This window comes from Lepus europaeus, chromosome 23 (assembly GCF_033115175.1).
Source record: "Lepus europaeus isolate LE1 chromosome 23, mLepTim1.pri, whole genome shotgun sequence".
Taxonomy (NCBI): Eukaryota; Metazoa; Chordata; class Mammalia; order Lagomorpha; family Leporidae; genus Lepus; species Lepus europaeus.
This window is the reverse complement of record NC_084849.1, coordinates 3,249,815-3,321,903: the sequence shown is the minus strand read 5'-3', so window position 1 is coordinate 3,321,903 and position 72,089 is coordinate 3,249,815.

Here is a 72,089-nt window from a genome sequence, read left to right as displayed (position 1 = left end):
TTTCTCCATAGAAAATAGGAATGTGTAGAGCTGTTGTCTCCATGTGGAACCAATTAGTTTTTCCAAGCAGAAAATTAAATGTTCCCAGATAAAAAACATTCAAAACAATAAAGTCTCTGGATAATATCTGGAATAAACAAACACAGAGGCAGTAACAATATCTGGGATTGAGTTAGCCAAAACAAAACCAGATATTTCCGGTTTCATCCAGGCATATCCGGACAAACTGGTGTGGAATTCGTATGCAATGGACCGAGAAAATCACAGTACAAATGGTTTTGGAGAAAAGCAAAGTCTTTTCGTTAGGCAAGTGCATCAATGTCATCTATACAAACAGAAATATCATGTTTGTTTGCCGCAGTTCCTCTAGATTTCTTCCTAGAAAATATGAATGTGTAGAGCTGGTGTCTCCATGTGGAAAGAATTAGTTTTTCCAAGCAGAAAATTAAATGTTTCCTGAAAAAAAAATTTAAAAAAATAAAGTCCGTGGATAATATCAGGAATACAAAAACACAAAGGCGGCAACAATATCTGGGATTGAGTTAGGTAAAAATCAACCGGATATTTCCAGTTTCATCCAGTCATATCCGGAGAAACTGGTGTGGAATTCGTATGCAATGGACCGAGAAAATAACAGTACAAATGGTTTTGGAGAAAAGCAAAGTCTTTTCGTTAGGCAATTGCATCAAATGTCATCTATACAAACAGAAATATCATGTTTGTTTGCCACAGTTCCTCTAGCTTTCTCCCTAGAAAATATGAATATGTAGAGATGGTGTCTTCATGTGGAAGCAATTACTATATCCAAGCTAAAAGTAAAATGTTCCCCGATAAAAAACATTCTAAACAATAAAGTCTGTGGATAATATCCAGAAAAAACAAACAGAGGCGGTAGCAATATCTGGGATTGAGGTAGCCAAAAAAAAACCAGATATTTCCGTTTTCATCCAGGCATATACGGACAAAGTGGTGTGGAATTATTATGCAATGGACCGAGAAAATCACAGTAGAAATTGTTTTGGAGAAATGCAGAGTGTTTTCCTCAGGCAAATGCATCAAATGTCATCTACACAAACAAAAATATCATGTTTGTTTGCCACAGTTCCTCTAGATTTCTCCCTAGAAAATACAAATGTGTGGAGCTGGTGTCTCCATGTGGAAAGAATTAGTGTTACCAAGCAGAAATTAAATGTTCCCTGATAAAAAACATTCAAAACAATAAAGTCTCTGGATAATATCTGGAATAAACAAACACAGAGGCGGTAACAATATCTGGGATTGAGTCAGCCAAAACAAAACCTGATATTTCCGGTTTCATCCCGTCATATCCGGACAAACTGGTGTGGAATTCGTATGCAACGGACCGAGAAAATCCCAGTAGAAATGGTTTTGGAGAAAAGCAAAGTCTTTTCGTTAGGCAAGTGCACCAAATGTCATCTATACAAACAGAAATATCAAGTTTGTTTGCCGCAGTTCCTCTAGCTTTCTCCCTAGAAAATATGAATATGTAGAGATGGTGTCTTCATGTGGAACCAATTACTATATCCAAGCTAAAAGTAAAATGTTCCCTGAAAAAAACATTCTAAACAATAAAGCCTGTGGATAATATCCAGAAAAAACAAACAGAGGCTGTAGCAATATCTGGGATTGAGTTAGCCAAAACAAAACCAGATATTTCCGTTTTCATCCAGGCATATCCGGACAAACTGGTGTGGAATTCGTATGCAATGGACCGAGAAAATCACAGTTTAAATGGTTTTGGAGAAAAGCAGAGTGTTTTCGTCAGGAAAATGCATCAAATGTCATCTACACCAACATAAATATCATGTTTGTTTGCCACAGTTCTTCTAGCTTTCACCCTAGAAAATACAAATGTGTGGAGCTGGTGTCTCCATGTGGAAAGAATTAGTGTTTCCAAGCAGAAAATTAAATGTTCCCTGATAAAAAACATTCAAAACAATAAAGTCTTTGGATAATATCTGGAATAAACAAACACAGAGGCGGTAACAATATCTGGGATTGAGTTAGCCAAAACAAAACCAGAAATTTCCGGTTTCATCCAGGCATATCCGCAAAACTGGTGTGGAATTTGTATGCAGTGTACCGAGAAAATCACAGTAGTAATGGTTTTGGAGAAAAGCAAAGTCTTTTCGTTAGGCAAGTGCACCAAATGTCATCTATACAAACAGAAATATCAAGTTTGTTAGCCGCAGTTCCTCTAGCTTTTTCCCTAGAAAATATGAATATGTAGAGATTGTGTCTTCATGTGGAACCAATTACTATATCCAAGGTAAAAGTAAAATGTTCCCTGATAAAAAACATTCTAAACAATAAAGCCTGTGGATAATATCCAGAAAAAAACAAACAGAGGCTGTAGCAATATCTGGGATTGAGTTAGCCAAAACAAAACCAGAGATTTCCGGTTTCATCCAGGCATATACGGAAAAAGTGGTGTGGAATTCGTATGCAATGGACCAAGAAAATCACAGTAGAAATGGTTTTGGAGAAAAGCAAAGTCTTTTCGTTAGGCAAGTGCATCAAATGTCATCTATACAAACAGAAATATCATGTTTGTTTGCTGCAGTTCCTCTAGCTTTCTCCATAGAAAATAGGAATGTGTAGAGCTGTTGTCTCCATGTGGAACCAATTAGTTTTTCCAAGCAGAAAATTAAATGTTCCCAGATAAAAAACATTCAAAACAATAAAGTCTCTGGATAATATCTGGAATAAACAAACACAGAGGCAGTAACAATATCTGGGATTGAGTTAGCCAAAACAAAACCAGATATTTCCGGTTTCATCCAGGCATATCCGGACAAACTGGTGTGGAATTCGTATGCAATGGACCGAGAAAATCACAGTACAAATGGTTTTGGAGAAAAGCAAAGTCTTTTCGTTAGGCAAGTGCATCAATGTCATCTATACAAACAGAAATATCATGTTTGTTTGCCGCAGTTCCTCTAGATTTCTTCCTAGAAAATATGAATGTGTAGAGCTGGTGTCTCCATGTGGAAAGAATTAGTTTTTCCAAGCAGAAAATTAAATGTTTCCTGAAAAAAAAATTTAAAAAAATAAAGTCCGTGGATAATATCAGGAATACAAAAACACAAAGGCGGCAACAATATCTGGGATTGAGTTAGGTAAAAATCAACCGGATATTTCCAGTTTCATCCAGTCATATCCGGAGAAACTGGTGTGGAATTCGTATGCAATGGACCGAGAAAATAACAGTACAAATGGTTTTGGAGAAAAGCAAAGTCTTTTCGTTAGGCAATTGCATCAAATGTCATCTATACAAACAGAAATATCATGTTTGTTTGCCACAGTTCCTCTAGCTTTCTCCCTAGAAAATATGAATATGTAGAGATGGTGTCTTCATGTGGAAGCAATTACTATATCCAAGCTAAAAGTAAAATGTTCCCCGATAAAAAACATTCTAAACAATAAAGTCTGTGGATAATATCCAGAAAAAACAAACAGAGGCGGTAGCAATATCTGGGATTGAGGTAGCCAAAAAAAAACCAGATATTTCCGTTTTCATCCAGGCATATACGGACAAAGTGGTGTGGAATTATTATGCAATGGACCGAGAAAATCACAGTAGAAATTGTTTTGGAGAAATGCAGAGTGTTTTCCTCAGGCAAATGCATCAAATGTCATCTACACAAACAAAAATATCATGTTTGTTTGCCACAGTTCCTCTAGATTTCTCCCTAGAAAATACAAATGTGTGGAGCTGGTGTCTCCATGTGGAAAGAATTAGTGTTACCAAGCAGAAATTAAATGTTCCCTGATAAAAAACATTCAAAACAATAAAGTCTCTGGATAATATCTGGAATAAACAAACACAGAGGCGGTAACAATATCTGGGATTGAGTCAGCCAAAACAAAACCTGATATTTCCGGTTTCATCCCGTCATATCCGGACAAACTGGTGTGGAATTCGTATGCAACGGACCGAGAAAATCCCAGTAGAAATGGTTTTGGAGAAAAGCAAAGTCTTTTCGTTAGGCAAGTGCACCAAATGTCATCTATACAAACAGAAATATCAAGTTTGTTTGCCGCAGTTCCTCTAGCTTTCTCCCTAGAAAATATGAATATGTAGAGATGGTGTCTTCATGTGGAACCAATTACTATATCCAAGCTAAAAGTAAAATGTTCCCTGAAAAAAACATTCTAAACAATAAAGCCTGTGGATAATATCCAGAAAAAACAAACAGAGGCTGTAGCAATATCTGGGATTGAGTTAGCCAAAACAAAACCAGATATTTCCGTTTTCATCCAGGCATATCCGGACAAACTGGTGTGGAATTCGTAAGCAATGGACCGAGAAAATCACAGTTTAAATGGTTTTGGAGAAAAGCAGAGTGTTTTCGTCAGGAAAATGCATCAAATGTCATCTACACCAACATAAATATCATGTTTGTTTGCCACAGTTCTTCTAGCTTTCACCCTAGAAAATACAAATGTGTGGAGCTGGTGTCTCCATGTGGAAAGAATTAGTGTTTCCAAGCAGAAAATTAAATGTTCCCTGATAAAAAACATTCAAAACAATAAAGTCTTTGGATAATATCTGGAATAAACAAACACAGAGGCGGTAACAATATCTGGGATTGAGTTAGCCAAAACAAAACCAGAAATTTCCGGTTTCATCCAGGCATATCCGCAAAACTGGTGTGGAATTTGTATGCAGTGTACCGAGAAAATCACAGTAGTAATGGTTTTGGAGAAAAGCAAAGTCTTTTCGTTAGGCAAGTGCACCAAATGTCATCTATACAAACAGAAATATCAAGTTTGTTTGCCGCAGTTCCTCTAGCTTTCTCCCTAGAAAATATGAATATGTAGAGATTGTGTCTTCATGTGGAACCAATTACTATATCCAAGGTAAAAGTAAAATGTTCCCTGATAAAAAACATTCTAAACAATAAAGCCTGTGGATAATATCCAGAAAAAAACAAACAGAGGCTGTAGCAATATCTGGGATTGAGTTAGCCAAAACAAAACCAGAGATTTCCGGTTTCATCCAGGCATATACGGAAAAAGTGGTGTGGAATTCGTATGCAATGGACCGAGAAAATCACATTAGAAATGGTTTTGGAGAAAAGCAGAGTGTTTTCGTCAGGAAAATGCATCAAATGTCATCTACACAAACATAAATATCATGTTTGTTTGCCACAGTTCCTCTAGCTTTCTCCCTAGAAAATACAAATGTGTGGAGCTGGTGTCTCCATGTGGAAAGAATTAGTTTTTCCAAGCAGAAAATTAAATGTTCCCTGATAAAAAACATTCAAAACAATAAAGTCCTTGGATAATATCTGGAATACACAAACACAGACGCGGTAACAATATCTGGGATTGAGTTAGCCAAAACAAAACCAGAAATTTCCGGTTTCATCCAGGCATATCCGGACAAAGTGGTGTGGAATTCGTATGCAATGGACCGAGAAAATCACAGTAGAAATGGTTTTGGAAAAAAGCAAAGTCTTTTCTTTAGGCAACTGCATCAAATGTCATCTATACAAACAGAAATATCATGTTTGTTTGCCGCAGTTCCTCTAGCTTTCTTCCTAGAAAAAACGAATGTGTAGAGCTGCTGTCTCCATGTGGAAAGAAGTAGTGTTTTCAAGCAGAAAATTAAATGTTTCCTGAAAAAAAAACATTCAAAACAATAACGACCGTGGATAATATCAGGAATACACAAACACATAGCAGGTAACAATATCTGGTATTGAGTTAGGCAAAACAAAACCAGATATTTCCGGTTTCATCCAGCCATATCCGGAGAAACTGGTTTGGAATTCCTATGCAATGGACCGAGAAAATAAGAGTAAAAATGGTTTTGGAGAAAAGCAATATCTTTTCGTTAGGCAAGTGCATCAAATGTCATCTATACAAACAGAAAGATCATGTTTGTTTGCCACAGTTCCTCTAGCTTTCTCCCTAGAAAATACAAAAGTGTAGAGCTGGTGTCTCCATGTGGAACCAATTAGTGTTTCCAAGCAGAAAATTAAATGTTCCCTGATAAAAAACATACAAAACAATAAAGTCTCTGGATAATATCTGGAATAAACAAACACAGAAGCTGTAACAATATCTGGGATTGAGTTAGCCAATACAAATCCAGATATTTCCAGTTTCATCCAGTCATATCTGGACAAACTGGTGTGGAATTCATATGCAATGGACTGAGAAAATCACAGTAGAAATGGTTTTGGAGGAAAGCAAAGTCTTTTCGTTAGGCAAGTGCATCAAATGTCATCTATACAAACAGAAATATCATGTTTGTTTGCCGCAGTTCCTCTAGCTTTCTTCCTAGAAAATATGAATGTGTAGAGCTGGTGTCTCCATGTGGAAACAATTAGTTATTCAAAGCAGAAAATTAAATGTTTTCTGAAAAAAAACATTCAAAACAATAAAGACCGTGGATAATATCAGGTATACACAAACACAGAGGCGGTAACAATATCTGGGATTGAGTTAGGCAAAAATCAACCGGATATTTTCGGTTTCATCCAGTCATATCCGGACAAACTGGTGTGGAATTCGTATGCAATGGACCGAGAAAATAACAGTAAAAATGGTTTTGGAGAAAAGCAAAGTCTTTTCGTTAGGCAAGTGCATCAAATGTCATCTATACAAACAGAAAGATCATGTTTGAATGCCGCAGTTCCTCTAGCTTTCTCCCTAGAAAATACGAAAGTGTAGAGCTGGTGTCTCCATGTGGAACCAATTAGTGTTTCCAAGCAGAAAATTAAATGTTCCCTGATAAAAAACATACAAAACAATAAAGTCTCTGGATAATATCTGGAATACACAAACACAGAAGCGGTAACAATATCTGGGATTGAGTTAGCCAAAGCAAATCCAGATATTTCGGGTTTCATCCAGTCATATCTGGACAAACTGGTGTGGAATTCATATGCAATGGACTGAGAAAATCACAGTAGAAATTGTTTTGGAGGAAAGCAAAGTATTTTCGTTAGGCAAGTGCATCAAATGTCATCTATACAAACAGAAATATCATGTTTGTTTGCCGCAGTTCCTCTAGCTTTCTTCCTAGAAAATATGAATGTGTAGAGCTGGTGTCTCCATGTGGAAACAATTAGTTATTCAAAGCAGAAAATTAAATGTTTCCTGAAAAAAAACATTCAAAACAATAAAGACCGTGGATAATATCCAGAAAAAAAAACAGAGGCTGTAGTAATATCTGGGATTGAGTTAGCCAAAACAAAACCGGATATTTCCGGTTTCATCCAGTCATATCCTGATAAACTGGTGTGGAATTCATATGCAATGTACCGAGAAAATCACAGTAGAAATGGTTTTGGAGAAAAGCAGAGTGTTTTCGTCAGGCAAATGCATCAAATGTCATCTATACAAACAGAAATATCATGTTTGTTTGCCGCAGTTCCTCTAGCTTTCTCCCTAGAAAATATGAATATGTAGAGATGGTGTCTTCATGTGGAAGCAATTACTATATCCAAGCTAAAAGTAAAATGTTCCCCGATTAAAAACATTCTAAACAATAAAATCTGTGGATAATATCCAGAAAAAAACAAACAGAGGCTGTAGTAATATCTGGGATTGAGTTAGCCAAAACAAAACCAGATATTTCCGTTTTCATCCAGGCATATACGGACAAACTGGTGTGGAATTCGTATGCAATGGACCGAGAAAATCACAGTAGAAATGGTTTTAGAGAAAAGCAGAGTGTTTTCGTCAGGCAAATGCATCAAATGTCATCTACACAAACAGAAATATCATGTTTGTTTGCCACAGTTCCGCTAGCTTTCTCCCTAGAAAATACAAATGTGTGGAGCTGGTGTCTCCAAGTGGAAAGAATTAGTGTTTCCAAGCAGAAAATTAAATGTTCCCTGATAAAAAACATTCAAAACAAAAAAGTCTCTGGATAATATCTGGAATAAACAAACACAGAGGCGGTAACAATATCTGGGATTGAGTTAGGCAAAAATCAACCGGATATTTCGGTTTCATCCAGTCATATCCGGAGAAACTGGTGTGGAATTCGTATGCAATGGATCGAGAAAATAACAGTACAAATGGTTTTGGAGAAAAGCAAAGTCTTTTAGTTAGGCAAGTGCATAAAATGTCATCTATACAAACAGAAATATCATGTTTGTTTGCCGCAGTTCCTCTAGCTTTCTTCCTAGAAAATATGAATGTGTTGAGCTGGTGTCTCCATGTGGAAAGAATTAGTGTTTCCAAGCAGAAAATTAAATGTTTCCTGAAAAAAAAAAACATTCAAAACTATAAAGTCCGTGGATAATATCAGGAATACACAAGCACAAAGCAGGTAACAATATCTGGGATTGAGTTAGCCAAAACAAAACCAGATATTTCCGGTTTCATCCCGCCATATCCAGAGAAACTGGTTTTGCATTCCTATGCAATGGACCGAGAAAATATGAGTAAAAATGGTTTAGGAGAAAAGCAAAGTCTTTTCGTTAGGCAAGTGCATCAAATGTCATCTATACAAACAGAAATATCATGTTTGTTTGCCGCAGTTCCTCTAGCTTTCTCCCGAGAAAATACGAATGTGTAGATCTGGTGTCTCCATGTGGAACCAATTAGTGTTTCCAAGTAGAAAATTAAATGTTCCCTGAAAAAAACATTCAAAACAATTAAGTCTGTGGATAATATCTGGAATACACAAAACCAGAGGCGGTAACAATATATGGGATTGAGTTAACCAAAACAAAACCAGGTATTTCCGCTTTCATCCAGGCATATCCGGACAAAATGGTGTGGAATTCGTATGCAATGGACCGAGAAAATCCCAGTAGAAATGGTTTTGGAGAAAAGCAAAGTCTTTTCGTTAGGCAAGTGCATCAAATGTCATCTATACAAACAGAAATATCATGTTTGTTTGCCACAGTTCCTCTAGCTTTCTCCCGAGATATACGAATGTGTAGAGCTGGTGTCTCCATGTGGAAAGAATTAGTGTTTCCAAGCAGAAAATTAAATGTTTCCTGAAAAGAAAAATATTCAAAACAATAAAGTCCGTGGATAATATCAGGAATACACAAACACAGAGGCGGTAACAATATCTGGGATTGAGTTAGGTAAAAATCAACCGGATATTTCCGGTTTCATCCAGTCATATTGGGAGAAACTGGTGTGGAATTCGTATGCAATGGACCGAGAAAATAACAGTACAAATGGTTTTGGAGAAAAGCAAAGTCTTTTCGTTAGGCAAGTGCATCAAATGTCATCTACACAAACAGAAATATCATGTTTGTTTGCCGCAGTTCCTCTAGCTTTCTCCCTAGAAAATACGATTGTGTAGAGCTGGTGTCTCCATGTGGAACCAATTAGTGTTTCCAAGCACAAAATTAAATGTTCCCTGATAAAAAACATTCAAAACAATAAAGTCTGCGGATAATATCTGGAATACACAAACACAGAGGCGGTAACAATATCTGGGATTGAGTTAGGTAAAAATCAACCGGATATTTCGTGTTTCATCCAGTCATATCCAGAGAAACTGGTGTGGAATTCATATGCAATGGACCGAGAAAATAACAGTAAAAATGGTTTTGGAGAAAAGCAAAGTCTTTTCGTTAGGCAAGTGCATAAAATGTCATCTATACAAACAGAAATATCATGTTTGTTTGTCACAGTTCCTCTAGCTTTCTTCCTAGAAAATACGAATGTGTAGAGCTGGTGTGTCCATGCGGAAACAATTAGTGTTTCCAAGCAGAAAATTAAATATTCACTCATAAAAACATTCAAAACAATAAGTCCATGGATAATATCCAGAAAACACAAACACAGAGTCTGTAGCAATATTTCGGATTGAGTTACCCAAAACACAACCGATATTTCTGGTTTCCTACAGTCATATCCGGACAAACTGGTGTTGGATTCGTATGCAATGGACCGAGAAAATCACAGTGAAAATGGTTTTGGAGAAAAGCAAAGTCTTTACTTTAGGCAAGTGCATCAAATGTCATCTATACAAACAGAAAGATCATGTTTGTTTGCCGCAGTTCCTCTAGCTTTCTCCGTAGAAAATACGAATGTGTAGAGCTGGTGTCTCAATGTGGTACCAATTAGTGTTTCCAAGCAGATAATTAAATGTTCCCTGATAAAAAACATTCAAAACAATAAAGTCTGTGGATAATATCAGGAATACACAAACACAGAGGCGGTAACAATATATGGGATTGAGTTAACCAAAAAAAACCTAGATATTTCCGGTTTCATCCAGTCATATCTGGACATACTGGTTTGGAATTCGTATGCAATGGACCGAGAAAATCACAGTACAAATGGTTTTGGAGAAAAGCAAAGTCTTTTCATTAGGCAATTGCATAAAATGTCATCTAGACAAACAGAAATATCATGTTTCTTTGTCGCAGTTCCTCTAGCTTTCTCCCTAGAAAATATGAATATGTAGAGATGGTGTGTTCATGTGGAATCAATTACTATATCCAAGCTAACAATAAAATGTTCCCCGTTAAAAGATATTCTAAACAATAAAGTCTGTGGATAATATCCAGAAAAAATAAACAGAGGCTGTAGCAATATCTGGGATTGAGTTAGCCAAAACAAAACCAGATATTTCCGGTTTCATCCAGGCATATACGGACAAAGTGGTTTGGAATTCGTATGCAATGGACCGAGAAAATCACAGTAGAAATGGTTTTGGAGAAAAGCAGAGTGTTTTCGTCAGGCAAATGCATCAAATGTCATCTACACAAACAGAAATATCATGTTTGTTTGCCGCAGTTCCGCTAGCTTACCATGGAAATACGAATGTGTGGAGCTGGTGTCTACATGTGGAAAGAATTAGTGTTTCCAAGCAGAAAATTAAATGTTCCCTGATAAAAAACATTCAAAACAATAAAGTCCGTGGATAATATCAGGCATACACAAACACAGAGGCGGTAACAATATTTGGGATTCTGTTAGCCAAAAATCAAACGGATATTTTCGGTTTCATCCAGTCATATCTGGACAAACTGTTCTTGAATTAGTAGGCAAAGGACCGAGGAAATAACAGTAAAAATGGTTTTGGAGAAAAGCAAAGTCTTTTCGTTAGGCAAGTGCATAAAATATCATTGATATAAACAGAAATATCATGTTTGTTTGCCGCAGTTCCTCAAGCTTTCTCCCTAGAAAATACGAATGTGTAGAGCTGGTGTTTCCATGTGAAACCAATTCGTGTTTCCAAGCAGAAAATTAAATGTTCCCTGATAAAAAACATTCAAAACAATAAAGTTTTTGGATAATATCTGGAATACACAAACATAGAGGCGGTAACAATATCTGGGTTGAGTTAGCCAAAACAAAACCAGATATTTCCGGTTTCATCCAGTCATATCCGGAGAAACTGGTGTGGAATTCGTATGCAATGGACCGAGAAAATCAGAGTACAAATGGTTTTGGAGAAAAGCAAAGTCTTTTCATTGGGCAAGTGCATCAAATGTCATCTATACAAACAGAAATATCATGTTTGTTTGACGCAGTTCCTCTAGCTTTCTCCCTAGAAAATAAGAATGTGTATAGCTGGTGTGTCCATGTGGAAACAATTAGTGTTTCCAAGCAGAAAATTAAATGTTCCCCGATAAAAAAACATTCAAAACAATAAAGTCCTTGGATAATATCAGGAATGCAGAAACACAGAGGATGTAGCAATTTCTGGGATTGAGTCAGCCAAAAAAAAAACCAGATATTTCCGGTTTCATCCAGTCATATCCAGACAAACTGGTGTGGAATTCGTATGCAATGGACCGAGAAAATCACAGTACAAATGGTTTTGGAGAAAAGCAAAGTCTTTTCCTTAGGCAAGTGCATAAAATGTCATCGACACTAACAGAAATATCATGTTTGTTTATCGCAGTTTCTCTAGCTTTCTCCAAAGGAAATAAGAATTTGTAGAGCTGATGTCTCCATGTAGAACCAATTAGTGATTCCAAGCATAAAATTAAATGTTCCCTGAACAAACAATCAAAACAATAATGTCCATCGATACTATCAAGAAAACACAAACACAGAGGCTTTCACAATATTTCGGATTGAGTTAGCCAAAACACAACCGGATATTTCTGTTTTCATCCGGTCAAATCCGGGCAAACTGGTGTGGAATTCGTATGAATAGACTGAGAAAATCACAGAACAAATGGTTTTGGAGAAAAGCAAAGTCTTTCGTTAGGCAAGTGCATAAAATGTCATCTATACAAACAGAAATATCATGTTTGTTTGCCACAGTTCCTCCAGCTTTCTCCCTAGAAAATACGAATGTGTAGAGCTGGTGTCTCCATGTGGAACCAATTATGTGCTCTTGATGTCTGTTAAATTCTAATTGTTCAAAAACAGCTGAATATTTATTAAGAGCTATGGGTTATTTAAATATGTGCTTCTTTTCAAAGATTTGAATAGTCACCTTGTAACAATGATCAAATTTGGTCTATGTTATGTCATGATTTTAAGGAATCTTATTTCAACCAGATATTTTGGATTTTGAGCCTTCTTGGCATTCTTGACAGGCATTCAAAAAATCAAAGTTTCAAACAATCTGGTCTCTAAACTTTCCAGTAAATCCTGGACTTTGGTTTCTCCAGTTTGGGCCCAACTGAAAAAATCGAAGGACCTATGTCTCTCATCTTATAGAGACACCAACTAAGCAGGCTATTTGGATTATATTAGAAGGACTGTCAGGATGTGATGTGCTACCAGACTTTAAGTTTCTATAATGGAAAATGCTATTAATACAAATGTTTGAGAATTAAAAAGTCTAATGATCTTGTGTTACTAGACATGATAGTTATCTTAATGAGAAAGCCCCAGAGGCCTAAAGGGTTAAATACTTGTAAAATCCTACAGGTGCTTTCAAAAATACTGTGAAGTAAGCAAGTGCCTCTTGTTGGTTGATGAGTTTATAATTTTAAACATGGCGACTTAAAGTCTTTTGTCATCCATAGTTATATATGATGTGCTGCTCATAAAACTAAAGCGTTGTTGGTTCTGTGTTTAACTGTCTTGCTATAGGTTCCTATGGACTTTTTCCAGCCACTTTTATTGTATTCAGTACTTTGGTATGGCTCTGTAAACAGATGAAGCCAATAATGTATTAACAGTACCAACTGAGAGAAAGTATGGTTAACTGAGGTTACTTAAAACAAAAAGCAATTCAAATCCACTGGCAATCTAGAAAAAGAGTTAAAGATTTTAAAAGCTATTATTAAAATTGCTATATTGGTCTATTATGCTATGTTATATGTGTGTACATATTGTATGTCCACATGGGGAAATTTTATTAAGAGTTTTATTTTAAATGGCTTATAGATAAGATGGTCCATAAATTTAAGCTGCTAAAATCAAAGATACATTTTAATAGGTGTGACCTGGATCTCTGTATCATATCTTTTATACTTGTTGGTAGAAAGAAACTAAAAACATTTTAGATGGTTGTGCTTAAGTTTACTGGCTAAACAAACTACACCATGTTAGATATTTAAGAGGTGTTTTCAAATACATGATTCTTAAAATTTATAGAAGGCATTGGACCTTCTGGTAAATGTTTTCTTAAGTTGTTATCTAATGGTTGAAATGGTTTGCTAAGTATTCATGTGATATTGCTATTGTCAGTAAGCGATCTAGGACTTGCTCCCTCATTTCTCTATTCTAAGCCCAACTTGTTCTTTCATTTCTCTATTCTCTTCAAGGTAGGAAACTAATTCTATTATAAAGGAATCTGTAGGATGCACAATTAAATCTTTAGACCTTATAAAAGAGATGGCTAACATTTTTCTGTAATAGCATAGCCAAAATAAGAACTTAACTAATAATCTCATAGTAGATTCACTTTGCCATCAGCGAAGTATACAGTAACTAGAAAAAACCTCCCTTTCAGACCAAAGGGAAAGAAAGTTTTCAAGTGAGAATATAATTTTCCTCATGGGCATTGTCTACCTTAGAAAAACTACTGCAGAACATGCCTGTGACTATAGACTTGTAGTTCAGGCCGCAGAAGATTAGAGATGGGACTTGGGCACTCCCTTGACTTGCATGCTCTGGTCTGCTTTAACACAAACCAGGAGGAAAAGAAAGCTCGGCATCAGAAGCAATGGGTGGCAGGCCTGTTAATGGCTGATCTGTACAGTGATCTGCCCTCAAGGAGACCCAACAGGCCAGTCCACTGCAGTGGCTTTCAATATGGTAAGCCTGGGCTTCAGCAGAAGTCAGCTTGTGAAGAGCCCTGGTAGCTCTGCCAAGAGTTGGATCACTGGAAATGGACCTGCCCTGGAGTCGAAGGATGCCCAGGTCAGAGCCACAGATCTTATTGGCTCAAAGCTGAAAAGCCCTTCACTCAGCCCAACTTCCAAAGTGACCACTGCAGCTGAGGGTTTGGTCAAGTAGGTTCAGCAACATTGCAGGCAGAACTGTAAATTTCTTGTTAGAGATGCCCCCTGCATTTACCTGCCCAGCGCTCCTCCCAGGCCAGCCAAGTAATGAAAGTCAACAGAGTGCCTTCCCCTAGGAGGTTCACACCTCCCTTAGGATATACCCCATGTGAAGTGATAGATAGTTCTGAGCCTCTTAACTTACAAGGCCTAAAGCCCACCAGATTATAATCAAGCCACTTCTATCAGGTTCTATTTGCCTCTCAATCAGAAAAATTACTTGTAGCTTTGACAGCACCTTTCTTAGCTCCTCTAATAATGACTCTGTCCTTTGTTCTAGGCCCTGTCTAGTGCACTTGGGCCTCATTCCTTTGTAATCATAACCTCTACTCTACCACCAATGGCTCTACTCCCAACCTGTGTGTACTGATGATCCTCTTCCCCACTTAATGCTGTACAATTGTTCAAAGCTGGTAAATGCCACTCTTAGGATCATTGGTTACTATCCTCACTCTGTCTTTTATGACCTTGTCTAAATATGATCAGAGTCGGTAAACTTGGAAGGCTTCCATAGCCTTGGCAACTCATGATGACAGCATAGGATGGTTACTGGTGCCATAAACTAGAGTGTCAATTTGTTGGGTCAACAACAGGAGCCACTGTGCACTTGCTCCTCATGTGGGATCTCTGTCCTTAATGTGCTGTACATTGTGATTTAATGCTATAACTAGTACTCAAACAGTATGTTTCCCTTTGTGTTTCTATGTGGGTGCAAACTGTTGAAATCTTTACTTCGTATATACTAAATTGATCTTCTGTATATAAAGAGAATTGAAAATGAATCTTGATGCAAATGAAAGGGAGAGGGAACGGGAGAGGGGAGGCTTGCAGAGGGAGGGAAGTTATGGGAGAAGGAAGCCATTGTAATCCATAAGCTGCACAATGGAAATTTATATTCATTAAATAAAAGTTAAAAAAAATGAAAAAAAAAATAAAGTCCGTTGATAATATCCAGAAAACAAAAACACAGAGGCTTTCACAATATTTCGGATTGAGTTAGCCAAAACAATACCAGATATTTCTGCTTTCATCCAGCCATATCTGGACAAAGTGGTGTGGAATTCGTATGCAATGAACCAAAATAATCACAGTAAAAATGGTTTTAGAGAGTAGCAAATTCTTTTCGTCAATCAAGTGTATAAAATGTCATCTATACAAACAGAAATATCATGTTTATTTGCCGCAGATCCTCTAGCAGTCTCCCTAGAAAATACGAATGTGTAGAGCTGGTGTCTCCATGTGGAAACAATTAGTGTTTCTACGGTACAAAATTAAATGTTCCCTGATAAAAAGCATTCAAAACAATAAAGTCCGTGGATAATATCAAGAATACACAAAGAGGCTGTAGCAATATCTGGGATTGAATTAGCCAAAACAAAACGGGAAAAATCTGGTTTTATCCAGTCATATCCGGACAAACTGGTGTGGAATTCGTATGCAATGGACCAAGAAAATCACAGTAAAATGGTTTTTAGAGAATAGCAAAGTCTTTTCTTAGGCAAGTGCCTAAAATCTCATAGATACAAACAGAAATATCATTTTTGATTGCTGCAGTTCCTCTAGCTTTCTCCCTAGATAATATGAATGTGTAGAGCTGGTGTCCCCATGTTCAACCAAGTAGTGTTTCAACGGTACAAAATTAAATGTTCCCTGATAAAAAGCATTCAAAACAATAAAGTCCATTGATAATATCCAGAAAACACAAACACAGAGGCTTTCACAATATTTCGGATTGAGTTAGCTAAAACAATACCGGATATTTCCGGTTTCATCCAGTCATATCCGGACAAGCGCGTGTGGAATTCGTACGCAATGGACTGAGATATTCACAGTAAAATGTTTTTGGAAAAAAGGAAAGTTTTTTGTTAGGCAAGTGCATCAAATGTCATCTATACAAACAGTAATATCATGTTTCTTTGCCACAGTACCGCTAGCTTTCTCCCTAGAAAATACGAATGTGTAGAGCTGGTTTCCCCATGATGAATCAATTAGTGTTTCAACTGTACAAATTAAATGTTCCCTGATAAAAACATTCAAAACAATAAAGGCCATCGATAATATCCAGAAAACACAAAAACAGAGGCTTTCACAATATTTCGGATTGAGTTAGCAAAACACAACCGGATATTTCTGTTTTCATCCAGTCATATCCGGACAAACTGGTGTGGAATTCGTATGCAATGGACCAAGAAAATCACAGTAAAAATGGTTTTGGAGAAAAGCAAAGTCTTTTCGTTAGGCAAGTGCATAAAATGTCATCGATACAAACAGAAATATCATGTTTCTTTGCAGCAGTTCCTCTAGCTTTCTCCCTAGAAAATAGGAATATGTTCAGCTGGTGTCTCCAAGTGGAACGAATTACTATATCCAAGCTCAAAATAAAATGTTCCCCAATAAAAACATTCAAAAACCTAAAGTCCGTTGATAATATCCAGAAAACACAAACACGGAGGCTTTCACAATATTTCGGATTGAGTTAGCCAAAAAAAAACCAGATATTTCCGGTGTCATCCAGTCATATCCGGACAAACTGGTGTGGAATTCGTATGCAATGGACCGAGAAAATCACAGTAAAATGGTTTTTAGAGAATAGCAAAGTCTTTTCTTAGGAAAGTGCCTAAAATCTCATAGATACAAACAGAAATATCATTTTTGATTGCTGCAGTTCCTCTAGCTTTCTCCCTAGAAAATACGAATGTGTAGAGCTGGTGTTCCCAGGATGAACCAATTAGTGTTTCAACGGTACAAAATTAAATGTTCCCTGATAAAAACATTCAAAACAATAAAGTCCATTGATAATATCCAGAAAACACAAACACAGAGGCTTTCACAATATTTCGGATTGAGTTAGCTAAAACAATACCGAATATTTCCGGTTTCATCCAGTCATATCCGGACAAGCGCGTGTGGAATTCGTACGCAATGTACTGAGATATTCACAGTAAAATGTTTTTGGAAAAAAGGAAAGTTTTTTGTTAGGCAAGTGCATCAAATGTCATCTATACAAACAGTAATATCATGTTTGTTTGCCACAGGCCACTAGCTTTCTCCCTAGAAAATACGAATGTGTAGAGCTGGTTTCCCCATGATGAACCAATTAGTGTTTCAACTGTACAAACTAAATGTTCCCTGATAAAAACATTCAAAACAATAAAGGCCATCGATAATATCCAGAAAACACAAAAACAGAGGCTTTCACAATATTTCGGATTGAGTTAGCAAAACACAACCGGATATTTCTGGTTTCATCCAGTCATATCCGGACAAACTGGTGTGGAATTCGTATGCAATGGACCGAGAAAATCACAGTAAAAATGGTTTTGGAGAAAAGCAAAGTCTTTTCGTTAGGCAAGTGCATAAAATGTCATCGATACAAACAGAAATATCATGTTTCTTTGCAGCAGTTCCTCTAGCTTTCTCCCTAGAAAATAGGAATATGTTCAGCTGGTGTCTCCAAATGGAACGAATTACTGTATCCAAGCTCAAAATAAAATGTTCCCCAATAAAAAACATTCAAAAACCTAAAGTCCGTTGATAATATCCAGAAAACACAAACACGGAGGCTTTCACAATATTTCGGATTGAGTTAGCCAAAACAAAACCAGATATTTCCAGTTTCATCCAGTCATATTCGGACAAACTGGTGTGGAATTCGTATGCAATGGACCGAGAAAATCACAGTAAAATGGTTTTTAGAGAATAGCAAAGTCTTTTCTTAGGCAAGTGCCTAAAATCTCATAGATACAAACAGAAATATCATTTTTGATTGCTGCAGTTCCTCTAGCTTTCTCCCTAGATAATATGAATGTGTAGAGCTGGTGTCCCCATGTTCAACCAAGTAGTGTTTCAACGGTACAAAATTAAATGTTCCCTGATAAAAAGCATTCAAAACAATAAAGTCCGTGGATAATATCAGGAATACACAAACACAGAGGCTGTAGCAATATCTGCGATTGAGTTAGCCAAACAAAACGGGATGTTTCCGGTTTTATCCAGTCATATCCAGACAAACTTGTGTGCAATTCATATGAAGAGTACCGAGAAAATCACAGTAAAATGGTTTTGGAGAAAAGCAAAGTCTTTTCATTGGGCAAGTGCATAAAATGTCATCTATACAAACAGAAATATCATGTTTCTTTGCGTAGTTCCTCTAGCAGTCTCCCTAGAAAATATGAATGTGTAGAGGTGGTGTCACCACGATGAACCAATTAGTGTTTCTACGGTACAAAATTTAATGTTTCCTGATAAAAATATTCAAAACAATAAAGTCCATCAATAATACCGAAAAAACACAAACACAGAGGCTTTCACAATATTGGGATTGAGTTAGTAAAACACTACCGGATATTTCTGTTTTCATCCAGTCATATCTGGACAAACTGGTGTTAAATTCGTATGCAATGGACCGAGAAAATCCGAGTAAAAATGGTTTTGGAGAATACCAAAGTCTTTTCGTTAGGCAAGTGCATAAAATGTCATCGATACAAACAGAAATATCATGTTTCTTTGCAGCAGTTCCTCTAGCATTCTCCCTATAAAATACGAATGTGTAGAGCTGATGTCTCCATGTGCAACTATTTACGGTATCCAAGCTCAAAATAAAATGTTCCCCAATAAAAAAAACATTCCAAACAATAAAGTCAGTTGATAATATCCAGAAAAAACAAACACAGTGGCTAGAGCAATATTTGGGATTGAGTTAGCCTAAACAATACCGGATATTTCCGGGTTCATCCAGTCATATCCGGACAAACTGGTGTGGAATTCGTATGCAATGGACCGAGAAAATCACAGTAAAAATGGTTTTGGAGAATAGGAAAGTCTTTTCGTTAGGCCAGTGCATAAAATGTCAATCATACAAACAGAAATATCATGCTTGTTTGCGTAGTTCCTCTTGTAGTCTCCCTAGAAAATATGAATGTGTAGAGCTTGTGTCCCCATGATGAACCAATTAGTGTTTCAACGGTACAAAATTAAATGTTCCCTGATAAAAACATTCAAAACAATAAAGTCCATCGATAATATCCAGAAAACACAAACACAGAGGCTTTCACAATATTTCGGATTGAGTTAGCCAAAACACAACCGGATATTTCTGTTTTCATCCAGTCATATCCGGACAAACTGGTGTGGAATTCGTATGCAATGGACCGAAAAATTCACAGTAAAAATAGTTTTGGAGAAAAGTAAAGACTTTTCGTTAGGCAAGTGCATAAAATGTCATCGATACAAACAGAAATATCATGTTTCTTTGCAGCAGTTCCTCTAGCTTTCTCCCTAGAAAATACGAATATTTTCAGCTGCTGTCTCCATGTGCAACTAATTACTGTATCCAAGCTCAAAATAAAATATTCCCCGATTAAAAAAACATTCAAAACTATAAAGTCCGTTGATATTATCCAGAAAAAACAAACACAGTGGCTGGAGCAATATTTGGGATTCAGTTAGCCAAAACAAAACCGGATATTTCCGGTTTCATCCAGTCATATCCAGACAAACTGGTGTGGAATTCGTATGCAATGGACCGAGAAAATCACAGAAAAATGGTTTTGGAGAAAAGCAAAGTCTTTTCATTAGACTTGTGCATAAAATGTCAATCATACAAAGAGAAATATCAGGCTTGTTTGCCACAGTTCCTCTAGCTTTCTCCCTAGAAAATACGAATATGTTCAGCTGGTGTCTCCATGTGGAACCAATGAGTGTTTCAACGGTACAAAATTATATATTCCCTCATAAAAAGCATTCAAAACAATAGAGTCCGTGGATAATATCAGGAATACACAAACACAGAAGCTGTAGCAATATCTGGGATTGAGTTAGCCAAAACAAAATGGGATGTTTCCGGTTTTATCCAGTCATATCCAGACAAACTTGTGTACAATTCATATGAAGTGTATAGAGAAAATCACAGAAAAATGGTTTTGGAGAAAAGCAAAGTCTTTTCATTAGGCAAGTGCATAAAATGTCATCTAGACAAACAGAAATATCATGTTTGTTTGCCGCAGTTCCTCTAGCAATCTCCCTAGAAAATATGAATGTGTAGTGCTGGTGTCCACATGTTGAACCAATTAGTGCTTCTACGGTACAAAATTAAATATTCCCTGATAAAAATATTCAAAACAATAAAGTCCATCGATAATACCCAGAAAACACAAACACAGAGACTTCCACAATATTTCAGATTGAGTTAACCAAAACACAACTGGATATTTTCTGTTTTCCTCCTGTCATATCCGGAGAAAGTGGTGTGGAATTCGTATTCAATGAATCAAAAAAATCACAGTAAAAATTGTTTTGGAGAAAAGCAAAGTCTTTTCGTTAGGTAGTGCATATAATGTCATCTATAAATAGAAATATCATGTTTGTTTGCCACAGTTCCTCTAGCTGTCTCACTAGTAAATACGAATGTGTAGAGCTGGTGTCTCCATGTGGAACCAATTAGTGATTCCAAGCACAAAATTAAATGTTCCCTGTTAAAAAGCATTCAAAACAATAAAGTTCGTGGATAATATCAGGAATACACAAACACACAGGCTGTAGCAATATCTGGGATTGAGTAAGCAAAAACAAAATCGGATATTTCCAGTTTCTTCCAGTCATATCCGATAAACTGGTGTGGAATTCGTATGCAATGGACTGAGATATTCACAGTAAATTGGATTTGGAGAAAACCAAAATATTTTTGTTAGGCAAGTGCATAAAATGTCATCTATACAAACAGGAATATCATGTTTGTTTGCCGCAGTTCCTTTAGCTTTCTCCCTAGAAAATACGAATATGTTCAGCAGGTGTCTCCTTTTGGAATGAAACACTGTATCCAAGCTCTAAATAAAATGTTCCCCGATAAAAAACATTCAAAAACCTAAGGTCCGTTGATAATATCCAGAAAAAACAAACACAGTGGCTGGAGCATTATTTGGGATTGAGTTAGCCAAAACAAAACCAGATATATCCGGTTTCATCCAGTCATATCCGGACAAACTGGTGTGGAATTCGTATGCAATGGACCGAGAAAATCACAGTAAAAATAGTTTTGGAGCATAGCAAAGTCTTTTCGTTAGGCAAGTGCATAAAATCTCATAGATACAAACAGAAATATGTTTGTTTGCCGCAGTTCCTCTCGCTTTCTCCCTAGAAAATACGAATGTGTAGAGCTGGTGTCCCCATGATGAACCAATTAGTATTTCAACATTACAAAATTAAATGTTCCCGGATAAAAATATTCAAAACAATAAAGTCCATCGATAATATCCAGAAAACACCAGCACAGAGGCTTTCACAATATTTCTCATTGATTTAGCCAAAACTCTACCGGATATTTCTGTTTTCATCCAGTCATATTCGGACAAACTGTTGTGGAATTCATATGCAATGGACTGAGAAAATCACAGTAAAAATGGTTTTGGAGAAAAGCAAAGTCTTTTCTTTAGGCAGGTGCATAAAATGTCATCTATAGAAACAGAAATATCATGTTTGTTTGCCACAGTTCGTCTAGCTTTCTCCCTAGAAAATATGAATTTGTAGTGCTGGTGTCCCCATGATGAACCAATTAGTGTTTCAACGTTAAAAAATTAAATGTTCCCTGATAAAAATATTCAAAACAATAAAGTCCATCGATAATATCCAGAAAATACAAACACAGAGGCTTTCACAATATTTCGAATGTAGTTTGCCAAAACATAACCGGATATTTCTGTTTCCATCCAGTCATATCCGGAGAAACTGGTGTGGAATTCGTATGCAATGGACCGAGAAAATCACAGTAAAAATGGTTTTGGAGAAAAGCAAAGTCTTTTCGTTAGACAAGTGCATAAAATGTCATCGATACAGACAGAAATATCATGTTTCTTTGCCGCAGTTCCTCTAGATTTCTCCATAGAAAATACGAATATGTTCAGCTGGGGTCTCCATGTGCAACTAATTACTGTATCCAAGCACAAAATAAAATGTTCCCCGATAAAAAAACATTCAAAACAATAAAGTCCATTGATAATATCCAGAAAAAACAAACACAGTGCCTGGAGCAATATTTGGAATTGAGTTACCCAAACAAAACCAGATATTACCGGTTTCATCCAGTCATATCCGGACAAACTGGTGTGGAATTCGTATGCAATGGACCGAGAAAATCACAGTAAAAATTGTTTTGGAGAATAGCAAAGTCTTTTTTAGGCAAGTGCATGAAATGTCATCTATACAAACAGAAATATCATGTTTGTTTGCAGCAGTTCCTCTAGCTTTCTCCGTAGAAAATACCAATGTTTAGCGCTGGTGTCCACATGTTGAACCAATTAGTGCTTCTACGGTACAAAATTAAATGTTCCCTGATAAAAAACATTCAAAACAATAAAGTCCGTGGATAATATCAGGAATACACAAACACAGAAGCTGTAGCAATATCTGGGATTGAGTTAGCCAAAACAAACCGGATATTTCTGGTTTCTTCCAGTCTTATCCGGACAAACTTGTGTGGAATTCGTATGCAATGGACCAAGAAAATCACAGTAAAAATAGTTTTGGAGAATAGCAAAGTCTTTTTTAGGCAAGTGCGTGAAATGTCATCTAGACAAACAGAAATATCATGTTTGTTTGCCACAGTTCCTCTAGCTTTCTCCCTAGAAAATACGAATGTTTAAGGCTGGTGTCCCCATGATGAACCAATTAGTGTTTCAATGGTACAAAATTAAATGTTCCCTGATAAAAACATTCAAAACAATATAGTCCATCAATAATATCCAGAAAACAAAACACAGAGGCTTTCACAATATTTCGGATTGATTTAGCAAAACACCTCCGGATATTTCTGTTTTCATCCAGTCATATCCGGACAAACCGGTGTGGAATTCGTATGCAATGAACGAAAAATTCACAGTAAAAATGGTTTTGGAGAAAAGCAAAATATTTTCATTAGGCAAGTGCATAAAATGTCATCTATACAAACAGAAATATCATGTTTGTTTGCCGCAGTTCTTCTAGCAGTCTCCTTAGAAAATACGAATGTGTAGAGCTGGTGTCCCCATGATGAACCAATTAGTGTTTCAACGGTACAAAATTAAATGTTCCCTGATAAAAATATTCAAAACAATAAAGTACATCGATAATATCCAGAAAACAAAAACACAGAATCTTTCACAATATTTCGGATTGAGTTAGCCAAACCACCACCGGATATTTCTGTTTTCATCCAGTCATATCCGGACAAACTGGTGTGGAATTCGTGAATAATGGACTGAGATATGCACAGTAAAAATGGTTTTGGAGAAAAGCAAAGTCTTTTTGTTTGGCAAGTGCATAAATGTCATCTATACAAACAGAAATATATTTCTTTGCCGCAGTTCCTCTAGTTTTCTTCCTAGAAAATACCAATGTGTAGAGCTGGTATCCCCATATTGAACCAATTTGTGTTTCAACGGTACAAAATTAAATATTCCCTGGTAAAAAGCATTCAAAACAATAAAGTCTGTGGATAATATCAGAAATACACAAAAACAGAGGCGGTAAAAAATCTGGGATTCAGTTAGGCAAAGAAAAACCCGGATATTTCCGGTTTCATTAAATCATATCAGGACAAATTGCTGTGGATTCGTATGCACTGGACCAAGAAAATCGCAGTAAAATTGGTTTTGGAGAAAAGCAAAGTCTTTTCGTTAGGCAAGTGCATAAAATGTCATCTATACAAACAGAAATTTCATGTGTGTTTGCCACAGTTCCTCTAGCTTTCTCCCTAGAAAATACGAATGTGCAGAGGTGGTGTCTCCATGTGGAACAAATTTTTGTTTCCGAGCGCAACATTAAATGTTCCCTTAAAAAAATTTCAAAAACATAAAGTCTGTAGATAATATCAGGAATACACAAACACAGAGGCTGTAGCAATATTTCAGATTGAGTTAGCAAAAAAAAAAAAAAAAAAACCAGATATTTCCAGTTTCATACAGTCATATACGGAAAAACTGGTGTGGAATTCGTTTGCAGTGGAAAAAGAAAATCACAGTAAAAATGGTTTTGGAGAAAAGCAAAGTCTTTTCATAAGGGAAGTAGATAAAATATCATCGATACAAACAGAAATATCAGGATTTTTTGCCACAGTTCCTCTAGCTTTCTCCCTAGAAAATAGCAATGCGTAGAGCTGGTGTCTCCATGTGGAAACAATTAGTGATTCGAAGCAGAAAATTAAATGTTTCCTGTAAAAAAACATTCAAAACAATAAAATCTGTGGATAATATCTGAAATACACAAACACAGAGGCGGTAACAATATCTCGGTTGAGTTAGCTAAAAAAAAAACCTGATATTTCCGGTTTCATCCAGTCATATCTGGACAAATTGGTGTGGAATTCGTATGCAATGGACCGAGAAAATCACAGTAGAAATGGTTTTGGAGAAAAGCAAAGTCTTTTCGTTAGGCAAGTGCATCAAATGTCATCTACACAAACAGAAATATCATGTTTGTTTGCCGCAGTTCCTCCAGCTTTCTCCATAGAAAATACGAAGGTGTAGAGCTGGTGTGTACATGTGGAAACAATTAGTGTTTCAACGGTACAAAATTAAATGTTCCCTGATAAAAACATTCAAAACAATAAGTCCATTGCAAATATCGAGAAAACACAAACATAGAGTCTTTAGCAATATTTCGGATTGAGTTACCCAAAACACAACCGGATATTTCTGGTTTTTTATAGTCATATCCGGACAAACTGGTGTGGAATTCGTATGCAATGGACCGAGAAAATCACAGTAGAAATGGTTTTGGAGAAAAGCAAAGTCTTTTCGTTAGGCAAGTGCATCAAATGTCATCTATACAAACAGAAAGATCACGTTTGTTTGCCGCAGTTCCTCTAGCTTTCTCCCTAGAAAATACGAATGTGTAGAGCTGATGTCTCCATGTGGAACCACTTAGTGTTTCCAAGCAGAAAATTAAAGGTTCCCTGATAAAAAATATTCAAAACAATAAAGTCTCTGGATAATATCTGGAATAGACAAACACAGAGGGGTTAACAATATCTGGGATTGAATTAGCCAAAATAAAACCAGATATTTCCGGGTTCATCCAGTCATATCCGGACAAACTGGTGTGGAATTCGTATGCAATGGACCGAGAAAATCACAGTAGAAATGGTTTTGGAGAAAAGCAAAGTCTTTTCGTTAGGCAAGTGCATCAAACGTCACCTATACAAGCAGAAATATCATGATTGTTTGCCGCAGTTCTTCTAGCTTTCTCCCTAGAAAATACGAATGTGTAGAGCTGGTGTGTACATGTGGAAACAATCAGTGTTTCCAAGCAGAAAATTAAATATTTCCTGAAAAAAAACATTCAAAACAAGAAAGTCCATGGATAATATCAGGAATAAACAAACACAGAGGTGGTAACAATATCTGGGATTGAGTTAGGCAAAAATCAACTGGATATTTCCGGTTTCATCCAGTCATATCCGGACAAACTGGTGTGGAATTCGTATGCAATGGACCGAGAAAATCACAGTAGAAATGGTTTTGGAGACAAGCAAAGTCTTTTCCTTAGGCAAGTGTATCAAATGTCATCTATACAAACAGAAATATCATGTTTGTTTGCCGCAGTTCCTCCAGCTTTCTTCATAGAAAATACGAATGTGTAGAGCTGGTGTCTCCATGTGGAAACAATTAGTGTTTCCAAGCAGAAAATTAAATGTTCCCTGATAAAAACATTCAAAACAATAAGTCCATCGATAATATCCAGAAAACACAAACACAGTGTCTGTAGCAATATTTCGTATTGAGTTACCCAAAACACAACCGGATATTTCTGGTTTCCTACAGTCATATCCGGACAAACTGGTGTGGAATTCGTATGCAATGGACCGAGAAAATAACAGTACAAATGGTTTTGGAGAAAAGCAAAGTCTTTTCGTTAGGCAAGTGCATCAAATGTCATCTATACAAACAGAAAGATCATGTTTGTTTGCCGCAGTTCCTCTAGCTGTCTCCCTAGAAAATACGAATGTGTAGAGCTGGTTTCCCCATGATGAACCAATTAGTGTTTCCATGCAGAAAATTAAATGTTCCCTGATAAAAAACATTCAAAACAATAAAGTCTGTGGATAATATCTGGAATACACAAACACAGAGGCGGTAACAATATCTGGGATTGAGTTAGCGAAAACAAAACCAGATATATCCGGTTTCATCCAGTCATATCCGGACAAACTGGTGTGGAATTCGTATGCAATGGACCGAGAAAATCACAGTAAAAATAGTTTTGGAGCATAGCAAAGTCTTTTCGTTAGGCAAGTGCATAAAATCTCATAGATACAAACAGAAATATGTTTGTTTGCCGCAGTTCCTCTCGCTTTCTCCCTAGAAAATACGAATGCGTAGAGCTGGTGTCCCCATGATGAACCAATTAGTATTTCAACATTACAAAATTAAATGTTCCCGGATAAAAATATTCAAAACAATAAAGTCCATCGATAATATCCAGAAAACACCAGCACAGAGGCTTTCACAATATTTCTCATTGATTTAGCCAAAACTCTACCGGATATTTCTGTTTTCATCCAGTCATATTCGGACAAACTGTTGTGGAATTCATATGCAATGGACCGAGAAAATCACAGTAAAAATGGTTTTGGAGAAAAGCAAAGTCTTTTCTTTAGGCAGGTGCATAAAATGTCATCTATAGAAACAGAAATATCATGTTTGTTTGCCACAGTTCGTCTAGCTTTCTCCCTAGAAAATATGAATGTGTAGTGCTGGTGTCCCCATGATGAACCAATTAGTGTTTCAACGTTAAAAAATTAAATGTTCCCTGATAAAAATATTCAAAACAATAAAGTCCATCGATAATATCCAGAAAATACAAACACAGAGGCTTTCACAATATTTCGAATGTAGTTTGCCAAAACATAACCGGATATTTCTGTTTTCATCCAGTCATATCCGGAGAAACTGGTGTGGAATTCGTATGCAATGGACCGAGAAAATCACAGTAAAAATGGTTTTGGAGAAAAGCAAAGTCTTTTCGTTAGACAAGTGCATAAAATGTCATCGATACAAACAGAAATATCATGTTTCTTTGCCGCAGTTCCTCTAGATTTTTCCATAGAAAATACGAATATGTTCAGCTGGGGTCTCCATGTGCAACTAATTACTGTATCCAAGCACAAAATAAAATGTTCCCCGATAAAAAAACATTCAAAACAATAAAGTCCATTGATAATATCCAGAAAAAACAAACACAGTGCCTGGAGCAATATTTGGAATTGAGTTACCCAAACAAAACCAGATATTACCGGTTTCATCCAGTCATATCCGGACAAACTGGTGTGGAATTCGTATGCAATGGACCGAGAAAATCACAGTAAAAATTGTTTTGGAGAATAGCAAAGTCTTTTTTAGGCAAGTGCATGAAATGTCATCTATACAAACAGAAATATCATGTTTGTTTGCAGCAGTTCCTCTAGCTTTCTCCGTAGAAAATACCAATGTTTAGCGCTGGTGTCCACATGTTGAACCAATTAGTGCTTCTACGGTACAAAATTAAATGTTCCCTGATAAAAAACATTCAAAACAATAAAGTCCGTGGATAATATCAGGAATACACAAACACAGAAGCTGTAGCAATATCTGGGATTGAGTTAGCCAAAACAAACCGGATATTTCTGGTTTCTTCCAGTCTTATCCGGACAAACTTGTGTGGAATTCGTATGCAATGGACCGAGAAAATCACAGTAAAAATAGTTTTGGAGAATAGCAAAGTCTTTTTTAGGCAAGTGCGTGAAATGTCATCTAGACAAACAGAAATATCATGTTTGTTTGCCACAGTTCCTCTAGCTTTCTCCCTAGAAAATACGAATGTTTAAGGCTGGTGTCCCCATGATGAACCAATTAGTGTTTCAATGGTACAAAATTAAATGTTCCCTGATAAAAACATTCAAAACAATATAGTCCATCAATAATATCCAGAAAACACAAACACAGAGGCTTTCACAATATTTCGGATTGAGTTAGCAAAACACCTCCGGATATTTCTGTTTTCATCCAGTCATATCCGGACAAACCGGTGTGGAATTCGTATGCAATGAACGAAAAATTCACAGTAAAAATGGTTTTGGAGAAAAGCAAAGTATTTTCATTAGGCAAGTGCATAAAATGTCATCTATACAAACAGAAATATCATGTTTGTTTGCCGCAGTTCTTCTAGCAGTCTCCTTAGAAAATACGAATGTGTAGAGCTGGTGTTCCTATGATGAACCAATTAGTGTTTCAACGGTACAAAATTAAATGTTCCCTGATAAAAATATTCAAAACAATAAAGTACATCGATAATATCCAGAAAACAAAAACACAGAATCTTTCACAATATTTCGGATTGAGTTAGCCAAACCACCACCGGATATTTCTGTTTTCATCCAGTCATATCCGGACAAACCGGTGTGGAATTCGTGAACAATGGACTGAGATATGCACAGTAAAAATGGTTTTGGAGAAAAGCAAAGTCTTTTTATTTGGCAAGTGCATAAATGTCATCTATACAAACAGAAATATATTTCTTTGCCGCAGTTCCTCTAGTTTTCTTTCTAGAAAATACCAATGTGTAGAGCTGGTATCCCCATATTGAACCAATTTGTGTTTCAACGGTACAAAATTAAATATTCCCTGGTAAAAAGCATTCAAAACAATAAAGTCTGTGGATAATATCAGAAATACACAAAAACAGAGGCGGTAAAAAATCTGGGATTCAGTTAGGCAAAGAAAAACCCGGATATTTCCAGTTTCATTAAATCATATCAGGACAAATTGCTGTGGATTCGTATGCACTGGACCAAGAAAATCGCAGTAAAATTGGTTTTGGAGAAAAGCAAAGTCTTTTCGTTAGGCAAGTGCATAAAATGTCATCTATACAAACAGAAATTTCATGTGTGTTTGCCACAGTTCCTCTAGCTTTCTCCCTAGAAAATACGAATGTGCAGAGGTGGTGTCTCCATGTGGAACAAATTTTTGTTTCCGAGCGCAACATTAAATGTTCCCTTAAAAAATTTCAAAAACATAAAGTCTGTGGATAATATCAGGAATACACAAACACAGAGGCTGTAGCAATATTTCAGATTGAGTTAGCAAAAAAAAAAAAAAAAACCAGATATTTCCAGTTTCATACAGTCATATACGGAAAAACTGGTGTGGAATTCGTTTGCAGTGGAAAAAGAAAATCACAGTAAAAATGGTTTTGGAGAAAAGCAAAGTCTTTTCATAAGGGAAGTAGATAAAATATCATCGATACAAACAGAAATATCATGATTTTTTGCCACAGTTCCTCTAGCTTTCTCCCTAGAAAATAGCAATGCGTAGAGCTGGTGTCTCCATGTGGAAACAATTAGTGATTCGAAGCAGAAAATTAAATGTTTCCTGTAAAAAAACATTCAAAACAATAAAGTCTGTGGATAATATCTGAAATACACAAACACAGAGGCGGTAACAATATCTCGGTTGAGTTAGCTAAAAAAAAACCTGATATTTCCGGTTTCATCCAGTCATATCTGGACAAATTGGTGTGGAATTCATATGCAATGGGCCGAGAAAATCACAGTAGAAATGGTTTTGGAGAAAAGCAAAGTCTTTTCGTTAGGCAAGTGCATCAAATGTCATCTACACAAACAGAAATATCATGTTTGTTTGCCGCAGTTCCTCCAGCTTTCTCCATAGAAAATACGAAGGTGTAGAGCTGGTGTGTACATGTGGAAACAATTAGTGTTTCAACGGTACAAAATTAAATGTTCCCTGATAAAAACATTCAAAACAATAAGTCCATTGCAAATATCGAGAAAACACATACATAGAGCATTTAGCAATATTTCGGATTGAGTTACCCAAAACACAACCGGATATTTCTGGTTTCCTACAGTCATATCCGGACAAACTGGTATGGAATTCATATGCAATGGACCGAGAAAATCACAGTAGAAATGGTTTTGGAGAAAAGCAAAGTCTTTTCGTTAGGCAAGTGCATCAAATGTCATCTATACAAACAGAAATATCACGTTTGTTTGCCGCAGTTCCTCTAGCTTTCTCCCTAGAAAATACGAATGTGTAGAGCTGATGTCTCCATGTGGAACCACTTAGTGTTTCCAAGCAGAAAATTAAAGGTTCCCTGATAAAAAATATTCAAAACAATAAAGTCTGTGGATAATATCTGGAATAGACAAACACAGAGGGGGTAACAATATCTGGGATTGAATTAGCCAAAATAAAACCAGATATTTCCGGTTTCATCCAGTCATATCCAGACAAACTGGTGTGGAATTCGTATGCAATGGGCCGAGAAAATCACAGTAGAAATGGTTTTGGAGAAAAGCAAAGTCTTTTCGTTAGGCAAGTGCATCAAACGTCACCTATACAAGCAGAAATATCATGATTGTTTGCCGCAGTTCTTCTAGCTTTCTCCCTAGAAAATACGAATGTGTAGAGCTGGTGAGTACATGTGGAAACAATCAGTGTTTCCAAGCAGAAAATTAAATATTTCCTGAAAAAAAACATTCAAAACAAGAAAGTCCATGGATAATATCAGGAATAAACAAACACAGAGTTGGTAACAATATCTGGGATTGAGTTAGGCAAAAATCAACTGGATATTTCCGGTTTCATCCAGTCATATCCGGACAAACTGGTGTGGAATTCGTATGCAATGGACCGAGAAAATCACAGTAGAAATGGTTTTGGAGACAAGCAAAGTCTTTTCGTTAGGCAAGTGCATCAAATGTCATCTATACAAACAGAAAGATCATGTTTGTTTGCCGCAGTTCCTCTAGCTGTCTCCCTAGAAAATACGAATGTGTAGAGCTGGTTTCCCCATGATGAACCAATTAGTGTTTCCATGCAGAAAATTAAATGTTCCCTGATAAAAAACATTCAAAACAATAAAGTCTGTGGATAATATCTGGAATACAGAAACACAGAGGCGGTAACAATATCTGGGATTGAGTTAGCGAAAACAAAACCAGATATATCCGGTTTCATCCAGTCATATCCGGACAAACTGGTGTGGAATTCGTATGCAGTGGACCGAGAAAATCACAGTAAAAATAGTTTTGGAGCATAGCAAAGTCTTTTCGTTAGGCAAGTGCATAAAATCTCATAGATACAAACAGAAATATGTTTGTTTGCCGCAGTTCCTCTCGCTTTCTCCCTAGAAAATACGAATGCGTAGAGCTGGTGTCCCCATGATGAACCAATTAGTATTTCAACATTACAAAATTAAATGTTCCCGGATAAAAATATTCAAAACAATAAAGTCCATCGATAATATCCAGAAAACACCAGCACAGAGGCTTTCACAATATTTCTCATTGATTTAGCCAAAACTCTACCGGATATTTCTGTTTTCATCCAGTCATATTCGGACAAACTGTTGTGGAATTCATATGCAATGGACCGAGAAAATCACAGTAAAAATGGTTTTGGAGAAAAGCAAAGTCTTTTCTTTAGGCAGGTGCATAAAATGTCATCTATAGAAACAGAAATATCATGTTTGTTTGCCACAGTTCGTCTAGCTTTCTCCCTAGAAAATATGAATGTGTAGTGCTGGTGTCCCCATGATGAACCAATTAGTGTTTCAACGTTAAAAAATTAAATGTTCCCTGATAAAAATATTCAAAACAATAAAGTCCATCGATAATATCCAGAAAATACAAACACAGAGGCTTTAACAATATTTCGAATGTAGTTTGCCAAAACATAACCGGATATTTCTGTTTCCATCCAGTCATATCCGGAGAAACTGGTGTGGAATTCGTATGCAATGGACCGAGAAAATCACAGTAAAAATGGTTTTGGAGAAAAGCAAAGTCTTTTCGTTAGACAAGTGCATAAAATGTCATCGATACAAACAGAAATATCATGTTTCTTTGCCGCAGTTCCTCTAGATTTCTCCATAGAAAATACGAATATGTTCAGCTGGGGTCTCCATGTGCAACTAATTACTGTATCCAAGCACAAAATAAAATGTTCCCCGATAAAAAAACATTCAAAACAATAAAGTCCATTGATAATATCCAGAAAAAACAAACACAGTGCCTGGAGCAATATTTGGAATTGAGTTACCCAAACAAAACCAGATATTACCGGTTTCATCCAGTCATATCCGGACAAACTGGTGTGGAATTCGTATGCAATGGACCGAGAAAATCACAGTAAAAATTGTTTTGGAGAATAGCAAAGTCTTTTTTAGGCAAGTGCATGAAATGTCATCTATACAAACAGAAATATCATGTTTGTTTGCAGCAGTTCCTCTAGCTTTCTCCGTAGAAAATACCAATGTTTAGCGCTGGTGTCCACATGTTGAACCAATTAGTGCTTCTACGGTACAAAATTAAATGTTCCCTGATAAAAAACATTCAAAACAATAAAGTCCGTGGATAATATCAGGAATACACAAACACAGAAGCTGTAGCAATATCTGGGATTGAGTTAGCCAAAACAAACCGGATATTTCTGGTTTCTTCCAGTCTTATCCGGACAAACTTGTGTGGAATTCGTATGCAATGGACCGAGAAAATCACAGTAAAAATAGTTTTGGAGAATAGCAAAGTCTTTTTTAGGCAAGTGCGTGAAATGTCATCTAGACAAACAGAAATATCATGTTTGTTTGCCACAGTTCCTCTAGCTTTCTCCCTAGAAAATACGAATGTTTAAGGCTGGTGTCCCCATGATGAACCAATTAGTGTTTCAATGGTACAAAATTAAATGTTCCCTGATAAAAACATTCAAAACAATATAGTCCATCAATAATATCCAGAAAACACAAACACAGAGGCTTTCACAATATTTCGGATTGAGTTAGCAAAACACCTCCGGATATTTCTGTTTTCATCCAGTCATATCCGGACAAACCGGTGTGGAATTCGTATGCAATGAACGAAAAATTCACAGTAAAAATGGTTTTGGAGAAAAGCAAAGTATTTTCATTAGGCAAGTGCATAAAATGTCATCTATACAAACAGAAATATCATGTTTGTTTGCCGCAGTTCTTCTAGCAGTCTCCTTAGAAAATACGAATGTGTAGAGCTGGTGTTCCTATGATGAACCAATTAGTGTTTCAACGGTACAAAATTAAATGTTCCCTGATAAAAATATTCAAAACAATAAAGTACATCGATAATATCCAGAAAACAAAAACACAGAATCTTTCACAATATTTCGGATTGAGTTAGCCAAACCACCACCGGATATTTCTGTTTTCATCCAGTCATATCCGGACAAACTGGTGTGGAATTCGTGAACAATGGACTGAGATATGCACAGTAAAAATGGTTTTGGAGAAAAGCAAAGTCTTTTTATTTGGCAAGTGCATAAATGTCATCTATACAAACAGAAATATATTTCTTTGCCGCAGTTCCTCTAGTTTTCTTTCTAGAAAATACCAATGTGTAGAGCTGGTATCCCCATATTGAACCAATTTGTGTTTCAACGGTACAAAATTAAATATTCCCTGGTAAAAAGCATTCAAAACAATAAAGTCTGTGGATAATATCAGAAATACACAAAAACAGAGGCGGTAAAAAATCTGGGATTCAGTTAGGCAAAGAAAAACCCGGATATTTCCAGTTTCATTAAATCATATCAGGACAAATTGCTGTGGATTCGTATGCACTGGACCAAGAAAATCGCAGTAAAATTGGTTTTGGAGAAAAGCAAAGTCTTTTTGTTAGGCAAGTGCATAAAATGTCATCTATACAAACAGAAATTTCATGTGTGTTTGCCACAGTTCCTCTAGCTTTCTCCCTAGAAAATACGAATGTGCAGAGGTGGTGTCTCCATGTGGAACAAATTTTTGTTTCCGAGCGCAACATTAAATGTTCCCTTAAAAAATTTCAAAAACATAAAGTCTGTGGATAATATCAGGAATACACAAACACAGAGGCTGTAGCAATATTTCAGATTGAGTTAGCAAAAAAAAAAAAAAAAACCAGATATTTCCAGTTTCATACAGTCATATACGGAAAAACTGGTGTGGAATTCGTTTGCAGTGGAAAAAGAAAATCACAGTAAAAATGGTTTTGGAGAAAAGCAAAGTCTTTTCATAAGGGAAGTAGATAAAATATCATCGATACAAACAGAAATATCATGATTTTTTGCCACAGTTCCTCTAGCTTTCTCCCTAGAAAATAGCAATGCGTAGAGCTGGTGTCTCCATGTGGAAACAATTAGTGATTCGAAGCAGAAAATTAAATGTTTCCTGTAAAAAAACATTCAAAACAATAAAGTCTGTGGATAATATCTGAAATACACAAACACAGAGGCGGTAACAATATCTCGGTTGAGTTAGCTAAAAAAAAACCTGATATTTCCGGTTTCATCCAGTCATATCTGGACAAATTGGTGTGGAATTCATATGCAATGGACCGAGAAAATCACAGTAGAAATGGTTTTGGAGAAAAGCAAAGTCTTTTCGTTAGGCAAGTGCATCAAATGTCATCTACACAAACAGAAATATCATGTTTGTTTGCCGCAGTTCCTCCAGCTTTCTCCATAGAAAATACGAAGGTGTAGAGCTGGTGTGTACATGTGGAAACAATTAGTGTTTCAACGGTACAAAATTAAATGTTCCCTGATAAAAACATTCAAAACAATAAGTCCATTGCAAATATCGAGAAAACACATACATAGAGCATTTAGCAATATTTCGGATTGAGTTACCCAAAACACAACCGGATATTTCTGGTTTCCTACAGTCATATCCGGACAAACTGGTATGGAATTCATATGCAATGGACCGAGAAAATCACAGTAGAAATGGTTTTGGAGAAAAGCAAAGTCTTTTCGTTAGGCAAGTGCATCAAATGTCATCTATACAAACAGAAATATCACGTTTGTTTGCCGCAGTTCCTCTAGCTTTCTCCCTAGAAAATACGAATGTGTAGAGCTGATGTCTCCATGTGGAACCACTTAGTGTTTCCAAGCAGAAAATTAAAGGTTCCCTGATAAAAAATATTCAAAACAATAAAGTCTGTGGATAATATCTGGAATAGACAAACACAGAGGGGGTAACAATATCTGGGATTGAATTAGCCAAAATAAAACCAGATATTTCCGGTTTCATCCAGTCATATCCAGACAAACTGGTGTGGAATTCGTATGCAATGGGCCGAGAAAATCACAGTAGAAATGGTTTTGGAGAAAAGCAAAGTCTTTTCGTTAGGCAAGTGCATCAAACGTCACCTATACAAGCAGAAATATCATGATTGTTTGCCGCAGTTCTTCTAGCTTTCTCCCTAGAAAATACGAATGTGTAGAGCTGGTGAGTACATGTGGAAACAATCAGTGTTTCCAAGCAGAAAATTAAATATTTCCTGAAAAAAAACATTCAAAACAAGAAAGTCCATGGATAATATCAGGAATAAACAAACACAGAGTTGGTAACAATATCTGGGATTGAGTTAGGCAAAAATCAACTGGATATTTCCGGTTTCATCCAGTCATATCCGGACAAACTGGTGTGGAATTCGTATGCAATGGACCGAGAAAATCACAGTAGAAATGGTTTTGGAGACAAGCAAAGTCTTTTCGTTAGGCAAGTGCATCAAATGTCATCTATACAAACAGAAAGATCATGTTTGTTTGCCGCAGTTCCTCTAGCTGTCTCCCTAGAAAATACGAATGTGTAGAGCTGGTTTCCCCATGATGAACCAATTAGTGTTTCCATGCAGAAAATTAAATGTTCCCTGATAAAAAACATTCAAAACAATAAAGTCTGTGGATAATATCTGGAATACAGAAACACAGAGGCGGTAACAATATCTGGGATTGAGTTAGCGAAAACAAAACCAGATATATCCGGTTTCATCCAGTCATATCCGGACAAACTGGTGTGGAATTCGTATGCAATGGACCGAGAAAATCACAGTAAAAATAGTTTTGGAGCATAGCAAAGTCTTTTCGTTAGGCAAGTGCATAAAATCTCATAGATACAAACAGAAATATGTTTGTTTGCCGCAGTTCCTCTCGCTTTCTCCCTAGAAAATACGAATGCGTAGAGCTGGTGTCCCCATGATGAACCAATTAGTATTTCAACATTACAAAATTAAATGTTCCCGGATAAAAATATTCAAAACAATAAAGTCCATCGATAATATCCAGAAAACACCAGCACAGAGGCTTTCACAATATTTCTCATTGATTTAGCCAAAACTCTACCGGATATTTCTGTTTTCATCCAGTCATATTCGGACAAACTGTTGTGGAATTCATATGCAATGGACCGAGAAAATCACAGTAAAAATGGTTTTGGAGAAAAGCAAAGTCTTTTCTTTAGGCAGGTGCATAAAATGTCATCTATAGAAACAGAAATATCATGTTTGTTTGCCACAGTTCGTCTAGCTTTCTCCCTAGAAAATATGAATGTGTAGTGCTGGTGTCCCCATGATGAACCAATTAGTGTTTCAACGTTAAAAAATTAAATGTTCCCTGATAAAAATATTCAAAACAATAAAGTCCATCGATAATATCCAGAAAATACAAACACAGAGGCTTTAACAATATTTCGAATGTAGTTTGCCAAAACATAACCGGATATTTCTGTTTCCATCCAGTCATATCCGGAGAAACTGGTGTGGAATTCGTATGCAATGGACCGAGAAAATCACAGTAAAAATGGTTTTGGAGAAAAGCAAAGTCTTTTCGTTAGACAAGTGCATAAAATGTCATCGATACAAACAGAAATATCATGTTTCTTTGCCGCAGTTCCTCTAGATTTCTCCATAGAAAATACGAATATGTTCAGCTGGGGTCTCCATGTGCAACTAATTACTGTATCCAAGCACAAAATAAAATGTTCCCCGATAAAAAAACATTCAAAACAATAAAGTCCATTGATAATATCCAGAAAAAACAAACACAGTGCCTGGAGCAATATTTGGAATTGAGTTACCCAAACAAAACCAGATATTACCGGTTTCATCCAGTCATATCCGGACAAACTGGTGTGGAATTCGTATGCAATGGACCGAGAAAATCACAGTAAAAATTGTTTTGGAGAATAGCAAAGTCTTTTTTAGGCAAGTGCATGAAATGTCATCTATACAAACAGAAATATCATGTTTGTTTGCAGCAGTTCCTCTAGCTTTCTCCGTAGAAAATACCAATGTTTAGCGCTGGTGTCCACATGTTGAACCAATTAGTGCTTCTACGGTACAAAATTAAATGTTCCCTGATAAAAAACATTCAAAACAATAAAGTCCGTGGATAATATCAGGAATACACAAACACAGAAGCTGTAGCAATATCTGGGATTGAGTTAGCCAAAACAAACCGGATATTTCTGGTTTCTTCCAGTCTTATCCGGACAAACTTGTGTGGAATTCGTATGCAATGGACCGAGAAAATCACAGTAAAAATAGTTTTGGAGAATAGCAAAGTCTTTTTTAGGCAAGTGCGTGAAATGTCATCTAGACAAACAGAAATATCATGTTTGTTTGCCACAGTTCCTCTAGCTTTCTCCCTAGAAAATACGAATGTTTAAGGCTGGTGTCCCCATGATGAACCAATTAGTGTTTCAATGGTACAAAATTAAATGTTCCCTGATAAAAACATTCAAAACAATATAGTCCATCAATAATATCCAGAAAACACAAACACAGAGGCTTTCACAATATTTCGGATTGAGTTAGCAAAACACCTCCGGATATTTCTGTTTTCATCCAGTCACATCCGGGCAGACTGGTGCGAAAATCGTATGCAATGGACCGAGAAAATCACAGTAAAATGGTTTTGGGGAAAAGCAAAGTCCTTTCGTTAGGTAAGTGCATAAAATGTCATCGATACAAACAGAAATATCATGTTTGTTTGCCGCAGTTCCTGTAGCTTTCTCCCTAGAAAATACGAATATGTTCAGCTGGTGTCTCCATGTGCAACTCATTAGTGTATCCAAGCTCAAAATAAAATGTTCCCTGATAAAAAGCATTCAAAACAATAAAGTCCATCGATAATATCCAGAAAACACAAACACAGAGGCTTTCACAATATTTCGGATTGAGTTAGCCAAAACAATACCGGATATTTCTGTTTTCATCCAGTCATATCCGGACAAACCGGTGTGGAATTCGTATGCAATGAACGAAAAATTCACAGTAAAAATGGTTTTGGAGAAAAGCAAAGTATTTTCATTAGGCAAGTGCATAAAATGTCATCTATACAAACAGAAATATCATGTTTGTTTGCCGCAGTTCTTCTAGCAGTCTCCTTAGAAAATACGAATGTGTAGAGCTGGTGTCCCCATGATGAACCAATTAGTGTTTCAACGGTACAAAATTAAATGTTCCCTGATAAAAATATTCAAAACAATAAAGTACATCGATAATATCCAGAAAACAAAAACACAGAATCTTTCACAATATTTCGGATTGAGTTAGCCAAACCACCACCGGATATTTCTGTTTTCATCCAGTCATATCCGGACAAACTGGTGTGGAATTCGTGAACAATGGACTGAGATATGCACAGTAAAAATGGTTTTGGAGAAAAGCAAAGTCTTTTTGTTTGGCAAGTGCATAAATGTCATCTATACAAACAGAAATATATTTCTTTGCCGCAGTTCCTCTAGTTTTCTTTCTAGAAAATACCAATGTGTAGAGCTGGTATCCCCATATTGAACCAATTTGTGTTTCAACGGTACAAAATTAAATATTCCCTGGTAAAAAGCATTCAAAACAATAAAGTCTGTGGATAATATCAGAAATACACAAAAACAGAGGCGGTAAAAAATCTGGGATTCAGTTAGGCAAAGAAAAACCCGGATATTTCCGGTTTCATTAAATCATATCAGGACAAATTGCTGTGGATTCGTATGCACTGGACCAAGAAAATCGCAGTAAAATTGGTTTTGGAGAAAAGCAAAGTCTTTTCGTTAGGCAAGTGCATAAAATGTCATCTATACAAACAGAAATTTCATGTGTGTTTGCCACAGTTCCTCTAGCTTTCTCCCTAGAAAATACGAATGTGCAGAGGTGGTGTCTCCATGTGGAACAAATTTTTGTTTCCGAGCGCAACATTAAATGTTCCCTTAAAAAAATTTCAAAAACATAAAGTCTGTAGATAATATCAGGAATACACAAACACAGAGGCTGTAGCAATATTTCAGATTGAGTTAGCAAAAAAAAAAAAACAGATATTTCCAGTTTCATACAGTCATATACGGAAAAACTGGTGTGGAATTCGTTTGCAGTGGAAAAAGAAAATCACAGTAAAAATGGTTTTGGAGAAAAGCAAAGTCTTTTCATAAGGGAAGTAGATAAAATATCATCGATACAAACAGAAATATCAGGATTTTTTGCCACAGTTCCTCTAGCTTTCTCCCTAGAAAATAGCAATGCGTAGAGCTGGTGTCTCCATGTGGAAACAATTAGTGATTCGAAGCAGAAAATTAAATGTTTCCTGTAAAAAAACATTCAAAACAATAAAGTCTGTGGATAATATCTGAAATACACAAACACAGAGGCGGTAACAATATCTCGGTTGAGTTAGCTAAAAAAAAACCTGATATTTCCGGTTTCATCCAGTCATATCTGGACAAATTGGTGTGGAATTCGTATGCAATGGACCGAGAAAATCACAGTAGAAATGGTTTTGGAGAAAAGCAAAGTCTTTTCGTTAGGCAAGTGCATCAAATGTCATCTACACAAACAGAAATATCATGTTTGTTTGCCGCAGTTCCTCCAGCTTTCTCCATAGAAAATACGAAGGTGTAGAGCTGGTGTGTACATGTGGAAACAATTAGTGTTTCAACGGTACAAAATTAAATGTTCCCTGATAAAAACATTCAAAACAATAAGTCCATTGCAAATATCGAGAAAACACAAACATAGAGTCTTTAGCAATATTTCGGATTGAGTTACCCAAAACACAACCGGATATTTCTGGTTTTTTATAGTCATATCCGGACAAACTGGTGTGGAATTCGTATGCAATGGACCGAGAAAATCACAGTAGAAATGGTTTTGGAGAAAAGCAAAGTCTTTTCGTTAGGCAAGTGCATCAAATGTCATCTATACAAACAGAAATATCACGTTTGTTTGCCGCAGTTCCTCTAGCTTTCTCCCTAGAAAATACGAATGTGTAGAGCTGATGTCTCCATGTGGAACCACTTAGTGTTTCCAAGCAGAAAATTAAAGGTTCCCTGATAAAAAATATTCAAAACAATAAAGTCTGTGGATAATATCTGGAATAGACAAACACAGAGGGGGTAACAATATCTGGGATTGAATTAGCCAAAATAAAACCAGATATTTCCGGTTTCATCCAGTCATATCCGGACAAACTGGTGTGGAATTCGTATGCAATGGACCGAGAAAATCACATTAGAAATGGTTTTGGAGAAAAGCAAAGTCTTTTCGTTAGGCAAGTGCATCAAACGTCACCTATACAAGCAGAAATATCATGATTGTTTGCCGCAGTTCTTCTAGCTTTCTCCCTAGAAAATACGAATGTGTAGAGCTGGTGTGTACATGTGGAAACAATCAGTGTTTCCAAGCAGAAAATTAAATATTTCCTGAAAAAAAACATTCAAAACAAGAAAGTCCATGGATAATATCAGGAATAAACAAACACAGAGTTGGTAACAATATCTGGGATTGAGTTAGGCAAAAATCAACTGGATATTTCCGGTTTCATCCAGTCATATCCGGACAAACTGGTGTGGAATTCGTATGCAATGGACCGAGAAAATCACAGTAGAAATGGTTTTGGAGACAAGCAAAGTCTTTTCGTTAGGCAAGTGCATCAAATGTCATCTATACAAACAGAAAGATCATGTTTGTTTGCCGCAGTTCCTCTAGCTGTCTCCCTAGAAAATACGAATGTGTAGAGCTGGTTTCCCCATGATGAACCAATTAGTGTTTCCATGCAGAAAATTAAATGTTCCCTGATAAAAAACATTCAAAACAATAAAGTCTGTGGATAATATCTGGAATACACAAACACAGAGGCGGTAACAATATCTGGGATTGAGTTAGCGAAAACAAAACCAGATATATCCGGTTTCATCCAGTCATATCCGGACAAACTGGTGTGGAATTCGTATGCAATGGACCGAGAAAATCACAGTAAAAATAGTTTTGGAGCATAGCAAAGTCTTTTCGTTAGGCAAGTGCATAAAATCTCATAGATACAAACAGAAATATGTTTGTTTGCCGCAGTTCCTCTCGCTTTCTCCCTAGAAAATACGAATGTGTAGAGCTGGTGTCCCCATGATGAACCAATTAGTATTTCAACATTACAAAATTAAATGTTCCCGGATAAAAATATTCAAAACAATAAAGTCCATTGATAATATCCAGAAAACACCAGCACAGAGGCTTTCACAATATTTCTCATTGATTTAGCCAAAACTCTACCGGATATTTCTGTTTTCATCCAGTCATATTCGGACAAACTGTTGTGGAATTCATATGCAATGGACCGAGAAAATCACAGTAAAAATGGTTTTGGAGAAAAGCAAAGTCTTTTCTTTAGGCAGGTGCATAAAATGTCATCTATAGAAACAGAAATATCATGTTTGTTTGCCACAGTTCGTCTAGCTTTCTCCCTAGAAAATATGAATGTGTAGTGCTGGTGTCCCCATGATGAACCAATTAGTGTTTCAACGTTAAAAAATTAAATGTTCCCTGATAAAAATATTCAAAACAATAAAGTCCATCGATAATATCCAGAAAATACAAACACAGAGGCTTTAACAATATTTCGAATGTAGTTTGCCAAAACATAACCGGATATTTCTGTTTCCATCCAGTCATATCCGGAGAAACTGGTGTGGAATTCGTATGCAATGGACCGAGAAAATCACAGTAAAAATGGTTTTGGAGAAAAGCAAAGTCTTTTCGTTAGACAAGTGCATAAAATGTCATCGATACAAACAGAAATATCATGTTTCTTTGCCGCAGTTCCTCTAGATTTCTCCATAGAAAATACGAATATGTTCAGCTGGGGTCTCCATGTGCAACTAATTACTGTATCCAAGCACAAAATAAAATGTTCCCCGATAAAAAAACATTCAAAACAATAAAGTCCATTGATAATATCCAGAAAAAACAAACACAGTGCCTGGAGCAATATTTGGAATTGAGTTACCCAAACAAAACCAGATATTACCGGTTTCATCCAGTCATATCCGGACAAACTGGTGTGGAATTCGTATGCAATGGACCGAGAAAATCACAGTAAAAATTGTTTTGGAGAATAGCAAAGTCTTTTTTAGGCAAGTGCATGAAATGTCATCTATACAAACAGAAATATCATGTTTGTTTGCAGCAGTTCCTCTAGCTTTCTCCGTAGAAAATACCAATGTTTAGCGCTGGTGTCCACATGTTGAACCAATTAGTGCTTCTACGGTACAAAATTAAATGTTCCCTGATAAAAAACATTCAAAACAATAAAGTCCGTGGATAATATCAGGAATACACAAACACAGAAGCTGTAGCAATATCTGGGATTGAGTTAGCCAAAACAAACCGGATATTTCTGGTTTCTTCCAGTCTTATCCGGACAAACTGGTGTGGAATTCGTATGCAATGGACCGAGAAAATCACAGTAAAAATAGTTTTGGAGAATAGCAAAGTCTTTTTTAGGCAAGTGCGTGAAATGTCATCTAGACAAACAGAAATATCATGTTTGTTTGCCACAGTTCCTCTAGCTTTCTCCCTAGAAAATACGAATGTTTAATGCTGGTGTCCCCATGATGAACCAATTAGTGTTTCAATGGTACAAAATTAAATGTTCCCTGATAAAAACATTCAAAACAATATAGTCCATCAATAATATCCAGAAAACACAAACACAGAGGCTTTCACAATATTTCGGATTGAGTTAGCAAAACACCTCCGGATATTTCTGTTTTCATCCAGTCACATCCGGGCAGACTGGTGCGAAAATCGTATGCAATGGACCGAGAAAATCACAGTAAAATGGTTTTGGGGAAAAGCAAAGTCCTTTCGTTAGGTAAGTGCATAAAATGTCATCGATACAAACAGAAATATCATGTTTGTTTGCCGCAGTTCCTGTAGCTTTCTCCCTAGAAAATACGAATATGTTCAGCTGGTGTCTCCATGTGCAACTCATTAGTGTATCCAAGCTCAAAATAAAATGTTCCCTGATAAAAAGCATTCAAAACAATAAAGTCCATCGATAATATCCAGAAAACACAAACACAGAGGCTTTCACAATATTTCGGATTGAGTTAGCCAAAACAATACCGGATATTTCTGTTTTCATCCAGTCATATCCGGACAAACCGGTGTGGAATTCGTATGCAATGAACGAAAAATTCACAGTAAAAATGGTTTTGGAGAAAAGCAAAGTATTTTCATTAGGCAAGTGCATAAAATGTCATCTATACAAACAGAAATATCATGTTTGTTTGCCGCAGTTCTTCTAGCAGTCTCCTTAGAAAATACGAATGTGTAGAGCTGGTGTCCCCATGATGAACCAATTAGTGTTTCAACGGTACAAAATTAAATGTTCCCTGATAAAAATATTCAAAACAATAAAGTACATCGATAATATCCAGAAAACAAAAACACAGAATCTTTCACAATATTTCGGATTGAGTTAGCCAAACCACCACCGGATATTTCTGTTTTCATCCAGTCATATCCGGACAAACTGGTGTGGAATTCGTGAACAATGGACTGAGATATGCACAGTAAAAATGGTTTTGGAGAAAAGCAAAGTCTTTTTGTTTGGCAAGTGCATAAATGTCATCTATACAAACAGAAATATATTTCTTTGCCGCAGTTCCTCTAGTTTTCTTCCTAGAAAATATCAATGTGTAGAGCTGGTATCCCCATATTGAACCAATTTGTGTTTCAACGGTACAAAATTAAATATTCCCTGGTAAAAAGCATTCAAAACAATAAAGTCTGTGGATAATATCAGAAATACACAAAAACAGAGGCGGTAAAAAATCTGGGATTCAGTTAGGCAAAGAAAAACCCGGATATTTCCGGTTTCATTAAATCATATCAGGACAAATTGCTGTGGATTCGTATGCACTGGACCAAGAAAATCGCAGTAAAATTGGTTTTGGAGAAAAGCAAAGTCTTTTCGTTAGGCAAGTGCATAAAATGTCATCTATACAAACAGAAATTTCATGTGTGTTTGCCACAGTTCCTCTAGCTTTCTCCCTAGAAAATACGAATGTGCAGAGGTGGTGTCTCCATGTGGAACGAATTTTTGTTTCCGAGCGCAACATTAAATGTTCCCTTAAAAAAAATTTCAAAAACATAAAGTCTGTAGATAATATCAGGAATACACAAACACAGAGGCTGTAGAAATATTTCAGATTGAGTTAGCAAAAAAAAACAGATATTTCCAGTTTCATACAGTCATATACGGAAAAACTGGTGTGGAATTCATTTGCAGTGGAAAAAGAAAATCACAGTAAAAATGGTTTTGGAGAAAAGCAAAGTCTTTTCATAAGGGAAGTAGATAAAATATCATCGATACAAACAGAAATATCATGATTTTTTGCCACAGTTCCTCTAGCTTTCTCCCTAGAAAATAGCAATGCGTAGAGCTGGTGTCTCCATGTGGAAACAATTAGTGATTCGAAGCAGAAAATTAAATGTTTCCTGTAAAAAAACATTCAAAACAATAAAGTCTGTGGATAATATCTGAAATACACAAACACAGAGGCGGTAACAATATCTCGGTTGAGTTAGCTAAAAAAAAACCTGATATTTCCGGTTTCATCCAGTCATATCTGGACAAATTGGTGTGGAATTCGTATGCAATGGACCGAGAAAATCACAGTAGAAATGGTTTTGGAGAAAAGCAAAGTCTTTTCGTTAGGCAAGTGCATCAAATGTCATCTACACAAACAGAAATATCATGTTTGTTTGCCGCAGTTCCTCCAGCTTTCTCCCTAGAAAATACGAAGGTGTAGAGCTGGTGTGTACATGTGGAAACAATTAGTGTTTCAACGGTACAAAATTAAATGTTCCCTGATAAAAACATTCAAAACAATAAGTCCATTGCAAATATCGAGAAAACACAAACATAGAGTCTTTAGCAATATTTCGGATTGAGTTACCCAAAACACAACCGGATATTTCTGGTTTTTTATAGTCATATCCGGACAAACTGGTGTGGAATTCGTATGCAATGGACCGAGAAAATCACAGTAGAAATGGTTTTGGAGAAAAGCAAAGTCTTTTCGTTAGGCAAGTGCATCAAATGTCATCTATACAAACAGAAATATCACGTTTGTTTGCCGCAGTTCCTCTAGCTTTCTCCCTAAAAATACGAATGTGTAGAGCTGATGTCTCCATGTGGAACCACTTAGTGTTTCCAAGCAGAAAATTAAAGGTTCCCTGATAAAAAATATTCAAAACAATAAAGTCTGTGGATAATATCTGGAATAGACAAACACAGAGGGGGTAACAATATCTGGGATTGAATTAGCCAAAATAAAACCAGATATTTCCGGTTTCATCCAGTCATATCCGGACAAACTGGTGTGGAATTCGTATGCAATGGACCGAGAAAATCACATTAGAAATGGTTTTGGAGAAAAGCAAAGTCTTTTCGTTAGGCAAGTGCATCAAACGTCACCTATACAAGCAGAAATATCATGATTGTTTGCCGCAGTTCTTCTAGCTTTCTCCCTAGAAAATACGAATGTGTAGAGCTGGTGTGTACATGTGGAAACAATCAGTGTTTCCAAGCAGAAAATTAAATATTTCCTGAAAAAAAACATTCAAAACAAGAAAGTCCATGGATAATATCAGGAATAAACAAACACAGAGTTGGTAACAATATCTGGGATTGAGTTAGGCAAAAATCAACTGGATATTTCCGGTTTCATCCAGTCATATCCGGACAAACTGGTGTGGAATTCGTATGCAATGGACCGAGAAAATCACAGTAGAAATGGTTTTGGAGACAAGCAAAGTCTTTTCGTTAGGCAAGTGCATCAAATGTCATCTATACAAACAGAAAGATCATGTTTGTTTGCCGCAGTTCCTCTAGCTGTCTCCCTAGAAAATACGAATGTGTAGAGCTGGTTTCCCCATGATGAACCAATTAGTGTTTCCATGCAGAAAATTAAATGTTCCCTGATAAAAAACATTCAAAACAATAAAGTCTGTGGATAATATCTGGAATACACAAACACAGAGGCGGTAACAATATCTGGGATTGAGTTAGCGAAAACAAAACCAGATATATCCGGTTTCATCCAGTCATATCCGGACAAACTGGTGTGGAATTCGTATGCAATGGACCGAGAAAATCACAGTAAAAATAGTTTTGGAGCATAGCAAAGTCTTTTCGTTAGGCAAGTGCATAAAATCTCATAGATACAAACAGAAATATGTTTGTTTGCCGCAGTTCCTCTCGCTTTCTCCCTAGAAAATACGAATGTGTAGAGCTGGTGTCCCCATGATGAACCAATTAGTATTTCAACATTACAAAATTAAATGTTCCCGGATAAAAATATTCAAAACAATAAAGTCCATTGATAATATCCAGAAAACACCAGCACAGAGGCTTTCACAATATTTCTCATTGATTTAGCCAAAACTCTACCGGATATTTCTGTTTTCATCCAGTCATATTCGGACAAACTGTTGTGGAATTCATATGCAATGGACCGAGAAAATCACAGTAAAAATGGTTTTGGAGAAAAGCAAAGTCTTTTCTTTAGGCAGGTGCATAAAATGTCATCTATAGAAACAGAAATATCATGTTTGTTTGCCACAGTTCGTCTAGCTTTCTCCCTAGAAAATATGAATGTGTAGTGCTGGTGTCCCCATGATGAACCAATTAGTGTTTCAACGTTAAAAAATTAAATGTTCCCTGATAAAAATATTCAAAACAATAAAGTCCATCGATAATATCCAGAAAATACAAACACAGAGGCTTTAACAATATTTCGAATGTAGTTTGCCAAAACATAACCGGATATTTCTGTTTCCATCCAGTCATATCCGGAGAAACTGGTGTGGAATTCGTATGCAATGGACCGAGAAAATCACAGTAAAAATGGTTTTGGAGAAAAGCAAAGTCTTTTCGTTAGACAAGTGCATAAAATGTCATCGATACAAACAGAAATATCATGTTTCTTTGCCGCAGTTCCTCTAGATTTCTCCATAGAAAATACGAATATGTTCAGCTGGGGTCTCCATGTGCAACTAATTACTGTATCCAAGCACAAAATAAAATGTTCCCCGATAAAAAAACATTCAAAACAATAAAGTCCATTGATAATATCCAGAAAAAACAAACACAGTGCCTGGAGCAATATTTGGAATTGAGTTACCCAAACAAAACCAGATATTACCGGTTTCATCCAGTCATATCCGGACAAACTGGTGTGGAATTCGTATGCAATGGACCGAGAAAATCACAGTAAAAATTGTTTTGGAGAATAGCAAAGTCTTTTTTAGGCAAGTGCATGAAATGTCATCTATACAAACAGAAATATCATGTTTGTTTGCAGCAGTTCCTCTAGCTTTCTCCGTAGAAAATACCAATGTTTAGCGCTGGTGTCCACATGTTGAACCAATTAGTGCTTCTACGGTACAAAATTAAATGTTCCCTGATAAAAAACATTCAAAACAATAAAGTCCGTGGATAATATCAGGAATACACAAACACAGAAGCTGTAGCAATATCTGGGATTGAGTTAGCCAAAACAAACCGGATATTTCTGGTTTCTTCCAGTCTTATCCGGACAAACTGGTGTGGAATTCGTATGCAATGGACCGAGAAAATCACAGTAAAAATAGTTTTGGAGAATAGCAAAGTCTTTTTTAGGCAAGTGCGTGAAATGTCATCTAGACAAACAGAAATATCATGTTTGTTTGCCACAGTTCCTCTAGCTTTCTCCCTAGAAAATACGAATGTTTAATGCTGGTGTCCCCATGATGAACCAATTAGTGTTTCAATGGTACAAAATTAAATGTTCCCTGATAAAAACATTCAAAACAATATAGTCCATCAATAATATCCAGAAAACACAAACACAGAGGCTTTCACAATATTTCGGATTGAGTTAGCAAAACACCTCCGGATATTTCTGTTTTCATCCAGTCACATCCGGGCAGACTGGTGCGAAAATCGTATGCAATGGACCGAGAAAATCACAGTAAAATGGTTTTGGGGAAAAGCAAAGTCCTTTCGTTAGGTAAGTGCATAAAATGTCATCGATACAAACAGAAATATCATGTTTGTTTGCCGCAGTTCCTGTAGCTTTCTCCCTAGAAAATACGAATATGTTCAGCTGGTGTCTCCATGTGCAACTCATTAGTGTATCCAAGCTCAAAATAAAATGTTCCCTGATAAAAAGCATTCAAAACAATAAAGTCCATCGATAATATCCAGAAAACACAAACACAGAGGCTTTCACAATATTTCGGATTGAGTTAGCCAAAACAATACCGGATATTTCTGTTTTCATCCAGTCATATCCGGACAAACCGGTGTGGAATTCGTATGCAATGAACGAAAAATTCACAGTAAAAATGGTTTTGGAGAAAAGCAAAGTATTTTCATTAGGCAAGTGCATAAAATGTCATCTATACAAACAGAAATATCATGTTTGTTTGCCGCAGTTCTTCTAGCAGTCTCCTTAGAAAATACGAATGTGTAGAGCTGGTGTCCCCATGATGAACCAATTAGTGTTTCAACGGTACAAAATTAAATGTTCCCTGATAAAAATATTCAAAACAATAAAGTACATCGATAATATCCAGAAAACAAAAACACAGAATCTTTCACAATATTTCGGATTGAGTTAGCCAAACCACCACCGGATATTTCTGTTTTCATCCAGTCATATCCGGACAAACTGGTGTGGAATTCGTGAACAATGGACTGAGATATGCACAGTAAAAATGGTTTTGGAGAAAAGCAAAGTCTTTTTGTTTGGCAAGTGCATAAATGTCATCTATACAAACAGAAATATATTTCTTTGCCGCAGTTCCTCTAGTTTTCTTCCTAGAAAATATCAATGTGTAGAGCTGGTATCCCCATATTGAACCAATTTGTGTTTCAACGGTACAAAATTAAATATTCCCTGGTAAAAAGCATTCAAAACAATAAAGTCTGTGGATAATATCAGAAATACACAAAAACAGAGGCGGTAAAAAATCTGGGATTCAGTTAGGCAAAGAAAAACCCGGATATTTCCGGTTTCATTAAATCATATCAGGACAAATTGCTGTGGATTCGTATGCACTGGACCAAGAAAATCGCAGTAAAATTGGTTTTGGAGAAAAGCAAAGTCTTTTCGTTAGGCAAGTGCATAAAATGTCATCTATACAAACAGAAATTTCATGTGTGTTTGCCACAGTTCCTCTAGCTTTCTCCCTAGAAAATACGAATGTGCAGAGGTGGTGTCTCCATGTGGAACGAATTTTTGTTTCCGAGCGCAACATTAAATGTTCCCTTAAAAAAAATTTCAAAAACATAAAGTCTGTAGATAATATCAGGAATACACAAACACAGAGGCTGTAGAAATATTTCAGATTGAGTTAGCAAAAAAAAACAGATATTTCCAGTTTCATACAGTCATATACGGAAAAACTGGTGTGGAATTCATTTGCAGTGGAAAAAGAAAATCACAGTAAAAATGGTTTTGGAGAAAAGCAAAGTCTTTTCATAAGGGAAGTAGATAAAATATCATCGATACAAACAGAAATATCATGATTTTTTGCCACAGTTCCTCTAGCTTTCTCCCTAGAAAATAGCAATGCGTAGAGCTGGTGTCTCCATGTGGAAACAATTAGTGATTCCAAGCAGAAAATTAAATGTTTCCTGTAAAAAAACATTGAAAACAATAAAGTCTGTGGATAATATCTGAAATACACAAACACAGAGGCGGTAACAATATCTCGGTTGAGATAGCTAAAAAAAAACCTGATATTTCCGGTTTCATCCAGTCATATCTGGACAAATTGGTGTGGAATTCGTATGCAATGGACCGAGAAAATCACAGTAGAAATGGTTTTGGAGAAAAGCAAAGTCTTTGCGTTAGGCAAGTGCATCAAATGTCATCTACACAAACAGAAATATCATGTTTGTTTGCCGCAGTTCCTCCAGCTTTCTCCCTAGAAAATACGAAGGTGTAGAGCTGGTGTGTACATGTGGAAACAATTAGTGTTTCAACGGTACAAAATTAAATGTTCCTTGATAAAAACATTCAAAAAAATAAGTCCATTGCAAATATCGAGAAAACACAAACATAGAGTCTTTAGCAATATTTCGGATTGAGTTACCCAAAACACAACCGGATATTTCTGGTTTCCTACAGTCATATCCGGACAAACTGGTGTGGAATTCGTATGCAATGGACCGAGAAAATCACAGTAGAAATGGTTTTGGAGAAAAGCAAAGTCTTTTCGTTAGGCAAGTGCATCAAATGTCATCTATACAAACAGAAATATCACGTTTGTTTGCCGCAGTTCCTCTAGCTTTCTCCCTAAAAATACGAATGTGTAGAGCTGATGTCTCCATGTGGAACCACTTAGTGTTTCCAAGCAGAAAATTAAAGGTTCCCTGATAAAAAATATTCAAAACAATAAAGTCTGTGGATAATATCTGGAATAGACAAACACAGAGGGGGTAACAATATCTGGGATTGAATTAGCCAAAATAAAACCAGATATTTCGGGTTTCATCCAGTCATATCCGGACAAACTGGTGTGGAATTCGTATGCAATGGACTGAGAAAATCACATTAGAAATGGTTTTGGAGAAAAGCAAAGTCTTTTCGTTAGGCAAGTGCATCAAACGTCACCTATACAAGCAGAAATATCATGATGGTTTGCCGCAGTTCTTCTAGCTTTCTCCCTAGAAAATACGAATGTGTAGAGCTGGTGTGTACATGTGGAAACAATCAGTGTTTCCAAGCAGAAAATTAAATATTTCCTGAAAAAAAAACATTCAAAACAAGAAAGTCCATGGATAATATCAGGAATAAACAAACACAGAGGTGGTAACAATATCTGGGATTGAGTTAGGCAAAAATCAACTGGATATTTCCGGTTTCATCCAGTCATATCCGGACAAACTGGTGTGGAATTCGTATGCAATGGACCGAGAAAATCAGAGTAGAAATGGTTTTGGAGAAAAGCAATGTCTTTTCCTTAGGCAAGTGTATCAAATGTCATCTATACAAACAGAAATATCATGTTTGTTTGCCGCAATTCCTCCAGTTTCTTCATAGAAAATACGAATGTGTAGAGCTGGTGTCTCCATGTGGAAACAATTAGTGTTTCCAAGCAGAAAATTAAATGTTCCCTGATAAAAACATTCAAAACAATAAGTCCATCGATAATATCCAGAAAACACAAACACAGAGTCTGTAGCAATATTTCGTATTGAGTTACCCAAAACACAACCGGATATTTCTGGTTTCCTACAGTCATATCCGGACAAACTGCTGTGGAATTTGTATGCAATGGACCGAGAAAATCACAGTAGAAATGGTTTTGGAGAAAAGCAAAGTCTTTTCGTTAGGCAAGTGCATCAAATGTCATCTATACAAACAGAAATATCATGTTTGATTGCCACAGTTCCTCTAGCTTTCTCCCTAGAAAATACGAATGTGTAGAGCTGGTTTCCCCATGATGAACCAATTAGTGTTTCCATGCAGAAAATTAAATGTTCCCTGATAAAAAACATTCAAAACAATAAAGTCTGTGGATAATATCTGGAATACACAAACACAGAGGCGGTAACAATATCTGGGATTGAGTTAGCAAAAACAAAACCAGATATATCCGGTTTCATGCAGTCATATCCGGACAAACTGGAGTTGGAATTCATATGCAATGGACCGAGAAAATCACCATAGAAATGGTTTTTGAGAAAAGTAAAGTCTTTTCATTAGCCAATTGCATAAAATGTCATCTATACAAACAGAAATATCATGTTTGTTTGCCGCAGTTCCTCTAGCTTATACCCTAGAAAATAGGAATGTGTAGAGCTGCTGTCTCCATGTGGAAAGAATTAGTGTTTCCAAGCAAAAAAATTAAATGTTCCCTGATAAAGCATTCAAAACAATAAGTCCATCGATAATATCCAGAAAACACAAACACAGAGTCTGTAGCAATAATTCAGATTGAGTTACCCAAAACACAACCGGATATTTCTGGTTTCCTACAGGCATATCCGGACAAACTGCTGTGGAATTCGTATGCAGTGGACCGAGAAAATCACAGTAGAAATGGTTTTGGAGAAAAGCAAAGTCTTTTCGTTAGGCAAGTGCATAAAATGTCATCTATATAAACAGAAAGATCATGTTTCTTTTCCGCAGTTTCTCTAGCTTTCTCCCTAGAAAATACGAATGTGTAGAACTGGTGTCTCCATGTGGAAACAATTAGTGATTCCAAGCAGAAAATTAAATGTTCCCTGATAAAAAACATTCAAAACAATAAAGTCCGTGGATAATATCAGGAATACACAAACACAGAGGCGGTAACAATATCTGGGATTGAGTTAGCCCAAACAAAACCAGATATTTCCGGTTTCATCCAGTGATATCCGGACAAACGGGTGTGGAATTTGTATGCAATGGACTGAGAAAATAACAGTAAAAATGGTTTTGGAGAAAAGCAAAGTCTTTTCGTTAGGCAAGTGCATCAAATGTCATCTATACAAACAGAAATATCATGTTTGTTTGCCGCAGTTCCTCTAGCTTTCTCCCTAGAATATACGAATGTGTAGAGCTGGTTTCCCCATGATGAACCAATTAGTGTTTCCATGCAGAAAATTAAATGTTCCCTGATAAAAAACATTCAAAACAATAAAGTCTGTGGATAATATCTGGAATACACAAACACAGAGGCGGTAACAATATCTGGGATTGAGTTAGCGAAAACAAAACCAGATATATCCGGTTTCATGCAGTCATATCCGGACAAACTGGAGTTGGAATTCATATGCAATGGACCGAGAAAATCACCGTAGAAATGGTTTTTGAGAAAAGTAAAGTCTTTTCATTAGCCAATTGCATAAAATGTCATCTATACAAACAGAAATATCATGTTTGTTTGCCGCAGTTCCTCTAGCTTTCTCCCTAGAAAATACGAAGTTGTAGAGCTGCTGTCTCCATGTGGAAAGAATTAGTGTTTCCAAGCAAAAAAAATTAAATGTTCCCTGATAAAGCATTCAAAACAATAAGTCCATCGATAATATCCAGAAAACACAAACACAGAGTCTGTAGCAATAATTCAGATTGAGTTACCAAAAACACAACCGGATATTTCTGGTTTCCTACAGGCATATCCGCACAAACTGCTGTGGAATTCGTATGCTGTGGACCGAGAAAATCACAGTGGAAATGGTTTTGGAGAAAAGCAAAGTCTTTTCGTTAGGCAAGTGCATAAAATGTCATTTATATAAACAGAAATATCATTTTTGTTTGCCACAGTTCCTCTAGCTTTCTCCCTAGAAAATACGAATGTGTAGAACTGGTGTCTCCATGTGGAAACAATTAGTGATTCCAAGCAGAAAATTAAATGTTCCCTGATAAAAAACATTCAAAACAATAAAGTCCGTGGATAATATCAGGAATACACAAACACAGAGGCGGTAACAATATCTGGGATTGAGTTAGGCACAAATGAACCGGATATTTCCGGTTTCATCCAGCCATATCCGGAGAAACTGGTGTGGAATTCGTATGCAATGGACCGAGAAAATCAGAGTAGAAATGGTTTTGGTGAAAAGGAAAGTCTTCGTTAGGCAAGTGCATAAAATGTCATCTATACAAACAGAAATATCATGTTTGTTTGCCGCAGTTCCTCTAGCTTTCTCCCTAGAAAATACGAATGTGTAGAGCTGGTTTCCCCATGATGAACCAATTAGTGTTTCCATGCAGAAAATTAAATGTTCCCTGATAAAAAACATTCAAAACAATAAAGTCTGTGGATAATATCTGGAATACACAACACAGAGGCGGTAACAATATCTGGGATTGAGTTAGCGAAAACAAAACCAGATATATCCGGTTTCATGCAGTCATATCCGGACAAACTGGAGTTGGAATTCATATGCAATGGACCGAGAAAATCACCGTAGAAATGGTTTTTGAGAAAAGTAAAGTCTTTTCATTAGCCAATTGCATAAAATGTCATCTATACAAACAGATATATCATGTTTGTTTGCCGCAGTTCCTCTAGCTTTCTCCCTAGAAAATACGAAGTTGTAGAGCTGCTGTCTCCATGTGGAAAGAATTAGTGTTTCCAAGCAAAAAAATTAAATGTTCCCTGATAAAGCATTCAAAACAATAAGTCGATCGATAATATCCAGAAAACACAAACACAGAGTCTGCAGCAATAATTCAGATTGAGTTACCCAAAACACAACCGGATATTTCTGGTTTCCTACAGGCATATCCGGACAAACTGCTGTGGAATTCGTATGCAGTGGACCGAGAAAATCACAGTAGAAATGGTTTTGGAGAAAAGCAAAGTCTTTTCGTTAGGCAAGTGCATAAAATGTCATCTATATAAACAGAAAGATCATGTTTCTTTGCCACAGTTCCTCTAGCTTTCTCCCTAGAAAATACGAATGTGTAGAACTGGTGTCTCCATGTGGAAACAATTGGTGATTCCAAGCAGAAAATTAAATGTTCCCTGATAAAAAACATTCAAAACAATAAAGTCCGTGGATAATATCAGGAATACACAAACACAAAGGCGGTAACAATATCTGGGTTGAGTTAGCCAAAACAAAACCAGATATTTCCGGTTTCATCCAGTGATATCCGGACAAACGGGTGTGGAATTTGTATGCAATGGACCGAGAAAATCACAGTAGAAATGGTTTTGGAGAAAAGCAAAGTCTTTTCGTTAGGCAAGTGCATAAAATGTCATTTCTACCTACAGAATTATCATAATTGTTTGCTGCAGTTCCTCAAGCTTTCTCCCTAGAAAATACGAATGTGTAGAGCTGGTTTTTCCATGTGGAACCAATCAGTGTTTCCAAGAAGAAAATTAAATGTTTCATGAAAAAAAAAACATTCAAAACAATAAAGTCTGTGGATAATATCTGGAATACACAAACACAGAGGCGGTAACAATATCTGGGATTGAGTTAGCGAAAACAAAACCAGATATTTCCGGTTTCATCCAGTCATATCCGGAGAAACTGGTGTGGAATTCGTATGCAATGGACCGTGAAAATAACAGTGTAAATGGTTTTGGAGAAAAGCAAAGTCTTTACTTTAGTCAAGTCCATCAAATGTCATCTATATAAACAGAAATATCATGTTTGTTTGTCGCAGCTCCTCTAGCTTTCTCCCTAGAAAATATGAATATATAGAGCAGGTGTCCTCATGTGGAACCAATTACTATATACAAGCTAAAAATAAAATATTCCCCGATAAAAAACATTCCAAACCATAAAGTCTGTGGATAATACGCAGAAATAACAAACACAGAGGCTGTAGCAATATCTGGGATTGAGTTAGATAAAACAAAACCGGATATTTCTGTTTTCATCCAGTCAAATCCGGGCAAACTGGTGTGGAATTCGTATGAATAGACCGAGAAAATCACAGTAAAAATGGTTTTGGAGAAAAGCAAAGTGTTTTCGTTAGGAAATTGCATAAAATGTCATCTATACAAACAGAAATATCATGTTTGTTTGCCGCAGTTCCTCTAGCTTTCTTCCTAGAAAATACGAATGTGTAGAGCTGGTGTGTCCATGTGGAAACAATCAGTGATTCCAAGCAGAAAATTAAATGTTTCCTGAACAAAAACATTCAAAACAATATAATCCATGGATAATATCAGGAATACACAAACACAGAGGCGTTAACAATATCTGGGATTGAGTTAGGTAAAAATCAACCGGATATTTCCGGTTTCATCCAGTCATATCCGAAGAAACTGGTGTGGAATTCATATGCAATGGACCGAGAAATAACATTTAAAATGATTTTGGAGAAAAGCAAAGTCTTTACGTTAGGCAAGTGCATCAAATGTCATCTATACAAACAGAAAGATCATGTTTGTTTGCCGCAGTTCCTCTAGCTTTCTCCCTAGAAAATACGAATGCGTAGAGCTGGTATCTCCATGTGGAACCAATTACTGTTTCCAAGCAGAAAATTAAATGTTCCCTGATAAAAAAACATTCAAAACAATAAAGTCTGTGGATAATATATGGAATTCACAAACACAGAGGCGGTAACAATATCTGGGATTGAGTTAGCCAAAACAAAACCAGATATTTCCGCTTTCATTCAGTCATATCCGGACAAACTGGTGTGGAATTCCTATGAAATGGACCGAGAAAATCATAGTACAAATGGATTTGGAGAAAAACAAAGTCATTACATTAGGCAAGTGCATCAAATGTCATCTATACAAACACAAATATCAAGTTTGTTTGCCGCAGTTCCTCTACCTTTCTCCCTAGAAAATACGAATGTGTACAGCTGGTGTCTCCATGTGGAACCAATTAGTGTTTCCAAGCAGAAAATTAAATGTTCCCTGATAAAAAACATTCAAAATAATAAAGTCTGTGGATAATATCTGGAATACACAAACACAGAGGCGGTAACAATATCTGGGATTGATTTAGCCAAAACAAAACCAGATATTTCCGGTTTCATCCAGTCATATCCGGACAAACTGGTGTGGAATTTGTATACAATGGACCAGAAAATAACATTTAAAATGGTTTTGGAGAAAAGCAAAGTCTTCTCTTTAGGCAAGTGCATCAAATGTCATCTATACAAACAGAAAGATCATGTTTGTTTGCCGCAGTTCCTGTAGCTTTCGTACTAGAAAATACGAATGTGTAGAGCTGGTGTCTCCATGTGGAAACAATTAGTGTTTCCAAGCAGAAAATTAAATGTTCCCTGATAAAAAACATTCAAAATAATAAAGTCTGTGGATAATATATGGAATACACAAACACAGTGGCGGTAACAATATCTGGGATTGAGTTAGCCAAAACAAAACCAGATATTTCCGGTTTCATCCAGTCATATCCGGACAAACTGGTGTGGAATTCGTATGCAATGGACCGAGAAAATCATAGTACAAATGGTTTTGGAGAAAAGCAAAGTCATTACATTAGGCAAGTGCATCAAATGTCATCTATACAAACAGAAATATCATGTTTGTTTGCCGCAGTTCCTGTAGCTTTCTCCCTAGAAAATACGAATGTGTAGAGCTGGTGTCTCCATGTGGAACCAATTAGTGTTTCCAAGCAGAAAATTAAATGTTCCCTGATAAAAAACATTCAAAACAATAAAGTCTGTGGATAATATATGGAATACACAAGCACAGAGGCGGTAACAATATCTGGGATTGAGTTAGCCAAAACAAAACCAGACATTTCCGGTTTCATCCAGTCATATCCGGACAAACTGGTGTGGAATTCGTATGAATAGACCGAGAAAATCACAGTAAAAATGGTTTTGGAGAAAAGCAAAGTGTTTTCGTTAGGCAATTGCATAAAATGTCATCTATACAAACAGAAATATCATGTTTGTTTGCCGCAGTTCCTCTAGCTTTCTCCCTAGAAAATACGAATGTGTAGAGCTGGTGTGTCCATGTGGAAACAATCAGTGATTCCAAGCAGAAAATTAAATGTTTCCTGAACAAAAACATTCAAAACAATAAAGTCCATGGATAATATCAGGAATACACAAACACAGAGGCGTTAACAATATCTGGGATTGAGTTAGGCAAAAATCAACCAGATATATCCGGTTTCATCCAGTCATATCCGGAGAAACTGGTGTGGAATTCATATGCAATGGACCGAGAAAATAACAGTAAAAATGGTTTTGAAGAAAAGCAAAGTCTTTACCTTAGGGAAGTGCATCAAATGGCATCTGTACAAACAGAAATATCATGTTTGTTTGCCGCAGTTCCTCTAGCTTTCTCCCTAGAAAATACGAATGTGTAGAGCTGGTGTCTCCATGTGGAACCAATTACTGTTTCCAAGCAGAAAATTAAATGTTCCCTGATAAAAAAAACGTTCAAAACAATAAAGTCCATGGATAATATCAGGGATACACAAACACAGAGGCGGTAACAATATCTGGGATTGAGTTAGGCAAAAATCACCCAGATATATCCGGTTTCATCCAGTCATATCCTGAGAAACTGGTGTGGAATTTGTATACAATGGACCAGAAAATAACATTTAAAATGGTTTTGGAGAAAAGCAAAGTCTTCTCTTTAGGCAAGTGCATCAAATGTCATCTATACAAACAGAAAGATCATGTTTGTTTGCCGCAGTTCCTGTAGCTTTCGTACTAGAAAATACGAATGTGTAGAGCTGGTGTCTCCATGTGGAAACAATTAGTGTTTCCAAGCAGAAAATTAAATGTTCCCTGATAAAAAACATTCAAAATAATAAAGTCTGTGGATAATATATGGAATACACAAACACAGTGGCGGTAACAATATCTGGGATTGAGTTAGCCAAAACAAAACCAGATATTTCCGGTTTCATCCAGTCATATCCGGACAAACTGGTGTGGAATTCGTATGCAATGGACCGAGAAAATCATAGTACAAATGGTTTTGGAGAAAAGCAAAGTGATTACATTAGGCAAGTGCATCAAATGTCATCTATACAAACAGAAATATCATGTTTGTTTGCCGCAGTTCCTCTAGCTTTCTCCTTAGAAAATACGAATCTGTAGAGCTGGTGTCTCCATGTGGAACCAATTAGTGTTTCCAAGCAGAAAATTAAATGTTCCCTGATAAAAAACATTCAAAACAATAAAGTCTGTGGATAATATCTGGAATACACAAACACAGAGGTGGTAACAATATCTGGGATTGAGTTAGCCAAAACAAAACCAGATATTTCCGGTTTCATCCAGTAATATCCGGACAAACTGGTGTGGAATTCGTATGCAATGGACCGAGAAAATCACAGTAGAAATGGTTTTGGAGACAAGCAAAGTCTTTTCTTTAGGCAAGTGCATCAAATGTCATCTATACAAACAGAAATATCATGTTTGTTTGCCGCAGCTCCTCTAGCTTTCTCCCTAGAAAATATGAATATGTAGAGCTGGTGTCCTCATGTGGAACCAATTACTATATACAAGCTAAAAGTAAAATATTCCCCGATAAAAAACATTCCAAACCATAAAGTCTGTGGATAATACCCAGAAATAACAAACACAGAGGATGTAGCAATATCTGGGATTGAGTTAGATAAAACAAAACCGGATATTTCTGTTTTCATCCAGTCAAATCCGGGCAAACTGGTGTGGAATTCGTATGAATAGACCGAGAAAATCACAGTAAAAATGGTTTTGGAGAAAAGCAAAGTCTTTTCGTTAGGCAAGTGCATCAAATGTCATCTATACAAACAGAAATATCATGTTTGTTTGCCGCAGTTCCTCTAGCTTTCTCCCTAGAAAATACGAATGTGTAGAGCTGGTGTGTCCATGTGGAAACAATCAGTGATTCCAAGCAGAAAATTAAAAGTTTCCTGAACAAAAAACATTCAAAACAATAAAGTCCATGGATAATATCAGGAATACACAAACACAGAGGCGTTAACAATATCTGGGATTGAGTTAGGTAAAAATCAACCGGATATTTCCCGTTTCATCCAGTCATATCCGGAGAAACTGGTGTGGAATTCATATGCAATGGACCGAGAAAATAACAGTAAAAATGGTTTTGAAGAAAAGCAAAGTCTTTACCTTAGGGAAGTGCATCAAATGGCATCTGTACAAACAGAAATATCATGTTTGTTTGCCGCAGTTCCTCTAGCTTTCTCCCTAGAAAATACGAATGTGTAGAGCTGGTGTCTCCATGTGGAACCAATTACTGTTTCCAAGCAGAAAATTAAATGTTCCCTGATAAAAAAACGTTCAAAACAATAAAGTCCGTGGATAATATCAGGAATACACAAACACAGAGGCGGTAACAATATCTGGGATTGAGTTAGGCAAAAATCAACCAGATATATCCGGTTTCATCCAGTCATATCCGGAGAAACTGGTGTGGAATTTGTATGCAATGGACCAGAAAATAACATTTAAAATGGTTTTGGAGAAAAGCAAAGCATTTTCTTTAGGCAAGTGCATCAAATGTCATCTATACAAACAGAAATACCATGTTTGTATGCCGCAGTTCCTGTAGCTTTCTCCCTAGAAAATACGAATGTGTAGAGTTGGTGTCTCCATGTGGAACCAATTAGTGTTTCCAAGCAGAAAATTAAATGTTCCCTGATAAAAAACATTCAAAACAATAAAGTCTGTGGATAATATCTGGAATACACAAGCACAGAGGCGGTAACAATATCTGGGATTGAGTTAGCCAAAACAAAACCAGACATTTCTGTTTTCATCCAGTCATATCCGGACAAACTGTTGTGGAATTCGTATGCATTGGACCGAGAAAATCATAGTACAAATGGTTTTGGAGAAAAGCAAAGTCTTTACATTAGGCAAGTGCATCAAATGTCATCTATACAAACAGAAATACCATGTTTGTTTGCCGCAGTTCCTGTAGCTTTCTCCATAGAAAATACGAATGTGCAGAGCTGGTGTCTCCATGTGGAAGCAATTAGTGTTTCAACGTTACAAAATTAAATGTTCCCTGATAAAAAACATTCAAAACAATAAAGTCTGTGGATAATATCTGGAATACACTAACACAGAGGCGGTAACAATATCTGGGATTGAGTTAGCCAAAACAAAACCAGATATTTCCGGTTTCATCCAGTCATATCCGGACAAACTGGTGTGGAATTCGTATGCAATGGACCGAGAAAATCATAGTACAAATGGTTTTGGAGAAAAGCAAAGTCATTACATTAGGCAAGTGCATCAAATGTCATCTATACAAACAGAAATACCATGTTTGTTTGCCGCAGTTCCTGTAGCTTTCTCCCTAGAAAATACGAATGTGTAGAGCTGGTGTCTCCATGTGGAACGAATTAGTGTTTCCAAGCAGAAAATTAAATGTTCCCTGATAAAAAACATTCAAAATGATAAAGTCTGTGGATAATATATGGAATACACAAACACAGTGGTGGTCACAATATCTGGGATTGAGTTAGCCAAAACAAAACCAGATATTTCCGGTTTCATCCAGTCATATCCGGACAAACTGGTGTGGAATTCGTATGCAATGGACCGAGAAAATCATAGTACAAATGGTTTTGGAGAAAAGCAAAGTCATTACATTAGGCAAGTGCATCAAATGTCATCTATACAAACAGAAATATCATGTTTGTTTGCCGCAGTTCCTGTAGCTTTCTCCCTAGAAAATACGAATGTGTAGAGCTGGTGTCTCCATGTGGAACCAATTAGTGTTTCCATGCAGAAAATTAAATGTTCCCTGATAAAAAACATTCAAAACAATAAAGTCTGTGGATAATATCTGGAATACACAAACACAGAGGCGGTAACAATATCTGGGATTGAGTTAGCCAAAACAAAACCAGATATTTCCGGTTTCATCCAGTAATATCCGGACAAACTGGTGTGGAATTCGTATGCAATGGACCATGAAAATAACAGTAAAAATCGTTTTGGAGAAAAGCAAAGTCTTTACGTTAGGCAAGTGCATAAAATGTCATCTATACAAACAGAAATATCATATTTGTTTGCCGCAGTTCCTCTAGCTTTCTCCCTAGAAAATACGAATATGTTCAGCTGGTGTCTCCACATGCAACTAATTACTGTATCCAAGGTCAAAATAAAGTGTTCCCCAACAATAAAACATTCCAAACAATACAGTCCGTTGATAATATCCAGAATAATCAAAACCAGTGGCTGTAGCAATATTCGGGATTGAGTTAGCCAAAACAAAACCATATATTTCCGGTTTCATCCAGGCATATCCGGACAAACTGGTGTGGAATTCGTATGCAATGGACCGAGAAAATCACAGTAAAAATAGTTTTGGAGAACAGCAAAGTCTTTTCGTTAGGTAAGTGCATAAAATGTCATCTAGACAAACAGAAATATCAGTTTGTTTGCCGCAGTTCCTCTACCTTTCTCCCTAGAAAATACGAATGTGTAGAGCTGGTGTCCCCATTATGAACTAATTAGTGTTTCAACGGTACAAAATTAAATGTTCCCTGATAAAAAGCATTCAAAACAATAAAGTCCATCGATAATATCCAGAAAACACAAACACAGTGGCTTTCACAATATTTCGGATTGAGTTAGCCAAAACACAACCTGATATTTCTGTTTTCATCCAGTCATATCCAGATAAAGTTGTGTGGAATTTGTATGCAATGAAGGAAAAATTCACAGTACAAATGGTTTTGGAGAAAAGCAAAGTCTTTTCGTTAGGCAAGTGCATATAATGTCATCTATACAAACAGAAATATCATGTTTGTTTGCCGCAGTTCCTCTAGCTTTCTCCCTAGAAAATACGAATATGTTCAGCTGCTGTCTCCATGTGGAACCAATTAGTGTATCCAAGCTCGAAATAAAATGTTCCCCGATAAAAAACATTGAAAAATCTAAAGTCCGTTGATACTATCCAGAAAACACCAACACAGAGGCTTTCACAATATTTCTGATTGAGTTATCCAAAACACAACCGGATATTTCCGGTTTCATCCAGTCATATCCGGACAAACTGGTGTGGAATTCGTATGCAATGGACCGAGAAATTCACAGTAAAAATGGTTTTGGAGAATAGCAAAGTCTTTTCGTTATGCAAGTGCATATAATGTCATCTATACAAAGAGAAATATCATGTTTCTTTGTCGCAGTTCCTCTAGCTTTCTCCCTAGAAAATAAGAATGTGTAGAGCTGGTGTCCCCATGATGAACCAATTAGTGTATCTACGGTACAAAATTAAATTTTCCCTGATAAAAAACATTCAAAATAATAAAGTCCATCGATAATACCCAGAAAACACAAACAAAGTGGCTTTCACAATATTTCGGATTGAGTTAGCCAAAACACCACGGGAAGTTTCTGTTTTCAGCCAGTCACCCCAAACAGCACCTGTTGCTGATATAAGGAGCCAGGGCATTGGGCAAGGAGCTGCCACAACAGAAACTGCCTTCTGTCAGCTCTGCCAAGAGCATGGCCACTGGACACGGAACTGCCCTGGGTGTCGAAGGACTCCTGGTTCAGAACCGCAGACCTTGTGGCCCCGAGCTAAAAAGCCTTTGGCTCTGCCCAGCCTCTGCCTAGCTTCTAGCTCCAGCCACTGCTATTGAGGGGATGGCCTAGGGTCAGTGAAACGCAAGTTGCCTATTTCTACCAGCCTCCTATTAAAGCTCTCCTAGTCCAGCCAGGTAATGCAGGTCAACAGGGTGCCTCCCTTAAAGGAGATTCGCATCTCTTGCAATTTTCTTCCAGCACCCCCTGCATAGGTCTGGGCCTCACACACCCAGCCAGGCCTTAAACGTCTATCCAATAGTATTAAGCTTACTGAAAGCCCTCCCTGCCAGTTCCTAAAAACAGGGCTTTCAGTAACAGCTAACTCAGATAGTCCTGCACCTATTTGGACAGGTCCTCACTGAGGACTTAAAGGGACTATCTCTTGGGGGGGGGGTGCACAATAATCCATAATGTAAATGATTAAATGTAAATAATTTGTAGTCTGTCTCCTTTCCCAGTCTGAGACTCTAGTCTAGAGTCTTAACTTCCTAGCAAAACTAGCTACTAGGTATCTGGAGAAAAACGAAGCATAGCTAGTCCATTAAAGTGTTAACTATTTGACCCTTATCCTCTCCCCTGGGGAGAGAAAACCAGCCCCAGAGAGGATATGGGCCAAGCAGCAAATTCCTACTTCTGCAAACTTTAGGCAGTCCCAGCTTTTATCTATCAGGTTACAGGTTCCTAGATACAGGGAAATGGCACAGTTCCTAAACCAGGCTCTTGACAGGCAGCCAAAGCAGAGCCCCCTCCTTTGGGGGAAAGAGCAAACCACAGCCTTCACTCAGCTAAAGGATGCTATGGCTAAAGCCCCTGTGCTAGGACTGCCACGCCCAGAGAAACCCTCCCAACTGTACATCACTGGGAGGCAGGGAGTCGCCTTAGGAAGGTTAACTCAGGATCCGGGACCTGTTAAGCAACCTGTGGGCTACTTTTCTAAAACCTTAGACATGGTTGCACAAGGATGGCCTCAGTGCCTAAAGATAGTAAAATACTAAAATATCAGGTCCTCCTTCTCGAAAACCCTCAGGTAAAAATAAGGCATAAACCCAGTTACTTTAATGCCAGTTCCAAGGGAAAGTGGTCCCCTCCACTCCTGTACTGAGCCTATAGACTTGATCTATGCCAGCAAAAGGGACCTAAAAGACAACCCCCTGACTAATGCAAATAAAGTTTGGTTCATAAATGGAAGCAGCTTTGTTAGACAGGACCTGCTCCTCAGGGTATACAACAGTCACAGCATGGCACGTTATTGAAACGTGCTCTGCCCCCAGGAACTTTTGCTCAGCTAACAGAACTGATTGCCTTCACCAGAGCTCTAAATCATACAAGGAATTTGTAAGGCATCTTCACTCTGCATGGAGACCTCAGTCTTCTGGTAAGGTAAGAAGAGCCAACCAGGCTCTATAAAAAACTTCAAGTATAAAAATGTGTGCTTGGCAAAAAAGGTTCAAAAAAAGAGTGTTATTGGTAAAAAGGGTTAAAAAAAGAGCTTTTTATATAAAAAAGGACATGGTTTGTAAAAATAACTTTATCCTAATGACTAGTTTACTCTAAACTAAAATAAAAATGGTAAAATGTTTAAAGTAAGTTAAAAAGGGTGTGTAAAAGTCACAAAAGGTTAAAAAAAGTATTAAACATGCTAACTGCTGCTCCAGGGGGTATCTGTGCCATGCTCCAGGAAAAATGTTGTTTCTGGGTCAATTCAACTGGACAGATACAAACCCAAATTTGTACTTTTCCTGGACAATTCCAAACAGCTCCAGGGCCAGGCCGAGCAGGGCTGGGATTTCTGGCCTAACATCTGGTCATGGAAATCTTGGCTATTTCCTCTCCTTGGCCCAATAACTTCTGTAATCTTGCTGCTTCTCTTTGGACTGTGTGTTTTTAATGCCCTTGTTCGTTTTGTCTCTAGCAGACTAAGAGCTGTTAAACTCCAAATTGTCGTCAGATAAAGCTTCCAGCCCATCCCACTGGACGACCTGAGCAGCCCCCTGGACCGAGCAGCACAGTGTTTCTAAGGCTACTGTCACATACCATAAGACAGATAGCAAGAGGAAATACCCAAATCTCCCTCGACGCCCACATGCCAGCTTTGAAGAAGTTACAGAAGACGGAACTCCATCCATAATCCCAAAAATTTTGGGTATTCCTCTTAAGAAAAAATGTTAGGCAGGAAGTCAGTTATGAGCTTGTGTGTGTGTGACAGGCCTAAAGAGAAGGCATCTATATGCATTTGCACCTCAACACCTGCTCCCTTCCTTTATTTCAGACCTTCAAAAAAGTTTTAAGACAGGGGTTAAGGGTAATCCCTAAAATTTTAAGATTAAAATTTGCCAAAGACAAGAGGAGGGAATGAAAGAATTAGGCATGTTTAAAACGAAGTTGCTCAGGTTTAAGATGGAGTTGCTCAAACTAACCGCCCATTGTTCTGCTTTTGTACAAATTGGCTGGGCTTGCAATAAGCTTGCAAGAAATGTGACCACTTTTATAAGATGACTGAGCTTGCAATATGTAACCATTTTTAGGAACTATAAAGGCTGAAGTTTACAGAAAATGTACCCAACCTATATCCTGTCATCTAGCATATCAAGTTTCCACATACCCCCGCCCTGATAGTAACATCCTGTTATCCCACATACCAGGTTTTACGACCCCTGCACTCCTGCTTGCTCAAGCTAAAGATAAAAACCGCAAGGCACGTACAGCATGTAACTTCTTTCTGTATTCTGTACTCATTTAAGTTATCCAATGAAATTGTAACACAGTTAAATATGCTAATGTTGCAGTTTTAAGCTTTAAATACTCTGTGAAACTGATGATCGGGGCCGTTCTCTCTGCACTGCACTAGAGGGTGCTGTTGTGCTGTTGAGATGGCCCATTTGCAAATGAAATAAACTTCCCTCATGCTCTTTGCATCGATTGGTGTGGAGCTCGTGTGTCTGGGGTGCAGTCGATTTGTGGGACACCTGCTCTGGGGTCCTACACTAGAAAATAGGAATATGTTCAGCTGGTGTCTCCATGTGGAACCAATTAGTGTATCCAAGCTCAAAATAAAATGTTCCCCGATAAAAAACATTGAAAAAACTAAAGTCCGTTGATAACATCCAGAAAACACAAACACAGAGGCTTTCAGAATATTTCGGATTGAGTTAGCCAAAACACAACCGGATATTTCTGTTTTCATCCAGTCATATCCGACAAACTGTTGTGGAATTCGTATGCAACGGACCGAGCAAATCACAGTAAAAATGGTTTTGGAGAACAGCAAAGTCTTTTCGTTATGCAAGTGCATATAATGTCATCTATACAAAGAGAAATATCATGTTTCTTTGTCACAGTTCCTCTAGCTTTCTCCCTAGAAAATACGAATGTGTAGAGCTGGTGTCCCCATGATGAACCAATTACTGTTTCTACGGTACAAAATTAAATGTTCCCTTATAAAAAATTCAAAACAATAAAGTCCATCGATAATATCCAGAAAACACACAGAGGCTTTCACAATATCTCGAATTTAGTTAGCCAAACCACCACCGGATATTTCTGTTTTCATCCAGTCATATCCGGAGAAACTGGTGTGGAATTCGTATTCAATGGACCGAGAAAATCACAGTAAAAATGGTTTTGGAGAATAGCAAAGTCTTTTCGTTAGGCAAGTTCATAAAATGTCATCGATACAAACAAAAATATCATGTTTGTTTGCCACAGTTCCTCTAGCTTTCTCCCTAGAAAATACGAATATGTTCAGCTGGTGTCTCCATGTGGAACAAATTACTGTATCCAAGCTCAAAATAAAATGTTCCCCAATAAAAAGCATTCAAAAACCTAAAGTCCGTTGATAATATCCAGAAAACACCAACACAGAGGCTTTCACAATATTTCGGATTGAGTTAGCCAAAGCAATACCGGATATTTCTGTTTTCATCCAGTCATATCCGGACAAACTGTTGTGGAATTCGTATGCAATGGACCGAGAAAATCACAGTAAAAATAGTTTTGGAGAACAGCAAAGTCTTTTCGTAAGGCAAGTGCATAAAATGTCATCGATAGAAACAGAAATATCATGTTTGTTTGCCGCAGTTCCTGTAGCTTTCTCCCTAGAAAATACGAATGTAAGAGCTGGTGTCCCCATTATGAACTAATTAGTGTTTTAATGGTACAAAATAAATTGTTCCCGGATAAAAAACATTCAAAACAATAAAGTCCATCGATAATACCCAGAAAACACAAACACAGAGGCTTTCACAATATTTTGGATTGAGTTAGCCAAAACACAACCGGATATTTCTGTTTTCATCCAGTTATATTTGGACAACTGGTGTGGAATTCATCTGCAACGGACCGAGAAAATCACAGCAAAAATGGTTTTGGAGAACAGCAAAGTCTTTTCGTCAGGCAAGTGCATAAAATGTCATCTATACAAAGGGAAATATCATGTTTCTTTGTCACAGTTCCTCTAGCTTTCTCCCTAGAAAACACAAATGTGTAGAGCTGGTGTCCCCATGATGAACCAATTAGTGTTTCTAAGGTACAAAATTAAATGTTCCCTTATAAAAACATTCAAAACAATAAAGTCCATCGATAATATCCAGAAAACACACAGATGCTTTCACAATATTTCGAATTTAGTTAGCCAAAACGTAACCGGATATTTCTGTTTTCATGCAGTCATATCCGGAAAAACTGGTGTGGAATTCGTATGCAATGGACCGAGAAAATCACAGTAAAAATAGTTTTGGAGAATAGCAAAGTTTTTCGTTAGGCAAGTGCATAAAATGTCATCGATACAAACAGAAATATCATGTTTGTTTGCCACAGTTCCTCTAGCTTTCTCCCTAGAAAATACGAATATGTTCAGCTGGTGTCTCCTTGTGGAACGAAATACTGTATCCAAGCTCAAAATAAAATGTTCCCCAATAAAAAACATTCAAAAACCTAAAGTCCGTTGAGAATATCCAGAAAACACCAACACAGAGGCTTTCACAATATTTCGGATTGAGTTAGCCTAAACAATACTGGATATTTCCGGTTTCATCCAGTCATATCCGGACAAACTTTTGTGGAATTCATATGCAATGGACCGAGAAAATCACAGTAAAATAGTTTTGGAGAAAAGCAAAGTCTTTTCCTTAGGCAAGTGCATAAACTCTCATCGATACAAACAGAAATATCATGTTTGTTTGCCACAGTTCCTCTAGCTTTCTCCCTAGAAAATACGAATATGTTCAGCTGGTGTCTCCATGTGGAATAAATTTGTGTATCCAAGCTCAAAATAAAATGTCCCCCAATAAAAAACATTCAAAACCATAAATTCCGTTGATAATATCCAGAAAACACCAACACAGAGGCTTTCACAATATTTCGGATTGAGTTAGCCAAACCACCACCGGATATTTCTGTTTTCATCCAGTCATATCCAGACAAACTGGTGTGGAATTCGTATGCAATGGACCGAGAAAATCACAGTAAAAATAGTTTTGGAGAACAGCAAAGTCTTTTCGTAAGGCAAGTGCATAAAATGTCATCTAGACAAACAGAAATATCATGTTTGTTTGCCGCAGTTCCTCTAGGTTTCTCCCTAGAAAATACGAATGTGTAGAGCTGGTGTCCCCATGATGAACCAATTAGTGTTTCAACGGTACAAAATTAAATGTTCCCTGATGAAAATATTCAAAACCATGAAGTCCATCGATAATATCCAGAAAACACAAACACGGAGGCTTTCACAATATTTCGGATTGAGTTAGCCAAACCGCCACCGGATATTTCTGTTTTCATCCAGTCATATCCGGACAAACTGGTGTGGAATTCGTATGCAATGGACCGAGAAAATCACAGTAAAAATGGTTTTGGAGAATAGCAAAGTCTTTTCGTTAGGCAAGTGCATAAAATGTCATCTATACAAACAGAAATATCATGTTTGTTTGCCACAGTTCCTGTAGCTTTCTCCCTAGAAAATACAAATATGTTCAGCTGGTGTCTCCTTGTGGAACCAATTACTGTATCCAAGCTCAAAGTAAAATGTTCCCCAATAAAAAAACATTCAAAAACCTAAAGTCCGTTGATAATATCCAGAAAACACCAACACAGAGGCTTTCACAATATTTCGGATTGAGTTAGCCAAAACAACACCGGATATTTCCGGTTTCATCCAGTCATATCCGGTAAACTGATGTGGAATTCGTAAGCAATGCACTGAGATATTCACAGACACAATGGTTTTGGAGAAAAGCAAAGTCTTTTCATTAGGCAAGTGCATAAAATTTCATCTATACAAACAGAAATATGTTTGTTTGCCGCAGTTCCTCTAGCTTTCTCCCTAGAAAATACGAATTTGTAGAGCTGGTGTCCCCAAGATGAACCAATTAGAGTTTCAACGGTACAAAATTAAATGTTCCCTGATAAAAACATTCAAAACAATAAAGTCCATCGATAATATCCAGAAAACACAAACACAGAGGCTTTCACAATATTTCGGATTGAGTTAGCCAAAACAATACTGGATATTTCTGGTTTCATCCAGTCATATCCGGACAAACTGGTGTGGAATTCGTATGCAATGGACCGAGAAAATCACAGTAAAAATGGTTTTGGAGAACAGCAAAGTCTTTTCGTTATGCAAGTGCATATAATGTCATCTATACAAAGAGAAATATCATGTTTCTTTGTCACAGTTCCTCTAGCTTTCTCCCTAGAAAATACGAATGTGTAGAGCTGGTGTCCCCATGATGAACCAATTACTGTTTCTACAGTACAAAATTAAATGTTCCCTTATAAAAAATTCAAAACAATAAAATCCATCGATAATATCCAGAAAACACACAGAGGCTTTCACAATATCTCGAATTTAGTTAGCCAAACCACCACCGGATATTTCTGTTTTCATCCAGTCATATCCGGAGAAACTGGTGTGGAATTCGTATTCAATGGACCGAGAAAATCACAGTAAAAATGGTTTTGGAGAATAGCAAAGTCTTTTCGTTAGGCAAGTTCATAAAATGTCATCGATACAAACAAAAATATCATGTTTGTTTGCCACAGTTCCTCTAGCTTTCTCCCTAGAAAATATGAATATGTTCAGCTGGTGTCTCCATGTGGAACAAATTACTGTATCCAAGCTCAAAATAAAATGTTCCCCAATAAAAAGCATTCAAAAACCTAAAGTCCGTTGATAATATCCAGAAAACACCAACACAGAGGCTTTCACAATATTTCGGATTGAGTTAGCCATAGCAATACCGGATATTTCTGTTTTCATCCAGTCATATCCGGACAAACTGTTGTGGAATTCGTATGCAATGGACCGAGAAAATCACAGTAAAAATAGTTTTGGAGAACAGCAAAGTCTTTTCGTAAGGCAAGTGCATAAAATGTCATCGATACAAACAGAAATATCATGTTTGTTTGCCGCAGTTCCTGTAGCTTTCTCCCTAGAAAATACGAATGTAAGAGCTGGTGTCCCCATTATGAACTAATTAGTGTTTCAATGGTACAAAATAAATTGTTCCCGGATAAAAAAACATTCAAAACAATAAAGTCCATCGATAATACCCAGAAAACACAAACACAGAGGCTTTCACAATATTTTGGATTGAGTTAGCCAAACCGCCACCGGATATTTCTGTTTTCATCCAGTCATTTCCGGACAAACTGGTGTGGAATTCGTATGCAATGGACCGAGAAAATCACAGTAAAAATGGTTTTGGAGAATAGCAAAGTCTTTTCGTTAGGCAAGTGCATAAAATGTCATCTATACAAACAGAAATATCATGTTTGTTTGCCGCAGTTCCTGTAGCTTTCTCCCTAGAAAATACAAATATGTTCAGCTGGTGTCTCCTTGTGGAACCAATTACTGTATCCAAGCTCAAAGTAAAATGTTCCCCAATAAAAAAACATTCAAAAACCTAAAGTCCGTTGATAATATCCAGAAAACACCAACACAGAGGCTTTCACAATATTTCGGATTGAGTTAGCCAAAACAACACCGGATATTTCCGGTTTCATCCAGTCATATCCGGTAAACTGATGTGGAATTCGTAAGCAATGCACTGAGATATTCACAGACACAATGGTTTTGGAGAAAAGCAAAGTCTTTTCATTAGGCAAGTGCATAAAATTTCATCTATACAAACAGAAATATGTTTGTTTGCCGCAGTTCCTCTAGCTTTCTCCCTAGAAAATACGAATTTGTAGAGCTGGTGTCCCCAAGATGAACCAATTAGAGTTTCAACGGTACAAAATTAAATGTTCCCTGATAAAAACATTCAAAACAATAAAGTCCATCGATAATATCCAGAAAACACAAACACAGAGGCTTTCACAATATTTCGGATTGAGTTAGCCAAAACAATACTGGATATTTCTGGTTTCATCCAGTCATATCCGGACAAACTGGTGTGGAATTCGTATGCAATGGACCGAGAAAATCACAGTAAAAATGGTTTTGGAGAACAGCAAAGTCTTTTCGTTATGCAAGTGCATATAATGTCATCTATACAAAGAGAAATATCATGTTTCTTTGTCACAGTTCCTCTAGCTTTCTCCCTAGAAAATACGAATGTGTAGAGCTGGTGTCCC